The 72,089-nt window shown below is 39.8% G+C and overlaps 1 protein-coding gene across 1 annotated transcript; it reads right to left on the bottom strand.

Annotated features, from left to right (window-relative positions):
* Positions 1–24,124: 24,124 nt before the first annotated feature.
* DPT (dermatopontin) lies at positions 24,125–60,702 on the bottom strand. The gene is made up of 4 exons (XM_072648710.1): positions 60,338–60,702; positions 45,628–45,753; positions 29,132–29,239; positions 24,125–25,467 (listed from the first exon to the last, which is right to left on the bottom strand). Exons 1-4 carry the CDS (start codon positions 60,631–60,633, stop codon positions 25,401–25,403), a joined length of 597 nt encoding a protein of 198 aa, XP_072504811.1. The 5' UTR covers positions 60,634–60,702; the 3' UTR covers positions 24,125–25,400.
* Positions 60,703–72,089: the final 11,387 nt, after the last annotated feature.

Raw genomic sequence — 72,089 nt, 5'->3', positions numbered from 1 at the left:
ATAACTGAAGTCCTACCTTGTCCATAAAACCTTCTGTTAACATTCTAATCCTTATTGACATATCTTCCCCTAGACTCTAATAGTACTTAATCTGGACCATATTCAGAAGTTGGAAAACAACTTGGAACTCATCTGGTCCAAACTCTTGCCTGCTGTGAGCTGAAATCTATTTTTGCAGCTTCAAACGATTGATCCTCATTCTGGCCCCTGATACCAGATAGGACAAGTATAATTCTCTCTTTCAGATGAGCGCCCTTCAAATACTTGAAGATATATTATTTTCCACTTAAGCCTTCTCTTCTTTAGGCTGAATATCCTTTATCCCTTCAACTAATCTTTATGTAATGTAGTCTCAAGGTCCCTCACCAACCTGTACACTTTCCTCTGGATGTTTTCCAACTAGCCAATGTCTTTGCTAAAATGAGGCACACAGAGAGGAATACAATCCTTCCGTTGTGATTTAACCAGAACTGTGGAAACATTATCACCTCTCTCATTCTATCTCATGTGTACTCCACACAGTCTCAATTATTCCCCTTTGTTTCATGGGTGCTAGATTTTCCTCCCAATAGGCTGCAAATTCCTCTAAGATTGGATATCACATCTTACATTTCTTTATATGTTCTCCATAAAGCTTCAGTCAATGGAAAGCTTATTTATTGAATCTTAATGAATCAATTTTTACTTGAAATTTCCACAGGTTGATAAGACTAACAACTTATGATTATAGAGTACTTTAAGGTTTGCCTTATGATAAAAGCCTGGGTTGGGTAGAACAAATATTCTTATCTACATTTTGTTGTTTGTCCTTTGTTTCAAAGACCAATGACATCACAGGGTGATGTCTTAATGTGCATGTGAATTCTCTTTAAGTGAGACAGAGTTACACAATGTCTTCAGCCTCACTCTCTTTTCCAGAGTCAAGTGGCAAGACAAAAGTTGGAATTACTGGCAATGTCTCCGGATTCGGTGGATGACCTTGGTGTCTTCAATGTCTGACCAAGCTGTAAGTGCTTCACAGTGCCTGCTTCAGCTGTCTTTCTTGCCATTGGAACAAATTGTTCATATATGCCCATTTTACCAGGGAAAGTCTTCACATACTTGGGTTAGACATTGCCCTAATTCACCAATGGGTTTGAAGCTTGTCAGTTTCTCACAATCTGATTTCACCCATCTGCTGACATGGTTTTACCCATGTATGGCTGCCACACTGTGGCTTCTCAGACCCACAGGTGAAAGTTGAATGACAGGTGCATACCAAAGGTGAATGAGCAGACCTGAAAAGAATCTGGTAAACCTAGCCGAACAAGAGGTGCTAACCATTCCTAAACACCCTATATATCCCTAAAGATGAGACAACCAAGGCTCAGAGAAACCAGAGAAACTACATGAGAGAGACATCACTCCCTCCAGGCAGACTATATTCCAAGTCCAGTATTGTTTCCCCTACCCTGTGCTACCTTTATAAACCAAGGAATATTGTCAAAATCACCCCATGAAATGTTTTGGGACAGAACTGTGATAACAACACAGAACATTCTGGCCAGTAGACCAGATATCCTGGTGTTTTATAAACTGAATAAAACAGTGGAGCGTATTGATACTGCTGTCCTGCTAAGCAGAAACATCCCAGGAACAACCGCAGACAAGATAAACAAGCCATGGTTCTGGTGAGGAAGCTGAAACAAATCTGGAGAGCAAGGGGTCAGGTAGTCAGTTATCATGTCAACGAACAGAATGATTCTGCAGACCCAAATTAAACAGCTTTCAGTGAACCTGGAATTCCTCATTCTGGGATCATTTCTGACAGGATTCCTTCTCAGTGTCTACCACATAAGTAGAAAACTTTTGAAGTATATTTAATCAATATCTTTTGTTTTTAAATCACCTGCATTTTTGAATGTTTGGCACACACTTCTCTCTCCCAAAGGTCATCTCCCATAACAAAGGACAAATAGGAGAAAGCAAGTTCAGCAAAATAATCAATGCATCGTAACAAGCTGACATTACTTGCACAAAATGTTCTGTATTCATGTTTCCTGCCTTTGTAAAGGCTTCTTATATCTCTTATTCTGGGCCAACCATAGCCACCACATATTCACAGCATTCAGTTTTAATTGTTTGTTGCTCTTAAATTTGCCGCTAGGCCCTGATTAGTGTGAACAGTGAATCCTGGGCAGTGCTCAGATTATTCCAATACAAACTGCACATGTACATTGGGTTTGTCGTTGAGTATATTGTTTTATTCCTTGTGCTTAATTTTGCCAAAGTTCATAGAAATCATCCTAAACAGAGTTTCTTGAAGATGAAAAATAGATAATAGTAGGGCATGAGGGAAGGGCATGAGCATTTATTAAGTACTGACTATGTGAACGGCGCTATGCTAAGCACTTTACAAATATAAAGCTAGATGTTGAAAATATTCCTGGTCCTCAGGAAGTTATAATCTAATAGTGGATATAAGATATGCATAAAAATAAGAATGGGATAAAGGAGAATGAGATAAGGAAAGGCAAAGGAGAACCCCAGATAAGTGCTCTAGGATCACTGGAGGAGGAATTTAAGGTCCTTTTCAGTCTGAAAAGTAAAAAAAAAAAATGCATCATTACTCCAATATGTTTCAAGCACTTTGTAACCTTAAAACATCATGTAAATGCTAATTATTGTAATAATTTTTATTATTATTCCTATCTCTTCCACCTCCAATGACATTAGGATAAAGGTCAAGTTGTCACCAGTGTAGAACTGTGATAGTCTTAGACTGTCTTACTGAATCCTTGAAGAGATCTTCAGGGAAGGTGGGCCACAGTTAATGATCCCATACAACTTTAGATGTGCCTATAGAAATGAAAAAAATGGCATGGTATGCAATAAATCCCCAATCCCAGTTACTTTGGGGGGGGCGGAGTTACTATTTAACAAAGCCTACTGGAAAAATTGGAAAGCAGTCCAGCAGAAATGAGATCTAGACCAACATTTTATACCACCATATATCATGATCAATTCCAAATGAATTTAAGACTGGAACAAAAAAAAGGTGATGTCCTAAGCAAATCAGAGGCATGGGGAAGAAATGACCCTTGGTCTCTATGCAAAGTGGAAGAGTTTGTGACCAAAAAGTGATAGCAAGGGTCACAGATAAAGAATATGATGATAGAGAATGATGATGGAGAAAATGGAAACTTTTGAAGTGTTTTTGCACAGAAAAAAACCCCACCAATGTATTGAAAATTAGAAGGGTAACAGGTAACTGGGGAAAACTTTCACATTATGTTTCTCTGAAAATAGACTCATAATCACGATAGAGAAGGAACAGACTCACATGGATAAAGAATAAGAGCCATCCCTCATTATGGTCAAGGAAAATGACCAGGTAGTTTTCAAAGGAAGAACTAAATGGTTTACAAATATTACGTCTTTTTTATTCTCACAGCAGATCTTGGTAGGGAGGAGGTGTAATTATCGTTCCCATTTTATAAATGAGTAAACTGAGACAGATTTCCCTAGGGTCATATGACTAGGAAGGGTGCGAACTCAGGTCTTCTGGACTCCAGATCCTGTCCTCTCTCTATGGCACCATCTCTTTACAAAAGTAGTTAATAACCAAATGTGCCAAGAAGGCAAATAACTCTTACGTATGTAGAAGCAGCTCTCCTCCCTGTGGCTATAATACTCATTATGTCAATCTCTTGCATCCTACTTACCCTTGACTATTTCCCATATTTAATGCGTATTGAGCAACACAGCTCTAGTGAGCATGTGTGGTAGCAGTGGCCAATGGCTAGCTTTACCTGTCCCGTGTATTGGGAGCATGTATGTTTATTTCTAAGCAATCACCCAGGGACTATTTCCAGGGAATACATTCATATCCTTTTATTCCTTGAGAATGACTCATTTTCCAGAGAAGATATCTTGCAGGCACCTGATTATGTATGACTAAAGTTCTGGGAAGATGTTAGAATCTGTGGATTCAGCAATTTTTTTTTTTTTTGCAGAACAATGATATCTAAGCCTTTGGGAGCTGTTTTAATCTCCAAATGAGAGTATGGAAATAGAGAAGATGGTAAACAAGGAAGCGAGAAAGACATGATAAAGAGGAAAGATTTGAATGATAGTCCACCAAAAGAGATTGTAGAGACATGATCACTTAGTTAAAAAGAAAACCAGAATTGTTGTGAAACCGAGAGGTGGTGCAGTAGAGAGACCATTGAGCCTGGAGTCAGGAAGACCTGAGTTCAAACCTAGCCTCAGGCATTTACCAGCTGTAGGACTCTGGGCAAGAGGCTTCAACTCCATCAGCCTCAGTTTTTTCATCTGTAAAATAGGGATAATAATAGTACCTACCTCCTAGGGTTGTTGTGAGATCAAAAAAAGTAATACTTAAAAATTACTTAACATAGTCCTTGGCAGATAGTAGACTCAATAAAAATGTTTCCTTCACAGAAACTGAGAGGAGAAAATATATGAGAATGAGGTGGTAAAAGTATCTTTTCTCAAAAATTGTTTTTCAATTATCAAGCATACATATTTTCTCTCCAAACTATTCCTGCAATGGAAAAAAAAAGAAAAACAAAACCTTTTTTATTTTTTATTTTTTTTTATTTAACTTTTAACATTTATTTTTCACAAAATTTTGGGTTACAAATTTTCTCCCCTTTTATCCCCTCCCCCCCCCCAAACCCAAGCATTCTAATTGCCCCTGTGACCAATCTGTTCTCTCCTCTATCCTCTCTCCCTGTCCATGTCTTCGTCTTCTCTTTTGTCCTGTAGGGCCAGATAGCTTTCTTGACCCGCTAACCTGTATTTCTTGTTACCCAGTGGTAAGAACATTACATTTGGTCCTAACACTTTGAGTTTCAACTTCTTTAGCTCCCTCCTTCTCCAACCCTTCCCCTTGGAAGACAAGCAATTCAATATAGGCCAAATCTGTTTAGTTTTGCAAATGATTTCCATACTAGTTGTGTTGTATAGGACTAACTATATTTCCCTCCATCCTATCCTGTCCCCCATTACTTCTATTTTCTTATGGTCCTTTCCCTCCCCATGAGTGTCGACCTTGGATTGCATTCTCCTCCCCATGCCCTCCCCTCCATCCTCCCCCCCACCCTGCTTGTGCCCCTGTCCCCCACTCTTCTGTATTATGAGATAGGTTTTCCTATCAAAATGAGTGTGCATTATATTCTTTCCTTTAGTAGAATGTGATGAGAGTAGACCTCATGTTTTTCTCTTGCCTCCCCTCTTTATCCCACCACTAATAAGTCTTTTGCTTGCCTCTTTTATGAGAGATAATTTGCCCCATATAACTTCTCCCTTTCTCCTCCCAATATTTCTCTCTCACTGCTTGATTTCATTTTTTTTTTTAAGATATGATCCCATCCTCTTCAATTCACTCTGTGCACTCTGTCTCTATGTATGTGTGCATGTGTGCATGTGTGTGTGTGTGTACTCCCACCCAGTACCCAGATACTGAAATGTTTCAAGAGTTATAAATATTGTCTTTCCATGTAGGAATGTAAACAGTTCAACTTTAGTAAGTCCCTTATGACTTCTCTTTGCTGTTCACCTTTTCATGGTTCTCTTCATTCTTGTGTTAGAAAGTCAAATTTTCTTTCTAGCTCTGGTCTTTTCATAAGGAAAATTTGAAAATCCTCTATTTCATTGAAAGACCATTTTTTCTCCTGAAGTATTATACTCAGTTTTGCTGGGTAGGTGATTCTTGGTTTTAGTCCTAGTTCCTTTGACTTCTGGAATATCCTATTCCATGCCCTTCCATCCCTTAATGTAGAAGGAGCTAGATCTTGTGTTATCCTGATTGTATTTCCACAATACTTGAATTGTTTCTTTCTAGCTGCTTGCAATATTTTCTCTTTCACCTGGGAATTCTGTAATTTGGCCACAATGCTCCTAGGAGTTTCTCCTTTTGGATCTCTTTCATGCGGTGTTCTGCGGATTCCTTGAATATTTATTTTGCCCTCTGGTTCTAGAATCTCAGGGCAGTTTTCCTTGATAATTTCATGGAAGATGATGTCTAGGCTCTTCTTTTGATCATGGTTTTCAGGTAGTCCCAGAATTTTTACATTGTCTCTCCTGATTCTATTTTCCAGGTCAGTTGTTTTTCCAGTAAAATATTTCACATTATCTTCCATTTTTCAAATCTGCACGGTATGTTCTGTGATATCTGTCTTTCTCATAAAGTCCTTAGCGTCCATCTGTACCATTCCAGTTTTGAAAGATCTATTTTCTTCAGTGAGCTTTTGAATCTCCTTTTCCATTTGGTTAATTCTGCTTTTGAAAGCATTCTTCTCCTCATTGGCCCCTTGCACCTCCCTTGCCAACTGAGTTAGGCTAGTTCTCAAGGTGCCAATTTCTTCAAGATTTTTTTGGTTCTCCTTTAGCAGGGAGCTGATCTGCTTTTCATGCTTCTCCCTCATTCCTCTCATTTCTCTTCCCAGTCTTTCCTCCACCTCTCTAACTTGATTTTCAAAATTCCTCTTGAGCTCTTCCATGGCCTGAGCCCATTGGGTGGTCTGGGACACAGAATCCTCGATTTCTGCGTCTTTGCCTGATGGCAAGCATTGTTCCTCCCCATCAGAAAGGAAGGGAGGAGGTGTCTTTTCTCCGAGAAAGTACCCTTTAATAGTTTTATTTCTTTTCCCTTTTCTGGGCATTCTCCCCAGCCAGTGACCTGACCTCTGAATGTTCTCCTCACACCCACCTCACCTCCTGGTCCTCCCAGCCAGCGTTTGGGAACTGAGATTCAAATGCTGCTTCCCACCTTAGGATTTTTGGAGGGGGCAGGGCTGCTATTCAGTGTGAGAATTAAGATCAGGTGGTCAGGGGCAGGGCTGCCTCTCTGGCTCAGTTCCCTCTGGGGGTTTATGCACAGACCTTCCACAATGGATCCAGGCTCCCGCCCGTTTGGGGAGCCCCTGTCTGCAGCCGCCTCTCAGCTTCTATCTCCTGGGGGGGCCCGAGCCATGGGGGCACCCCACTCCCCTCTCAACCTGCCAAAGACACTCTCTCACCTATCCCCGTCAGTCACCTGTTGAGGGGGGGGGGGCTTGTGCCTCCGCTGGAGATCCCGTCTCTGGAGCCTTCTCGGATCTGTACCTCTCGGAGCCGCGGCTGCCGCTGCCGCCGCAGGTCCGGGCTGGGCTCGGCGTCTGCAACTCGACGGACCTTTTGCGAGAGCTTTGCAGGTCCCTCTGTGGGTGGAGGGACCCGTGTGGCCGCTGGAGATCCCATCCCCGTAGCCCTCTCGGATCTTTTCCTCACAGTGTCGCTGCCGCGGTAGGGCTGCTCTCTGCTCCCTGTCCCGGCGCCCAATCCACGGTGCGAAGGACCCCCCGCGAGAGGTTTGGAGGTCTCTCCGGAACAGAAATCTCCCTCACTCCAATATTCCGTGGTCTCTGGGTGCAGAATTCGCCCTGGGTTGGTCCCCTCTAGCCGTTCTGTGGTTTGTGGGTTCGGAGCTGTGTGTATGTGCATCTTTCTACTTCGCCATCTTGGCTCCGCCCCAACAAAACCTTTTTTAACAAATATGGATAGTAAAGCCAAATAAATTCCCATGTTGACTGAATATAAAAATGTAAGTCTCATTTTGCATATTCATCTATCACTTCTGTGTGGGAAGGTAATTAGCATTCTTATGGAATCATAATTGATCATTTTGTTGATCAGCATTCTTAGGTCTTCCAAAATGGTTCATTTTTACAATGTTGATTTTATAGTATAAGTTGCTCACCTGGTTCTGCTCACTTCAATTAGCTCCAGTCCGTATGTATCTTTCTAGGTTTCTCTGAAACTGTATCATTCTTCTTTTCTCACAGCACAAAAACATTCCATTACATTCACACACCATAATTTTTTTGGACATTACCCAATCAAATGGTACCTCCTTAGTTTTCAGTTCTTGGTCACCACAAAAAGAACTGCAATAAAATTTTCCTTTTTCTTTGATCGCCTACTGGTGGTTTTGTTAGGGTATATATAACTGAGTTATTGTATGAACATAGTTCCAAATTGCTTTCCAGAATGGCTAGACAAATTCACAAGGGGCAGCTAGGTGGTGTAGTGGATAGAGCACCAATGCAGGAGTCAAGAGGACCTGAGTTCAAATCTTACCTCAGACACTTGACTTGACACTCACTAGCTGTGTGACCTTGGGCAAGTCACTTAACCCTAATTGCCTCATCCTGGGTCATCTCCAGTCATCCTGATGAATATCTGGTCACTGGATTCAGATGGCCCTGGAGGAGAAGTGAGGCTGGTGACCTGCATAGCCCTCCCTCACTCAAAACAAAGTCAAGTGCAAGTCATGTCCTTATTTTTCTGATGGCCTGGTCTTCTTCAGCAAGGAAAGATGAACACACAGACAAATTCACAACTCCACTAATAGGGAATCACTGTGTCTGTTTTCCCACAGCCCTTCCAGCATTTGTCATTTTTCTTTGTTTTCATCAATGGTATCAACTGACGGGTGGGAAGTGAAACTTCAGAGTTGCTTTAGTCTATATTTTTCTAGCTACTGGTAATTTGAAGTATTTTATACAGCTATCTCTCTCTCTCTCTCTCTCTCTCTCTCTCTCTCTCTCTCTCTCTCTCTCTCTCTATATATATATATATATATATATATATATATATATATATATATAATATACCTGAAATGCCTTCTATTGAGAATTGCCTATTCATGTCCTTAGATTATTTATCAACTGGGGGATGATTTTTATTCTTATGAATATAAATCAATTCCTTATATATCTTGGAAATAAGACCCTTATCCAAGAACTCTTCTGCAAAGATTGCTTTCTCCAAGTTAACTGTTTCCCTTCTCAGCTGCACTGGATTTGTTTGTGAAATTTTTTTTTAAAAAAATTATGTACTTCTCATTAGTCTACATTCTTATACTTTTTGCTCTCTTTGCCCCCTGTTTTTATATAAAAGATGAATGTAGAACAGGAGTGCGCTCAGCACCAAAACTCTATACTTAATGCACCTTCCATTCCCCTGTCCCTTTTCTCATCACCCAAGCCAAAATCACAGGTCCCTACCCTTTCTTTCATTACCTTCTGGCACTAAGAGGTCTAGGCAGTTTTCTTTCATCATCTCTTAAAATATGATATCCAAAATCTTTTTTAAAATGTGGTCACTTATTCCGGATAATCTAATGTTTCCTAAGTTACTTCTCCTTGATATGTTTTCCAGGCCAACTGTTTTTTGATGTATGATACCTTACATTTTCTTCTATTTTTAAAAATCTTTTGACTTCATTAATTTTTTCTTCTCCCATAGAGTCACTGATTTCTATTTGATCTGTTAATAATGTCTTCTCTTCTTTTCTCCTCTAGAATATTGCTCCCACTATCTCCTCATCCTCCTCTCCAATCTGTTGCTTGTCTTCTGACTCATTTTCTATGGCCTACAGGTATACCAAAATCTTCCCCTACCTTAAAATTCACAACTATTCCTTCAAGGTATCATTCTATATTTTTTCCTTCCTTTCACAATCAAAATCCTAGGGGAAAACAAACAAACAAAAAAACAATCAATAAAACAAAAAAACCAAAAGAATTATCTACCATCCTGCATCCACTTCTCTTCTTAATACTTTGCAAGTTGTTCTCTGACCTCATCACTCACCTGAAACTGCCCTTTCAAAGCTAACAAAAGTTTCTTGATTGACAAATCTAAGGTTCTTTTTGCCATCACCACCAGTGTTTGTGTTCATCCTTCGTTGCCAAAGAAGGCCATGCCATCAGAGAAATAATGATGTGACTTGCACTTGACTTTGTTTTGAGTGAGGGAGGGCTGTGCAGGTCACCAGCCTCACTTCTCCTCCAGAGCCACCTGAATCCAGTGACCAGATATTCATCAGGATGACTGCAGATGACCCAGGATGAGGCAATTGGGGTTAAGTGACTTGCCCAAGGTCACACAGCCAGTGTGTGTTAAGTGTCTGAGGTGAGATTTGAACTCAGGTCCTCCTGACTCCTACACTGGTGATCCTCCTGACTCCTACTCTGGTGCTCTATCTACTGCACCATCTAGCTGCCCCTCTCACTACCACTATCATTGCTGTTTAATCTTAATCCTGATTGCCCTGAATGCCCAACACATTTGAACCTGTTGACCATCCTTTCCTCTGAGATGAAGGATCCACTCCCACTTCCCCTAATTTTGTCAGGTGAGACTTTTATCTTATCTAGCCAGGAATCAGGTCACCAGATCAATTCCTATAGTCACTTTTGTGTGGCTCCAGCTGGTATCTTTTCCTCATTTCTTCCCTCCCCTCATTTTATCTCCTCTTTATGTGCATAGAGTGCATAAAGTGCATAGAGCAATGGACACAGAGAATATCTTAACTAGACAAATAATGAATTTGTTAAGTGCTTCCTATGTGTCAGGCACTGTACTAAGTGCTGAGGAAACATATGCTGGACAGTTTTTATCCTCAAGAGTTTACATTCTAATATAAGAAGACATAATAATAATGAATAACTAGCATTTATATAGCACTTCAATGTTTACAAAGTGTTTTGTAAATGTTATTTTGTTTTATCCTAACAACAACCCTGGGAGGTGGGTCCTATCATTATTCAGATTTTACAGATGAGGAAATTGAGGCAGACAAAGGTTAAATGATCTGTCCAGGGTGGTAATGACCAGTGGTCTGAACCTGAATTTAGACTCAGGTGTTCCTGACCCCATATTCATCTTTCTACTCCAACATAGTGATGCCATTCCATGGACAGTGACCCCTTACCATCACACCATGTGATCTTTTGCCATCTCTTTTTAATTTATTTCTTCAGATACCTGGGTATTTCCCTTTCTTTTATGTAACAAGAGGCTCTCCACAATCTGGAATGCTCTGCTTTCCCAGACTTGTCTAAAATTCTGCCACTCTACATATTTTATGCTCTACCGCCCGTAAACAACTCACTACCCACCATGCACACCTTATATTACCCTGATTTTGCTTGAGTTAGTCATCATTCTGGGAATGTCTTCCACTCCCTTTACCTGCTGAATTTTGACCTAGCCTTCAAAATCTAACTTGTGATCTCCTCCAGCCATGGATCTTTGCCAGCCTACCCCAACCCCAGTTAGTGTGGACTTTCTTCCCCTGAGGTCTTACAGTACCTGTTATCTATAGCCCTCATTCACTTACTTTCCCATTCTAGCTTTTTGTTTGCATACCCCAGTTTATCTTCCTCCTTCCCCCATCTCTTTTCCACATATCTACGACACTCTGCATGTAGTAGATACTTAACAAGCAATGTGTTGGTGGGATATATTGTATTCTGTTTGCCTCACAAGATGTGTTTCTCCAGGAGTTTTAGCTTTGCTGACTGTAACTGGGTTGCTTCATACTCTGAAAGGTTTTCAGTATCATTTGTGCAAAAGCCCACAGCAGAACCAATCTGTGCCCCATTGTACTGAAATCTCAAGGGGCAGCTGGGTGACTCAGAGAAATTTTGATTTCCCAGAGCATTTTTCCAAGGGGTGCTGCCTAATTAGTTCAATTTTTGAATCTGTCAACAATAGATTCCCACCAGGACCCTTGGTTTGGCTGAAATCCAATAGTTAAAGAAAGAAGGGACACAGAGGGACAGAAGCATTACTTACAAGTCCTACCTACACTACAATACATATGGAGAACTAATTTATTTCTGGTCCAGGAACAAGCATCACAAATAGCCATTGCTACACTTAAGGGAAAACCAGTTGTACTGAATATTGCCCTTTTTATTAATAAGAGCAAAGTATCTCATTCTACCAAAAAACAATCTTGTATTTACTTTTTTGCATATCATATATATGTGCACGCATATGTGTATATACATATTCTTTTCCTTGATAAAAATGTAACCTCCTTTAGGGCAGGAATTATTAAATTTTGGACATTATATCCCTAGTGTCTAGTGTATAATAAGAGTTTAAGAAATGCAAGTTGGTGGATTCATATTCAAAATCCATAGTTTCATGTCAAAAATGTTTCAATAAACATTTAAAAAGTCCTCTTTTATATATAAAACATATTAAGACATATTGAACAGTGGGGGAGATACAAAGATTATATAGAATGCAGTCTCTATCCCAAATGACCCTTTTTCTAATAGAAAAGATTATACACATACACACAAATACACACATCTGCAATAGATAGATAGACAGACAGACAGAGAGACACAGACAGACAGACAGACAGACAGACAGACAGACAGACAGACAGACAGACAGATAGATAGATAGATAGATAGATAGATAGATAGATAGATAGATAGGTGGGTAGGTAGGTAGGTAGGTAGGTAGGTAGGTAGAAATAATGTTAGAATGAATTAGGAAAATAAGGGAAAAGGCATGATCCAAAAATTTAGGAGAAAGAAATTATTTTTACTTGGGGATGGGGGTGGGGATCAAAGAAGGACTCATGGAGCAAGTAGCACACAATGAAGCCTTGAGAAAATGAAAGAATTTTGACTAGTACACATGGTGGAATTCATTCCATGAATGAGGGGTGGTGAACAAGCAGGAGTATGTTAATAAATGTTTAACAACCAGCTATTCAAAAATGTACAACACACTTCTAAGTTTATTTTGCATCATTAACATTTTCTCCATCACTTTCTTATGTGTAGAAAATCAACAAAATAAGAAATTAAGCCCTGACTGCATTTGCTGATTGATATAACTATTATCTCTCAAGAGCTGGTAGGACGAGTATCTCTAGCACACCTCTGTTTACAAGGTAAAGGACAGGGGACAACATGAGTTCATATGATGCTGATGAATATAATTTGTCTGGAATGTAATGTACATGAAGGGGACTAGAGTGAGTTAAAATACAGTCAAAAGTAGGTTAGAGACATTGTGAAGGGTCTTGAATGTTAAAATAGAGTTTAGACCTTATTGAGTGGAAGAAGTGATCAAAGTTGTGCACTGGTGACATATTTTCACAGTTGTGCGAAGGATGGAGTTGATCAGGGACAGATTTAAGTCAGAGAAACCATTTGGGGGATTACTATAGTAGTTCACATGAGAGGAAATGAGCATAACCTAGGTGGCAACAATCAAAAAAATAAGAGATGGAGGTAAAAGATTTTTTGTAGGTAGCATTGGTAGAATTTATCAGTTGACTAAATGAGAAGGAGTGAGGCAGAAGAAGATTTAAAGATAACTCCTAGATTTTCAAGAGGAGTGATTAGGAAAATGGTTATCCACTAGAAAAAGAATGTTAGGAGCTGTTTTGGAGGGTAAAATGACTTCTGTTTGGGGCATGTTGAGTTTCAGATATTGATGGAATCACCAGGTGAATGGAATTCAGGAATACTATGGAAAAAAATGAGAATAGAAAGGAGGATTTAGTAGGCATCTGCAGAAACAGATAATAATTGAAGTTATAGAAGAAGATATCACTGAGAGAATGAGCATGGAAAGACAAGAAAGGATAGATGAGGGCAGAACCTGGCAAGAAAGGCTACATTTAAATGGTATTTTTCCAAAACAAAGCAACTGAGAAAATGGCAATAACGACTGACCCATATGCCTAATTTTCCATGTTTATAAAATCTTCATGAGGATAATATATGCAGACATCAAAGATATCCTTGATAAATATTAGAAAAGGTAGACTTTTCTAAATTATATTTGATGGGAGACCATATGTTTGCAGTCATGTAAACTGCCTTTTGGCAGAAAGAATACAAGACTATGTTTGTCTGTTGACCATATTTAAAAACAACAATAAAACATTTAATTCAGTAGAACAAAATTCTACCAAAAGGGGTTACTTTAGGTATTGTCAAAATCAGACAAGTCCCTGAAAAATGTAGTTTTATTCTGTGACCCTCTGAGTACTAGTTACAACTATAAAATAGAGAGACTCATGCATCCAAAAAGTATATGCCATTTTCATGGAGGATGTCGGATATAAATTCCAATGAAAAAGGAATTCCCAGTATAGAAAATTCCCATCTAGAGGATGAGGTCCTCCAGATGTTCTTTTTGGCAGTGGCATTGTGCTGATGGCATCAAACCTGGAAAACTGCTGAGTCTGCTGGATGAGATCCATAATTGTTAAAAAAAAAATCATCCTAACCATTCATACAGGAGAATCGAAGTGGATGAGGGATATACATTGTCTAGCTTTTGACAGGCAGTTGGATGGATAGCCCATTAAACTGATCTATTATTACACATAACTTGGACAAGCAAAAAACCCCCAATAAACTGGCCCAGAATTTAATACAAGGAGCAGTGCAGGCTGGGTAACCTTTGGGAAATATCACAGGGTGGTTTTAAGGATCCCCAAGTGTCTCCTTGAAACAAAAGTTTATCTTTCTAATATCAATATTCTTCTGGCGATGCTATTTGGCTGCACATCAGGGAATAGCATGGAATCTGAAATTATGACTGTGAGCAATAAAATGGTCTTTGGTAGGTATGAGCTGGCTGTTATATATTACCAACAAAAAAAATTGAGGAGAAGCAGCATAAATGTTATCATTAGAGATGTGTGTGATTGGTCAAAGAGGTGTGATGGTCATGCAGTGAGAAGGAGGAATCATCAGTGAACAGCTTAGATGTTCTATCAGTAGTCATTCAACATCAAGAGATTGGATAGAAAGCTCCCATATTAGGCAGACTTCCCATTATGAAGAATTTTTAAGAGAACACAAATTGTCTCACAGTATGAGAGGGCATTGATAGCATGATCTGCTCTGGATTGTGAGGGAATACCCATAATGATGGAATTGCAGATCCACTGAAGTTTTGTTTTGTTTTTTTTGAAACAGTTGGGGTTAAGTGACTTGCCCAGGGTCACATAGGTAGTAAGTATCTGAGGCCAGATTAGAACTCAGGTCCTTTTGACTCCAGCGCTGGTGCTCTACCCTCTGCCCTCACTAAACTTTTAAAGTACTGTAGCCAACTCTCCAGGTTGAACTAAAAGGCCCTACTTATCTTTGAAAAGCCAATATAAGCAACTTTATTGTTTCATAACATATTTAGCTAGTCAACTCTCCTCCTCTTACTACTCAAATCATTGAATAGTCTTCATAAGAATCACATAATGCAAATCAGTATTCAGATACTTTTCATAATGCCGGGTTTCATGCATTCCCATCCTCAGTCAATATTCTTAACCTGGGGTCCAGAGGCCCCCAAGAGGGCTGAATGTAGATTTCAGAGGATAAATAAACTTAAATGAGAAAAATCACATTTTTTTTTTTTTACTAACCTTTAACTGAATTTGAGCATTTCCTTCAATTAATTAAAAGCAATATTGTGGGAAGGGATCTATAGGCTTCACTTAGCTTCCAGAAGTGTCCCTGATACACAAAAGTTTAAGATGCTTAAAACTTAATACGAAACATGTTTCATCCTGGGAAGATGGCTATTTATAAGATCAGTCCTCATGGTGGCACAGCGAGGCTGGAGAGGGTTCGCTAAGGAAGAATATTATTGATATCTTCAGTCTGGATGTTTGTGAATCATGTTAGACCTTTCAAAGCACTTCGTGGCGTCTGCTGTAGGAGACACAGTAAACATAGTAGACAGATTGCGGACTTGGAGTCAGAAAGACCTGAGTTTGAATCCTGCCTTCGTTGCTTACAAGCTGTGTGATCGTGTGAATATTACTTATCTCTCTTAGGTTCAGTTTCCTTATCTGTAAAATAGAGATAATATTTACACAGTGTTGTGGGGAATCAAACGTGTGTGTGTACAAGAGCTTTGCTAACTTTAAAGCGTTATATAGAATGACTAGTTAACATTGATACAACACTTTAAGGTTGACAAGATGTTTTACATATTGGTCTCATTTGGTCCTCACCACAAGCAGCGATATAGGTGCTATTATCATTCCCATTTTATAAACTTGCACAGGGTCACACAGCTAGTAAGTATCTGAAGCAAGATTTGACCTAGGGTCCTCCTAATGGCAAGTCCAGCACTCTTAGTATGTGGTTTTATTACTGGATAAGGAAAGCTTAGGGGTGCAGATGATAGAAAGTGGGCTTCATGGTAGAAGTGACCCCTGAGCTGGGCTTTGACAGAAGAGAACTATTAAAGAGGGAGTGTGTTTCAGGCATAGGAGATGGTCTTTAGGAATCCATGAGACCTAGAAAGGACAGGATGAGATTGGTGAGTATCTAAGTCCACATATTTAAGGATACTCATTTCTCTTATTGTAGAATGAGCTATTGAGCTCCCCAGCAGGTATCAGGGGAGACAGGAATTCCAGCCACAATGAGGGTTTGCAACATGAATTACATGAAGGGGAGTGGTTTCATATAAGGTTAGAAAGGTGGGTTGGAGCAAGATGGTAGAGTGCTTTAAATTCCATCCAGAGGAGTTTATATTTTATACCATAGGTGATAGGGGCCCCTGAGAAGTTCTGAGGAGGGGGAGTGCCATGGTTTGAACTATGCAGCAGTATAATTATTTATCTCTCAGTGTATTTGCTCCTTGAAATGCTTTGGAAGAAGTTTCCACTCAGTACAAACATCCCTGATGACAATAAGTAAGGGAAAGTTCTTTGCACATTGGGAAAGGAGGGGTTTTGCCTCTACCTGCTGAAATTTTTTCTCTCGTGGTTTTGCTGCTTCCTTGGTATCCTCTTAATCCATCACTTCCCCAACTGACCAGATGTTAGGCTTGACACGTGTTTGACTGCCTGTTGTGTGTGGGAGTGGTTCTGAAGAGAGCAGGTCACTCTGCATATTAGATAAGCACCCAGCCTGCAGACATTTAAATGATGACTCAGGCTTAATGATCTCTTCTCTCTCCATGGAGTCACCATCTGCTCACCTTTTCCTCTGGAACATAATCCCAGGACTGGGCCGCTTAGCAGAAGGTGTATGTTTGTGTTTTCTGGATAATGATGACTTTGATGTATATGACTCTCTGAAGACTCCAGTCTTGAGGGCTGGGTCCTTGATTGCTTTACATCTAGACCATATTTGCCTTAGATTGGGCCACATTAGGATGCAGGGGAAGTTGGTGGTTACAAACTCAAACCCTTTACCCAACAGTCACTGTCTGCCATCTCCTCTGCTTCTCCTGAGCATCTGATTGTAATTGGGAGCAAAGAAAAAAACACACTGGGAGAAAACAAAAGCCCAAAGACCTTGGAAGATTACCTTAGACCCTTGGCCCTCATTGTGACAGGAATTCCTATCTTCCCTGATACCTGCTGGTGAGCTCAATAGCTCACTCGACAATAAGAGAAATGAGTATCCTTAAATTGTCTTAGGAAGAGGAAACCTAATTCCTACCAGATCAGACTATCCAATGTATGTATCTCAAACACATTGAGATTTTCGTACAGAATATTTCTTAATATCCTCATTATTGGGCTGTGTCTACACACATGAAACTGACTGGGAAGATTTTTTTTTTTAGGATTGAATTCAATCATAAAATCTTACAGTCTCAGAGTTGGAAGAGAATTCAGAGATAACCCAATCCACCTTTGTTTGTGTCATGGACCCCTTTGGCAACCTGGTGAAGCTTATGGGCCCTTCTTAAAAATCATGTTTTTTGGTCAACGTTCATCATTGAGCAAAATACTAAGTTTCAGAGGTTTTTGAAAATCAAGATTTTTTTTTCTGCATCCAAGTTTTCTTCCTGAAACCTATCAGCAGTCAGTCAGTCAATTAACATTTATTAAACACCTACTATGTGCCAGGCACTATGCTAAGTGATGGGAGATACAAAGAATGGCAAAAGGCAGTCCTAGTTCTCAAAGAACTTCCATTTCAATGCAAATAACTATGTATAGTCCTGCTCCATGCAGGACAACTTTTTGATAATTAACACAGGGAAGGTACTACAATGAAGAGAAGTGGGGAAAGGTTTCCTGTAGAAGGTGGAATGTTAGCTGGGACTTGAAGGAAGCCAGAAGCCAGGAGGTGGAAATGAGGAGGGAGAGTATTTCAGGGATGGGAGACTGTCAACCAAAAAGCTTAGGTTAACAACTCTTGATCCAATCCAACCCATAGTTGAACAGAAATTACCTTTAACAGCAATACTAACATCAGGTCACATCTGTCAAATGGCCGATTTAATTTTTTTTAATGGAAATGCATTGGCAGACAGGTTGTTTGTCTGAATCAGCCAGTTAATTCAGTCATAAATGATCAAACCCATTAAGAATATGTGTATGTTCATCCTTCATTGCTGAAGAAGACCATGCCATCAGAGAAATGATGACATGACTTGCACTTGACTTTGTTTTGAGTGAGGGAGGGCTGTGCAGGTCACCAGCCTCACTTCTCCATAGCCATCTGAATCCAGTGACCAGATATTCATCAGGATGACTGGAGATGACCCAGGATGAGGCAATTGGGGTTAAGTGACTTGCTCAAGGTCACACAGCTAGTGAGTGTCAAGTCAAGTGTCTGAGGTGAGATTTGAACTCAGGTCCTCCTGACTCCTACACTGGTGCTCTATCCACTGCACCACCTAGCTGCCTCAATTAAGAATATGGTAGCTACTTAAAGAAGTAGTAGTAATAGTAATAATTCTTGCAAAGATTGTCCCAGCTTCTATTTATGCATAATGACATGCCCATATCAAAGAGGCACTGTTGTCTACGAGTTCAATAGCTCAAAAGAAATGTGAAATGTACAATTTAGAGACACCTTTACTCTAAATGTTTGTATGGACTATTTGAGCCTCACCTGTGGTAGAGACTTCCAAGCTCATATCGGTCTGATCTGCAAAAGTCAAACACATTGTACCTTGACCCTAGCATAGTGATGTCATTTTAGTCCTCTTTAAGAATAAAGGACAACAGCCATTCTGGGCCAGGGATTACAGAGTTAGCCAAGCATACTTTGAGGTAGCTAGGTGGTACAGTAGATAGAGTACTAGACTTATAATCAGGAAGACCTGAGTTCAAATCCAACTTCAGACATTTACTAGCTATGTGACCACTGGCAAATCATTTAACCTCTGTTTGCCTCAATTTCCTCATCTGTACCATGGAGCTAATAATAGCCCCTACCTCCCAAGGTTGTTGCAAGGATGAAATGAGATGTTTGAAAAGTGCTTTACAAACTTTAAAGTGTCATATGAAAGATAACTACTATTAGTAATAGAATACTATTCAGTCTTGATCTTCCACAAGAGTCCTCTGCTTTCCCCAGGTTGTTGCCTCCCTCGCACCAGCCCTGAGATCTCCAGGTTTCTTCCTGCTTCTATGTCCTTTCTCAAGTTGGTCCCTATCTGGGATTCTCCTCCAGCTCCTTTAAAATTCCACGCTTTCTTTAAGATCCACTTAAGACTCACTTCCTCTATGAAGCCTTCTTCACCTACTATGAAACCTATAGCCCTCTCCTTTTACTGAAGTCCTACTGTATACTGATGGCTTGGGCCCAGATGGGCGTCTAAGGCATTTTTCTTACTAACTCCTCAGAAAATGGCCTGTGACCTTTTCCTTTGTACTTCTATCCCTGCTCTCTGTTCTTCAGTAAACAGAGCCTTAGCCAACCAGCAAGAGTGAAAAGGTACTATTTTAGGAAGAGATCTGGGGTGTGTGTGCTTTAAACAGAGTATTTAACCTCAGGCTTTCATTATGGGAACTAGATAATTTATTAACCAAGTCCTTACAAGTTCCAGGTTGTATTGGGCTGACTCATACCTTTAACCCTGATACTAAGCATTCTTTGGTTCTTTTTTCTTAGTTAAAATTCAGTGCTAACATCTATTATATTTACTTTTACTTTTTCTTGTACTCCTAGTTCAAGTTAGAGTTATCTGTCTCTCAGCTGCCTTAGTCATTGAGGAGCCAAAGTCCTTTATACTGATATTTTCCAGCCCTACCTACTAGTTCAAATTCAAAATTGCTACGTCTTCAGTCATGCAAGCCCTGCCTGACCCAGTCGGACATCTTTACTGATCTCCTCCTACTCACAAAAATTTCTCTCAGCTAGTCCTTTACCTCCCTGGGTGCATAGTTCTTGCTCAGTTACCATAGGATGCCCACTTTTCCTTGGTTATCCAGTTTTCAAAGTTTTTCTAATGGCCACTACTTTTAGTTATTCAAGTCCTGTTTGACTCAGTTTCTCTGAGAGGGGATATTTCTTCAGATTTCCAAGCCTCCACCATTTCTATAAAACTTTTCTTTCATTATTACCCCTAGGTCCTCAGAGTTACAAATCTAGAACCCCAATGATGTGTATCTGATTAAGCTCCTCACCAAGGTTGCCTTCATCTTCTCCTAGTTTAGCAACGCATTTACATATTGTTAAAACTGGAGAAGGAAGGTCTGGAGTGGCAAACCATTCCAGTATCTTTACCAAGAAATCCATATATGGGTTCACAAAGAATTGGACATGACAGAAATAACTGAACAATAACAACAAAATTTAATTAAAATTATGGATATTCTATATGTAACCCAAGTCCTGAAGCCCATTGGTATGTGAGTTCCTCCTTAATAGTGGAGATCATGCCTGGCAGCTGTGTGAAAAATGGGGTGGATTTGATGAGCGCAAGAGAGATAAGAAATCCCAGGTTCTTCTAGCTTCCTGTTTTGAGAGATGTTCAATGCCAACATCTTTTCAAGTCACTGAAGGGAGAGAAAGATTTTGGGAAGAAATTTACATGGGAGGAGCAGGCAATTTCTGTCATGTTCCTAATCCCAGTTTGCTACACTAGAGACTTAGGGGATTTTCCCCTTGGGTGAAATCTATGATGATCTCTCTTGGGTGAACTGAGCTATCTTGCTGCCAATGAAAGAACTCCCTCAGTCTGTACTGTCTGATATATATTCCCCTATATGTCATTTCCCTGATTTCAGTTTTGCCATTGACTTTAAATACATTTCTTTGCTCTTTGCTATATGTGTTCATTGTACAATAGGTGTCTGATAGGAAAGAGGTCAGACCTTGGATATAGAGTTTGCTCTTCCCACCCCAGATTTAACTGCCTCATTAATGGTGATCAGATTTTGCATGAACCTTAAAATTACTTCCCTCAGACTAAAAATATTTAAGGGAGCATATTGACATAATTGTAGCCTGGTACTCCCCTCTCTGAGGATAGCAAAATGGCCAGTCTTTGTCCTCATCCTTCTCCTTTCTCTCCAGGCAGGAATTAAAATGTCCCTAGGAGAAAGATGGGAGTGAAGCAGGTAGGAGACATTAGACACACTACATACTCTTGACTTGTCTAGGGTTGAACCCATCGATTGGGGTAAGGGGAAGTTTTTCCTCCCATGCATGTAGCTACTATCATGTAACATACATGTTAATAGTACTTTAGCTTCCTGGATTGTTCTCCAATTGTTTCATGCATGTCAGTATTCCCAGGTAGACTATAAATTCTTCAGCACTGAAAATGGTCCCTGAACTTCTCCTTTTCTACAGTAACTTGCGTAGTGCTGAGCCAAGAGAAGATGCTCAATTAATAATTAAATAGTTTCCTTTCAGGAGGAAAAGCCAGAGCTGTAAGAGTCATCTGTTTAGTATGATCCTCACAGTATACAAGAGGACTGTTGGAGGAGAATAGATCTGAATCCTTCCGTGGCTGGCTCTCCTCTTCTTCACACCCATTTGACCTTAATTTCATTAAGGACGGTGACAGTTGTCCCTCAACTGGGGTTGAGAACCTGCTAGTCATATTTTTGTCACTGCCAATACATTGCTGAACCCATTGGGCCTGATTTCATTATTTGTAATTCAATAGGCTTCAGTCTCTTTGAGAGATGGTCCTGTACGATCTTTCATCTTTATATCATTAGTGCTTTGCTCATCTGGGGGTGGGAGGAGGTCCTATAATTTCATTTTTATAGGGACCTTGGTGTGGAAAATCTTTTCATCATATTAGAAATTTCTAGCATAGTCTTACAACTGAGATTAAAAAATTCTTGTCAGTCAGTCAGTCGGTCAATAAATAGGAAGCGCTTGCTATGTGCCAAACACTGTGCTGAGTTCTAGGTATACAAGAAAAGGAAAAGACATTCCTTACCCTAAAGGAGCTCACAATCTAATGCAAGAGGCAATATGTAGAAAGCTTAGGCAATACATTTTGATAAATGTATTTCCTTTTAATTTTTTTTTAAATAATCCTGCCTATTTTATTGTATTCATTTAAAAGTACTATTCTGAGAGAGAGTCCATAGGCCTCACCAGATTGCCACAGGGGTCCAAGATTAAAAAAAAAAAAAGAAACTGAAGAATTCTTGTCTTAGAGAATTGCCTGAAAGCACTGAATAGTTAATTGACTTTTCCAGGATCCCACAGTAAGTATGTGTCAAAAACAGGACTTGAATCCAGGACTCTCAATCTGGTTTTGTATCTCCTAGGTCATGTTTCCCTCTATCTTTATACATAGGAAGAACTTAAATGCTCATTTCTGTGTTTGTCGAGGTAGGAGAACACAGCCCAACCTCACAAGGCTATTGCATGGAATCATTTTTACAAATTGCTTTTAATTTTCTAGAGATCCCTTGCTTTTCATTGCAACCTCATAATGATGGTAGGAAGCAAATAAGGCAAGAAATTGACCCAGAGGGGATTGGCTTACATAAGATTACACAACTTGTTGCAAGAAGATCCAGAATTAGAACCCAGATTTCTTGACTTCAGATTCATAGTTCCCTTCTAGACCCCAAGACCTCAGCAAGCAATAGGGGACCAGCAAGCGCTTTGCAAAATAGGTTCAGCTCACGTTAAGTATTCATTACTTATTTATTGAGGTGTGTATGTAACAAAGAACACAAGCTACTTGGCCTCCAAAAAACTAGTTAGTTGCTTCTTAGCTTCACCTTTATCACCCTCTTGGAAGACCTCTATTATACATCAGGAAGGCATTTCCCCTTTTACTTGGCACCTGTTGTCATGGGGCTTTATCTGTCCTTTCCTGCCACGAGCATTCTTGTACAAGCTCTGCCAGACTCTCGCCAGCTGTGTACGCCAGCATTTTTCATTAGCCTTGCCTATTCATGGGGACTGTCAAGTCAGCCAATCAGTATTATTTGTCTCTGTCTCCAGCTGGGTCCCTCCCACCCCCCAATCTGGGGCCATTTCCTGGATCTGAGACTGAACCAGTGCTGCAGTTTCTGAAATATTAATGGTTTCTTTTGTGAAGGACAACACACCGAGTCCTTTTGCTGCAAATTAAAATTTCCAACAGGAGGAAAGGGAAGAATGGGGTGGAGAAGTCCTTGTTATGGAGTTTAAGGCAAATAAAGACAGTCTTTTTCCTGTTTCCCATTCATTCTAAAAAGATGCCCCAGTTGGAGCCTTGGGAGCCTAAAGTAATAAGTAAAGAAGCATTTAACTAATAATAGTAATGATTAATAATTCAATAAGTATTTATTAATTACCCACTATGTTAGACACTGTATAGGATCAAAGGTTTTAAACATGAAGTACTTTGCAAGTCTTAAGGTGCTATATAAATGTTAGCTATACATACACACACACATACACAGACACATGCTAATGATTATTATAATGTTTAAGTAATAGGGATATAAATGTGAAAGTTCCTGGCCTCAAAGAGCTTACATTCTTACTAACTAATAAATAAGCTTTGTCAGAGTTTCTCCATTAATATGCATGTGAATTAGATTTTTCAGGCTTCTCTGAAAATCTTGTTATTGTATGTCCCTTGTTCTTGAAGAGGACTATGACGTCAGGGAGGTATGCTATGGCATGCCAATGAATTGGATTTAAGGGAGGGAGGGCTGTGCAAGATCACCAGTCTCACTTTCTCCTCCAGAGTCATCTGGGTCCAGTGGCAAGATATAGTTCGGGACAATTAGAGATGCCAGTGGGAGACCTTGACCTTTTTCTCCGAAAATTTGATTAGATTTGATTAGAACTTCAATGTCTTATTTTATAGAAGACATACAGGATGAGGACAGATTTCTGTGGCTTTTGCCCTTGTTCCATCCTTCTTCTGGAACATTTGGGAAAGAGAAAGAGGAAAGAACAGTGCAGGGCAAAAAAAAAAAAAAAGTGACTCCCTGGCAAAAGTAAGGGGAAAGGTCACTGGGAAAAGTGGAGGAAGATGCCAAAAAGAAAGAGTTAAACTGGAAAAAAGAATGAGTTAAATAAGATTGTGAAGGAAGGCGGTTGAGAAAAGAGGGACAAAAGACACTGACTAGTTGTAAAATAATAGACTTTTTATTTAATAGTTCGTTTATTTTATTTACGATCTTTACCATTGTGCCAAGTGATAGGGACTGAAGGTGTCATGGGGTAGGGTTAGGGTAGAAGACTGTACCCTGTTTCTCACATCTACTTCCTTTCTTTTGTCAAAGAATCCTAACTCTACAGGGAGAGGGTACTACTCCCAAGGCCCATTTCCCAATCATTGTCTGAGGGCTCATGGATGCACCCAGAAAAGGGAAGAGTTTCCTAGGGAAACTTAGTAAGGCAACTGTCATAGGAATAACTCCTTTGTGCCCTTCCAGGCCTGTTGATTATTCATATCTCCCCTTCCACCTTCCTAAATCAGAATCTCACTGGAATGACCACAGGCTGCGGTGGTGGTCAGAACTCTCCTGCTTGTCATCCCAGAATTCTCAGCTGATCACAATTATCAAGTTCTCTTTTAGTTCTTTTTCCCGTACATGATCTTAATTAACTATATCTTTTTTCTCCCCCAGTCTGATTCCCATTTGTCCTTCTAACACACACACACACACACACACACACACACACACACACACACACACCCCTACATACATACATGTACACACCATTTTCATCAGCGGGCATAATGATTCATATATCTCTCCCAAAGACAGGAAATTATTTTAGCCAACTATCACCTCCTGCTCTCTTCAAATCCTTGAGTCTCCCCTGATTTTCTTCGCACCTCATCACTATCAGAGCACACAATTCAAATACCCTTGATATGGTGCTAAATGGGAAGAAGACATTCCTGGTTAGGATAGAATGATGAAAAAAGTTTGATTCAAATAGATGACAATTGGATGTGTTCTTCATCTTCCTCTACCCAGAGCCCTCTGCTCCTGCCTTCAGGTTATTCTATATTGCTTATTATTAATTGTTTGCTGCTAATGGTACATCTATGACAGGTCCTCCACAAAACTAGACTCTTTTGTAGCATAGGGAGCAGGTATAATGCATGCATGATATAATACAGGAAGCCATTGACAGACATAGAAGATGGTTTCTAACCAAAGCATCAACAATGAGGAAGGAGATTTAATGAAACCTATAGGTTTAATTAGAATGGGGGTACTAGGCAAAAAGACCAAATGGGCTGATGTGACAGTCAATAACTCAGGAAAGGAAAGAGAGAAGACCAGTTCCTTCTGTAGGAGCTCCTACTGGTCTATTGATGAATAGCTATGCTTTTAGCTCTCTCCCCAGCCCCAGACTCTCCAATCAGCTTTGGTATGTGATATTCTAAACATTTTCAAATTCACAGTCATAGTCTGTCATCCGACACATTATGAACTTCCACTGACGATCCCTGCGGGGAGAGAGAACAGGAGAGAAGAGTGAGGTCAGAGACATGGTAGGCTGCTTTGCAAACAGGGCAAATAAACAAATTCCATAGGTCAGATTTATATAGAAACTTTAGAGCACTCTTGAACTTCAAGGATACTCTTTGAGGTAGGTAGTGCAAGTATTATTTTACATTACATCATGGGAAACTGAAACTGACAGAACCTGAGTCACAAGTGACGGTCACAGAACTTGAATCATGACTTGCCATTGGCACATAGCTACTAAATTGAAGAACAAAGTCTATCAAAAAAAAAATTCTATCAGTTATAACTTTCAAACACCTAGTTTTAGAGGGCTGTGATGGACAGCATGAGCACTCATGCAAACCTGCTAGTTTTGGACCTTACCTCCTTCTGTTTGAGATGTTTATGGATAACCAGAGATCTAAGTCTCTAGCTATGCATGGCTACCAGCAGGGACCAATTCATCACAATGAACTGAACGTCTCCCAGGATAAAGTAGGTTAAAAACTGAGAAATGAAGTCATTTAATCCATTTTAAAAAACAGCATGACCCTCAACATATTGACAGTTTCATTGACTGAGGTAAATGGAACAATATGTGAGGGAATGAAATGGGGGAAGGGAATTAAGAAAAACCCCAGAGTATTGGATGTTGTACATAGAGGGTAAGGGTCTCAAGGTAAGGGTCAACTGTAACACTTGCCCTAGAATGTGCTGGCACATCCATAAGTGGTCTCTACATATGCCTGTGCTTCAAGAGATTCTTGTAGACCAAGCAGAAATCTTACTGAGATGTTTGCGTTGGAGATGGGGAGTGGACAGGATTGCCCAACCTTTTAAAATTCAGCCCAATTTCCCAAGTGTTTCACATCTATTGATGAGATACTGGTGTTTTCTAAGATAAGAAGCAGGAAATAATGAAGAGAGGAGTGAACTTGGGGTCAGAAAGATCTGGATTCAAATTCCATCTCAAATGCTTAATTGGGTATGTGACCTTGAACAAGTCAGTGAGCCTCAGTTTCCCTCTCTGGGGAAGGGGCAATAATAGAATCTATTTCACTAAAACTTTGCCCACTTTTAAGCACTGGATAAATGTGAACTATTATTATTCACCTTAACAGAACTCTATTTCCTTTTCCCACTCCCCTCAACCAAGATCCTGCGACCCCTTCTAATTCAGCACAGAACATCATTTAGAGCTGGCTAAAAAGGTTGGTACTACCAAGGATGTAGCCTGGGGAAAATGGCACTTGGAACCTTGGCACAACCTCTGTTGGTGGTATTCTATGTATGAAAACCTCAAAAAAGCAGTTTGGTGGAGAGTTCCCAGGATGTTGGCTATTACTGCTCCCTCCCCAAAGATTAGGAAAAGGGATAAAAATTCAGATTGCTCTCATACCAACAAAAAAATGTTCTACTGTTCTGTGGAGTGAATGTCCAACCCTGGTACTGCCCCTCTCTCTTCAGTCTGCAGAGGATGTGCCCTCTAAAGGAACCATCTATCTTTTTTTCCCTAGATGGGACTCCTGAGCCTGACTCCTGAAGGCCTCTCCTATGAATAGGATGAATTAATCCTATGAATGGGAAAGTGGATGGAACCACTGTCAATATCCCTGTAGCCCTTATATAAACTGTACAAATGGCCCACAGCAGTCCTCCTCATTCCACCCCTTGCTCCAGGGTTACCCTTTTAAAACAATTTGGAGACCAGGCAAAAGTATTTGAGAGCCTGGGTGGCCAACTACTCTTGATTGGCCTTGGCTCCTGCAAATGTCAGTACAAGGGATGGCTTGTTTCTAGTTGGAGACTAACCAGTTGGTGCCATGTGCATTTATCAGACATGGTTGTGTTAGGATGGTGGGTATCTGGGATACCAAAAGTTATAAACAAATAAGATCCCAAGCCAGGGTATTCATACTATTGCTTCAAGAGGCTGTTAATTTGTATTGGGCAAAGTTCAGAGGCAGTTTTAGAAGGCATTCCAGGGGCTCTGTTCCCAGTGCCTCTCTAAAGGAAAAAAAAAAGAAGCAGTTTACATGTAGAGAGCACACATGCCAAGTGTGCTAGATTTAGGAAATCTTTCTCAACTTAGAGTTTCTGGAAGGCTGCAGTAGGGGTTCAGGGAATAAAATGGGAGAATCTGAAATTTTGATTAGTGGGTACAGCAGCAAACTTAGGGGTGTGGACAAGCCTCATTGTAAGTAAATCCAATGCCATCATCTCTTACTTATTCAATACCGGGTAGGAAATCTGAATGGAAGCTCACTCCTTGAAGTGACAAAGCATTTCTTTTCTTTAACTATTTACAATGGAAATCTTTCTGAAATATAACCATACGCTCACCTGCTTTCTTAAACTAAAAAGAAACTTTAACTTTTTCTTTATGAAACAGGGTTTTCATTATGAGGATAAAATCCTGGATTTAGTGACTCTGTCCTACTTGCTGTTCCTTGCCTAAGATATTTCATCTCCTGATACCATTTGTAATGGCTGTCCTCCATACGTGGAATGTTCTCCCTTTTTATCTCTCTTCAAATCTCAGCTAACATGCTACTGTCTTCAAAAAGTCTTTCCCAGTCCTCCTCAATACAGTGCTTTTCCTCTCTGATTTATCTTGTATGTATCTTATTTGTATATGGTTGTTTGCATGATACTTCCCCCTTTCCTTTTAGACTGTAAGCTCCTTGAGGGTAGAGATGCTTTTTGCTTTTCTTTGTATCTGCAGCACTTAGCAGAGTGTCTGACATATGTAAGCATTTAATAGTTCTTGTTTCTAGATTTAAAGTTGGAGGAAATCTTCTAGGTCATCTACTCCCAACCCTCATTTAAATTCAGAGGAGCAGTAGTTTTCCCAAGTTCACACATGTAGCGATCCATAAAGATAGGATCAGAATTCTAATGTTGTGATTTTAAATCCAGTGTTCATTCCAATGAACTTCATCAGTTACTGCATTGTGTTATAAGACAGCAATGACCTCAGAAGCTTTTGAGGTGTTTGGAACTAGGTCCTCTTCTACTAAATGGTTCTAGTCTGCACATTTTTATCTTTGGTTTTGCTTTTTAATAATATTTGGAATTTCTACCTTGTAATCAGGTTATTAGCTTCCATTTCTCACTCATATATGTATACCTGCCTCTGGCATCATACCCTTGGTCTTTGGAGCTGCTTTGGGTTGAGAAACTAGATAACCAAACTTGTTAGGATTGTGTTTAAAACAAGAGTAAAGAGGTCCTTAATAAAGGAGCTCTCATGGGTGAAGTGTATCTTCCTTAGTGCAAAAATTTTGTGCCATACTTTTGCCTGCCTGGAGTAGAGCATGGTTAGGGTATAATTTCCTAACACTGTCCACCCACCAATGGGGAAAGTAATTGGCAAAAATAGAAGGAAGGGCATAATAACTTTTACATGTTACAGAAGTTTGAGAATCATTGTAGTAAGGCTGATATAAATTTGATGTCCAGGTCTAAAGCTGCCCTGCCTTAGATTAGTTTGTTCAATAGAATAATGTGATTCTTTTTGTCTGAGTTGCTTCATCTGAACAAATGTTCCCAGGCAAGCTGCCTACCAGGCCAGAAAGTAAAATGAGAATTACTGTATATTCCATTTCCCAAATGATTCTTCCCTGCTTCTCCATCCTCCACCCAAAGGGAAGACTGACTTACCTCTCCACGGCAGAGAAAGTGGTGGTCGCTCCCCGCATGTAGTATTCATAATTATAGGAGATCATGTCTATCTCCTCACCATAGTGGCCTGGGTATTCAGTTGTCAACCTGTTGGCGGGAGAGAGAGAGAGAGAGAAAGAGAGAGAGAGAGAGACAGAGAGAGAGAGAGAGAGAGAGAGAGAGAGAGAGAGAGAGAGAATGAAGAAACACAAAAATGGGAATTGAAATAAATTCAAATTCTGGCACAACAAACCGGTAGATACCATCTATAGAGGAATGACAGGATTGAAATGGACTGAGGGAGGTATGAACTGTGCCCACTATAAACCTAAAAATTATCATAAAAGCACCAAGAAAAGTTAAGGGGGGGATGCCAAGAACTCTACTAATTAGCTTCTCCCTCCATTCCCATCAAAGTGCAATGAAAACATATACTTTATCTCCTAAGTGACCAGGTGGTACAGTGGATAGAGCTGTGCTCTTGGCATCAGGGAGGCCTAAATTCTAATCCTGCCTAAGATGCTTGCTTTCTGTGTAATTCTAGGCAAGTCATTTTCCCTCTCTCATTTTCAGTTTCCTCACATGTAAATTTGAGATAATAAGAACACCTACCTCATAAGGTTGTTATTAGAGCATATATACCTCACCTGAAAAATTTTAAGTTTTACATGTATGTGTATAAATATATTTCCGTATATATATAGTGCATATACTACATGTTAGCTATTATTATTCTAAGTATTCTTCCCTGTCCACTAACAATTTTCTTCTTGTTTTCTAGGCCAGTCAAAGTAGTCCATAGTATTCCCAAGATCAAGTTGATTCTAGGCCCATCCTAGGGGCTCTGAGTTCATTTGCATCCATCCAGGGAGAAAGCTTGAGGTCCAAAGACCTGTGGTTCCCCTCTAAGGGGTTATCAGCTCCAAGGGGAACCTATCCTTGGTATGATCATGGAAAGTCTTTTAGATAAGAGCTGACACAGACCAGAGTGTTTCCTGCAGACTGAATTGGATTCCCAAGATCTGTTCCTACATGGCTAACCTAGCCTCCAAAGTGGCAAAAGTTTTATCTGCTTCATGCTGACCAGGCCATTGTACCATAAAGAGATTAAGGATCTTATCTATGTAGTCCAACTGGCTTCTGCTGAAAGGGTGGGCTATGAAATCTATAAGGGACAGCTACATGGCTCAGTGGATAGAACCCTTGTCCTAGAGTCAGAAAGATCTGGTTTCAGATCCAGCCTCATATAATCTTTAGCTGTGTGACCCTGGGAGAGTCAATTAGCCAAAGTTTATTTTATCCTCTGGAGAAGGAAATGGCAAACCATTATCCAGTATCTTTACCAAGACAATTCTATGGGTGGTATGGTCCACCGAGTCAGGAAGCGTAGGAAGGACATGACTGACTGAGCAACAAAAACATGAAATCTTAGATACATAGAATGCTACAATTGCCATGGACTTTATAAATCATGTAATTTATGCTCCTCATTTTGTAGATTAGGAAAATAAATTGAAGCCCAGGGAAATCAAGGTACTTGCTCAAGGTCACACAGCTAGCTAGTGAATGAACTAGACTCCAGATCTCCTGACCCTTAGACTTTCTTTTCTTCTCTACACCATGATACCTTTTTTTCCCTGCACTTTATCTCTGTTTAAGACATTACAATCCCTCTGTCAGGCAGCCAAGCCCAACTTGAAATGTACTGCATGTGTTTCTACTTATTGTGGTCATGGTGGGAAATTAAGCTCCGCCAAGTTCAGAAATCCATTCAATCTTTTCATTTCCAAATGGACTCAGACTTTCTGGGGTTTGGCTTTGTTTGCTATGAGCTAAGCATGGCTTCCTCTTTCTAATGAAAAACAACAGGTCTTAGGAAATAGGAATTTGATGTCAAATGTGGGTCATTGAAAGCTCATTAGAAGAGACCCCACTAATTTTATAATCCCTGATAATTCCAAGAAAGCCTAGAAAGAGGGAGTGATGGTGATTGTGGTGATAATGTTGCCAATAATGGTGATGATAGTGGTTTTGATGGTGAGGATGTTGGTGGTGTTGGTGATGGTGATGGCAATGTAGAACATAAGAAAAGTGTAAATCAGATTAAAAGGAGGACGATTATATTACCTAAAATAACTGGTTTTGAGCATTTCAGAAGTTCCATTTGCATAAATGCTATTCATTTGACTTATAGGTTATTCCCTCTTTAACAAAACGAGACTATTTGGGAACAATTTCCTTAATCTAAATCAAGCTGCTGTAAATGGTTAGAAATAATATGTCTGTATTCCATGAAAAAATTTTATAATTATTTAAGGCTTTGCGTTAATTCACATTGATCTTCATCCAGACTCATCTGAAATAATGAGGAATTTCACTACACTGGGGCAGTTAAATGCCCCCCCCCTTTTTTTCCAAACAAGAGGGTTTAAGGTCAGAGCAAGAAGGGTAGAACAGCAGCCACAAATGGTCAACAGGGAATTGAAATCAGATATAATTGAGGAGATTGGAAAAGAGTACCTGGATGATCTCATCAAGGTCAAGTCCTGAGGCCCAGATCAAAGAATTTGTGTTTACTGTAATTGCTGACTCACTGTCTACGATCTCTTAAAAAATATCATGGACACTAGACCAGCACTTACAGGACTGAAGGAAGACAAATGCTCTAATATTCAGAAAGGAAATGAAGGTGAATACTTGAGATTGTTAGGTCAGAGAGCATGATTTTGATTTTTAGCAGAACTCTGGGAATGTATTGTTAAAGAGAGTTTTGTCTTGACAAAGAAAGCACTGATTGCTATGAGTTAACCATGAGAGGTTAAGATTGCTAATAATCCTAACGTGGTTTCACTTTTGGGGGGTATAGTTATTAGATGAAGGGAATTTGGTAAGAGTAAAGTGAATAGAAGCTCATTAACATCAGGGAGTGTTTTTAATTCTGTCTTTATATCCTCAGTACCCTCCACGGTGGCTTGCGCACAATCAGTGCTTAATAAATGGTTTGGGGGGCTTTGATTGGTTGGCCTGGATTTCAGTAAAGGCCTCTCATGATACCTTTGTGAACAAGATGGAATGGTGTGGACTGCACATTCAAATAGATTAGGAACTGGTTAAATTATTGAGCAGCAAGAGGTGGGACTGAGTGACTTAAGGTTAATCTGGAGTGGTGTTACTAATGGAACACTATGGGACTCTTCAAACATATAATTTTCAATTGTTTTTATTTGTGATTTAGATGAAGACAGATGACAAACTCATCAAGGTTACAGGTGGGAGATAATATATTACATTTATGGAACCGGAAATCCAAAAACAAAATCCTTGACAGCTTAGGGTGATGTACTAAACTGAACAGGGGATCATTTAATTTAATAAATGTAAAACAGGGCAGCTAGGTAGTTCAGTGAATAGAGCACTGGCCCTGGAATCAGGAGAACCTGAGTTCAAATCTGGCCTCAGACACTTGATACTCACTAGCTGTATGACCCTGGGCAAGTCACTTAACCCCAACTGCCTTGTCTCCTCCCCCTCTCGATATAATAAATGTAAAGTCCTGCATTTGGATTTTTAAAAATCACCTGAGGAGACAGGGTAAGAGAATCCATGAAGGCAACAAAGTAGACTTTCCTAGAAAAGAAAATAGCAATAGAAATCGCAGGGGAAGGATTTTGAACTAACCACTTGACAGAGAAGGGGAGAAGGTGAAAGGAGGGTGAGAATTAGATAATTAAATACAGGAAAGAAAGAAAAAAATCAGTAAGTTAAGGGAAACTCCAAAACTAGGGAAAGAGTTGACAGATAGGACAATCAGGAAGGGGTAAAATGACAGAAGAGTCTAAGAGAAGAGGGTTGTATAAAAGTAGATTAAACAAAACTAATCGAAGGGGCAAAAGAAAAGGGATAGCAATGTTAAAAATATCCTTCAAAAATATGGTATCAAAAATTGATCATCATACTTCTCATGTAGTCTAATCAGGACAAAGTACATGAAAGCTATAGCCTTCCCCATCTGGACATTAGTTTTATGAGAAAACAAAATACCTTTTTTGGCTCCCTTATGACCTTGCTGGCTGACTCTGAGTTTCAAGTCTGCTACTTTTACTTCTTCATAACAGTAACTGACACATAAGAAACACATTACATGCAATGTCTCATTACAGTCTTGAAACACCTGGATGAGATCAATATGACAGATATTTTTATTATTGTTCAGTTGTTTTACTCATATCTGAGTCTTTATGACCCTATTCAGGGTTTTCTTGGCAAAGATACTAGAGTGGTTTGCCATGTCCTTCTCCAGCTCATTTTACAGATCAGAAAACTGAGGCAAACAGGGTTAAGGGACTTTTCCAGGGTCTCTCAGCTAGCATCTGAGGCTGGATTTGAACTCAGGTCTTCCTGCCTCCAGGCTCAGCATACTGTCCACCTTGCTACCCTACTACAGATATTTCTATTCCAGTTTTGTGATGAGGAAACTGAAGGCTCAGAGATATTTGCCCCCACTTCCATAGCTAGCAAGTGTCAGAGCTAGAATATAAACTCAAGCCCTCTGTCTTACTTGCCCTTCTGTTTTAGTCATCCAATGTATTAATCCTCCCTTCTAGTTTTATTTCATCCACAAATTTGTTGTGCAAGCTCTCTGTTTAAGGAAGTCATTCATAAGAATGTTGAATAAAACAGGACGAAGAAGAGAGCCTTATGGTACTTCCTTGGGGTCCACCCTTCCAATTAACATTGAACCATCAAAGCTACTCTGTAAATCTGGTTCTCCAACCAGTTCCAAAACCTGTACAGTCTTTTTAGTTCATAGAACCACAAAATCTCCACATAGATTTGAGGCTGATTAATGCCTTGCTAAAACAAACAAGCACAAATTTGCTGACAGTGCTGATTCCCAGATCTAGTAACTAGTACTATTGTTTAAAAAAAAAAAAAGAAATAAAAGTTAATCTGGCATAACTTGCTTATGCATTTGTATTGACTGATAGTGATGATCAACATTTGCTTTTCTAGGTGTTTACAAATCACCCTGATTGTAGAATTCTAGAATCTTGCCAGGAATTGAGGTCAAGGTCACTAGTCTGGAAAACTATCTTCCCCATTGGAAAATTGGGCAGCATTTGACCGTCTCCAGTGCTATGGTTCATCTCCTGCTTTCATGGTTTCTTAAAGATGAGCAACAGTGGTTCAGCAATCAGAATGGCAAGTTCCTTCAGTATCCAGGGATACGATTCATCTGAGTCTCATGACTGGACTTCCTTGGGGACATCTAGATGCCTTCCAATCAGGATCTCATTCAGCTTGTAATTCATCTATGAGCCAACTACTTGTATTCTATCCTCAGTGTGAAGATTACCCTCTTTGCTTCGATCTGGGTTCAAGTGAGACAAGGACACAGTAATCTGCCAGGTATATCACCGAAGAAGACCCAGAAAGGCATGAGCAGAGAAAGACGAGGCTTGAGTTTTATAGTTTTTTTTGTGTTATTATTTTTTGTCATTTAGGGAGAACAGTGGCATGGAGACAGGAAGATTCTAGTATATTCATAAAACTCTTCTGCCAACTTTAGACAGACTTTGGACAAAGTATCTTTTCCACTCAATCTTCTCAACTGGCACCAAAGATTTTTCAGGCCAATTGAGATAAACTTCATGCTTGTCAGGGGGAATGTAAGAGTAACACAGGGAAGTGAGTCATTTAATTTATTAAAATTTGTTATTTTATTTAAGCATTTCTATTCTATTAAGCATTAAATTTATACCTTTCCTAGCATCTATTCTATGTATGTGCCTAAGAATAGTAAAAATTATGGTAATAATAACCTACCATTTATATATTTATAAAGGATGGCCAAGTGTCAAATTGAAAATGAAATGGACCGGAATTGGAAAAGAGTATCCTCTCACTTCCCTGCCTCACCTCTGGCCCCCTTGATGCTTGAAGAGGTCAGATATTGAAGAAGAAAAGGCCCACCCTGTGTTGTACGTTACAATTGAGGGAGGGAATGCTTAGTGATTTTTTTCTTCCAGTATTCTCAAGGCATATCATACAGGTGTCAAAGACACCACTCTCCCTCCAGTTATACTTGATTCATTACTCTTTCAACCCCCAAATATCCAATTAGTTGCCAAATCTTGCTCTTTCTACCTCAATATCTCTTGCATCTGTTGTCTTCAGTTCATTGGCATATAGCTACCACCCTGGTCAAGACCTTCATCTCCTCTTTTCTGGACTTCTAATTAGTCTAACTAGCTTTCTAATTAATCTCTGTTTCAAATGTTTCCTCACATTAATCCATCCTCCACACAGATACCCAGGTGGTTTTCCTCAGGTACATGTCTGGCCAAATTACCTCTCTACCCTCCCTTCACAAACTCAATAGCCATTTTCTCTAGAATTTAATTGAAGCTCCTGTAGCAGGGAGGCCTTGGATTTTGAAGCCTTTCACCACCTGGCCCTTTCTGACCTTTCCAGCTTCATTATCTATATCCCTCTTCTTCCTGAAGTCTATGAACTGTCCATATTGTCCTTATTTTTGTTTCTCATGCACCACCCTCTGTCACCCATCTCTGTGCCTTTATATAGATTGTCCTCATATTGCTCGAATAAACTGCCATCTCATTTCTTCTTTTCTTTGAATGAATGAAAAACATTTATTATGCTAAGCATCAAGTACCATCTTTCTCATTTCTAACTTATAGAATCCCTTGTTTCCTTCAAAACTCCACTCAGATGCCACCATCTAGATGAAACCCGTCTTGATTTTCTCCCCTAATAGAATGTAAGTTCCTTGAGGGTATAATCTATTTCGTTTCTGTCTTTATATCTGCCATACCTAGGACTATTCCAGGGACAAAGTAGGCACTTACTAAATTCTTGTTTCTGATTCCAGTAAACTTCAAACATAGCACAAGAGTGCTTCTTAATCTGTGGGTTGTAACCACATACGGGGTCTCAAAAAATTTGACAACAGTAGAAGGTTTCTAAATGTGCAATGACCAAAAATCACTTAAAAATCAAACGTAATGAATCCAAGGTGTTTCTAGTAGTTCTTCCCCTGCGTTGCATTGCACAGCTTCCCTGTAGCCTTGGTTCTGAACACAAAGCATGTGTATTTTGTACTGTGTATGCCCACAGGCCACAGAACACCGACTAACACTGTTGAAATGGGGAAAAGGGTGATGAATGGAAAAAGTTTAAAAAGTCCTGGTCTAAATTCAAACCTTAGACAATAATCTGCCCCCAAGTGTTAGAATTTATAGTTATTACTCTGAGAAATCAGGAGAAAAGAAAGTATGATAGTAAAAATAATAGTTACCATTTTTATAGTGTTTTAAGATTTGTAAAGCACTTTATAAACTGTCTAATGTGAGGCAGGTACCCTGGGAGGTAGGTGCCCTGAGAGGTAGGTGCTATTATTATCCCCATTTTACAGATGAGAAAACACAGGAAAACAGAGAAGCCAATTCCTGAGTAGAATCCTGACATGGATTCACAAGCCATTCACTTAGGAAAGCTCCTTCCCAAGAAGGAATCCAGGTCTCCTCACTAAAGGACTGGGGCAGAGAAGAAGAACCTGTAACCTCAAGGTCACATACAGACCTCTAGGTCCTCAAGTGTGGCCCTTGACTGAATCCAAACTAAGGCCACAAATTGCCCAAGGTTGGACTAGGGGAAACTTGCATTCATACAGTATTCTAGTCATAGTGCTTGAGTTGTTATAGTGAGACCATAGGACTAAAATTTCACTTTCTTAAAGACACATACAGAACCTCAGAATAGATGGTTATGGTTCTGATCTGCACCTGAGGTCCTCTCCTGTCTCATCCTCAAGGGTGAAAACATCACAGGATAGCATCTCTCCAGAGCATTTCTTGGTTTAAAAGATAGAAAGTCCTTGAAAACTTCCCAGCCAGAGCTCCTGTATGTACCCACCTTATTCTAGCAAAGCCAAGCATTGATCAGCTTGCTTCTGAGGCAAGGATGGATGCTTGGAGTGGAGTCCCATTCTAGAATTGTCTATCAAGAAGTATGACTGCCCTATCTCTGGAATCTTACAAATTTTCCCCTTTCCTCCTGAACATGGTCTATATGCCATCTCTTTCTTATACAGTTTACCTTTCTATGTCTATAAATCTTATCTACCCAGCCCCATTGTAAGCTTCAGCATAGTGGGGCCCATGAATTTATGTTCTCCAGCTCTTCCTTGGGCATAGTGAGCAGCCAATAAATATTTGCTGGGTGGACGCCCAGCTGACTGAATTAATGTTCTCTAACAGCACAGAGGAGCAGTGGACAAGGGGCAGGCATGCTTTGGCAGGCAGAGAATAAGCTTCAGTGCCTTGCTCTGCCCTAGGTATATTTAGACTCTTTCTGAACAAGGACAATTAGACAGCCCATCAAATTCATGGATTCTCTGAGTTTTTGAAGCCCCAATGGAAGGCATACATCCTTAGGCAGAAGTTATAATACTAAATTATAAATGTGACATGAAAATGTGAATGTAAGTCAGAATGATGAAAGGAATAATTGATTCTACCTAAGAACAGAGATCCCATTGTCTGCAGGAAGGTTTGTTCCTTCGAAGTGGCAGAAACATGTTAAGAACATGAAAAAGAAAAGAACCTACAATCTGATTAAAGTTTCTTTCAATTGCCCATTAATTTATTTCTAGTCTCCTAATGTACAGTATTTTCTGTGTCTATGATGAGAGCCACTAGCCTTCAGTGCTTGGATCATTTGGGGTAGATTCTCCCCTTCCACCCAAGTGATTTGGAAGTTGAGCTTGTGGATTCAACAATTCAATTTAGGAACCTTTCTTAAGCACTTACCTTAGTATTCAAGGGAATATAAAGAGAAAAACAAAATGCCTCCTGTCTTCAGGGAACCTATATTGTATTGAAATGTCAGTAGGTACTAGGAATGGAATGCATTGAATGGGAAAGTGGAATCTCAGATGGTGAGATTCTAACATTGTACTATGATTCCTAACTCATGGAGTGTATTTGGTGGAGCACTTGGATTACAGTCAGAAGATCCGAGTTCAAATTCTTCCTTTGACACTATCTGTGGTAGACTATAATCAAGTCACTTACCCTCTGTATGCTCAATCTACTCATCTGTAAATGGGGACAATAACAATTAACAAGATTGTTGTGAAGAAAGTGTTGAAAGCACTATGTAAAATAAGTTATTCAAGTATTTCTATCACTTTATGGGATCATCAATTTAGGGCCAGAATGGGTCTTAGAAACCCATCTAGTTTATTTCTTCATTTTGCAGATTGGGAGCCTCAGCAAAGGCAAATGGTCTTGAGGTTACACAGGTAGGGACAGAGGCAATATTTGAATCCAGGTTCTCTGACTCTAGAGCCAGTAATCTTTCCATTGTACTGGGTGGTATAGTGGATAGAGTGCTGGCACAGTCACTCACTAGCTGTATGAACTTGAGCAAATCACTTAATCTCTCTTCCAGTCTAGTTATTATCACTTAATCACTCTCCATTGTAATCTAAAATTTGTGGAAAAATGAATTAACCAGTGTGACTTCTTAGCAATACATTTTGATATGATTTGACCTTCAACATCTTTGGAAACAATGGTCTGTAAGTCTTCAGAGAACAGCAAAATTCCTACTAATCAGGACAAAAAGTCAATCTGAATTATGGAGCATAAGAAAGAGACATAACTCTGATGCCCCTCAGTTTACACATTTGCCTGAACTTCTTCCTAGTTTCTAAGGTGGTACAACTGGTAGCACAACCCCAATAATAAGTATCATTCTTTGAGTGAGTTTCTCAGATACCAGAAATTCCAGCTCCAAAGCTACAATCCTAGATCACACAGCTAACAAGTGTCTAAGGCAGGATTTAACTCCATGTAATTCACCCTTTCAACTGTGCCACCTAACTAGAAGACAAGTAAATGCATTTGGAAAATGTCAGGTTGCCTTGAATGTTCATATTGGTGGCTTGCTTAAGGAGGGAAATGGGCACTCACTTCAAAGCCTCCATCCTTTTGGATCCACAGCCAGTCACTGTCTGGACAGCATCATTGTCATGATGGAAAACAGTAATCTGGTATGCAAGCCTCATAGATATTTGAAGAACAGGAAATGATCATCAACAATCTGTAGACTTATGAGTTGACCTGTGGGATACTGTTGTGGCTTTCTAAATATTGTGCTGAGAAGTTGAAGTCTTTTACTTGGTGTGTTTGTCCATATATATGTGATTGACTAGACTTATGCCTATATGTATACAACATACACACATGCATATATACATGTATACATGTAGGGAGAGGGAACATTAATTGCATAGTGGAGAGAACCCACTTAGGTTAAACTCTTTCCTCTGCTCCATACTTGTGTGACCCTGGGCAGGTCACCCTCAATTCTTCAGGCAATTCTCTGCTACTAATACTTAACAGAGCTAGTGGCAAATTGTTTTGGTAGAGGGGGGCAGATATTGACTTTCCTTTCCTGGGATGGAAAGAAGGTTGCACAAACATTTGTTTGGAATATGAGGGGATTCCTGGACTCAAAGAACTTTTCCACTTATAGATTCTGTGGTTCTTTGGTTTAAAACCTTATCAGGTAATCTCCTTCTTTCCCCCAATTCTTCTATGGAAGGAATATTTACAATTCATTCTGAGGATTCCGATTTTGGTGACTGTTTTAACTACAAGCATTTATTCATTCAAACAAACATTTATTACATTGCTGGTATGCTAATCATTGGTGACAAAAAAGAAAATAATGGTTTCCTTCAAGGAATTTGTTTTCTTTGAGAAAATAATTAATCTATCGACTAATCCAAGGTTTAGTAAGCTTAAAGCAGAGTTTCCACTGAATTCATTCACCATGCCTCCTCATAGCAGGGAGATGATTCTGAAATCTTGCAAACTATGTCAGGGCAGTGCATGCGCTGGCTGAACATACCACTCCGGAAAGGAATCCAGGTTTAGCTAAGATTGGAAAGGCTCAACACCAAAAGTTGGCCACAAGATGAAGGATTATTATAAACCTAGTGAAAAGGGCTGCCTAGATGTGACCCATGTTAGTAAGGGTCCTTGTCCTGAGGCGACCACCAATCCCTTAAATATTAGAGAGACTGGAGTCAGTAAGTCCTGAGTTCAAATCTGGCTTCATGTACTTACCATCTGTGTGACTTGCCTAGGCAAGTCATTTAAATTCTGTCTGGCTCAGTTTCCTCAACTGTAAAAAGGAGATGACAGCAACACCTATGTCCCCAAGTTGTTGTAAAGATTAAATGTGATATTTATAAAGAACTTAGCACAAAGTCTGACGCAAAGCAGATGTTTGTAAATGTTTATTACCTTTCTGCCTTCCATTTGGTTTAATTATTCTGGCTATTAACAATTTAGTTCTCTAAAGAACCCCTGCTATAAGGCAATTCTGGCTCTTGACCTTTGTAGGTAAAAAGGCATGGATGGATGTGTAGGGTGTGTGGCTGTAGGGTGTGTTTACAGCACATGCTGTTCAAAGGGAACTATCAAGATTTCTACTTCCAAGAACTCCAATGCATAAGAGCTGATAAGTAGGTGCAGAGGCATCTGCACAACTTCAACAAGGGGTCCTACACTATAAGACTGATCTTATTAATGGGCACGGTAGTCAGAGGCCAATTTGAAGCAAGATGAGGTTCTATCTGAAAGGTCCCATCTGCCGGATCATTCATTCATCACTCAGAATTAATGAATAGGGATAAATCTTGGAAACAGTCTAGATTAAACAATCCTAAATAGGAATCCCCTGTAAAAGATTCTCAAGAATGGGGATTCAACTATAGTCACTCAAAAACTGGGTTATTGAAGTCCTAATGGATGCTGAAAGGGAGTTAGAGATCACCAAACATAAAAGGTTCACTTGCTTGTTGGCTGTAGAATTTCAGTCAATCTGTCTGACTCCTGGCTAAAGAAAACATCTATACAAAATGGATTTATGAGACCCAAGTCAAGCAAACTAGAAATGACAAGTTGTGGCATTGCTTTTAATGCTTTAATGGAGGGAGAGGATGAGACAGACAGAAAGAGAGAGGGAGAGAGAGAGAGAGAGAGAGAGAGAGAGAGAGAGAGAGAGAAACGTCAAATCCAAATCTTGACAAGCTTCCTGAAAATATCTTATCTTTGCCACCCTTCATGTCTAGAGTGCATGTGGCCACAAGAGGCTTATTCTACCAATCTAGATACTGGACAGAGACAATATTTTGCCCCTTGGGCCCCGATGGCTTGCTTCTGATATAACCCCTAGGTCAGATGGACAACCCCTCAGTGCTGCTCCCCTCCCTCATACCTGGATCTAGGTCAATATGATGGGGCAGAATAATAGGATCAGTCTCTCTGAACATAGCTGCATTTCATTAGGAAATTGATTTATCCTGTTGTCCAGAGTGGAAAAGTGCCCCTGTTAGTTTTACTCTGTACTGTAGATATATATTCATTCTATTTTTATTTTTGTCTTTCAGATGACCCCAGGAAGGGACTAAGCAGAGGCAATGGGCTAAAGTAAAATGAGTATTCAATGGACTATGTGTTTGAATAAACATAGCTTTTAATTTTGGTTTTGCTTCTGTCTTTTTAGATATTTGGAAAGTCATAATGTTCCTGGACCTGTTTTCTAATATGCAAAATGGGAATATCTCATAGCGATATAGCATGAATAAAATTGTATAATATATATAATATAATTATTCTATTAGTCATATTAGTAATGAAAATAATAATAAATATTACATTAATTATAATTATCATACTTACAGATAATTGTTTTGAAAAAATCAATAGATTGTCAACAGATGGATTCCATTTCTTATTTGAAGGAGCAAAAACTTTAAGTAAGTTAATACTAAGTTTCCAAAATGAAATGTGTTATTATTAAGAAATTGAGTTAAATTTTTAGGGACTCTAAAAGGAAACTGAGACCTAGAGAAGTGAGACAACTTACTCAAGATCACAGAGGTTGTAACTGAAAGAGTAAAATTTGAACTCAAATCTTCTGATTCCAAATTTAGTCCTGCACCATTGAATCTCAAGAGAGTCTGCTGATAAAGAAGATAATATTTGAACAATAAACTAGGTAACTGCTAGGAAATTAAAGCTATAGAATTGGAGCTCTTTATTCATCATAAGAAACCACTTTGAGAACTTTCTAGTTTTATGTTAAGCATTGTCAGAAGTCTACTTGATAAAGCAATAGCACTAAAATCTTCTCATCATTGGGGGTTGTCAGCATCAAGGTGAGAAAATAGGTAAAGGAGAAGAGTAGGGAAAACACAATAATTCCGAAAGATGATGAGTTAATTTGGAAGCCAATTATTTTACTGTAGACTTGAAGCATAGGTTCCATTCTTTTTTACAGGGATAAAAGGAAGAAAGTTATGTTGATTATCCATCTTATGACATATGACATATGTCACTTGCATTTCTTTATCAGATGTCATAAGTGTTGAGACTTCTGCAACTACTTGGTGGTGAAAGACTATCCTATATGTAATATACATTTATTATCTTGATTGCTTGTTTGGGGTCTAGGGTCTGTTGTTACTCAATTTGTGGAAGTCTAGACATGAGCTATTCTCAGGCTATATTTGGGGATTTTCCAGAATAAACTCTGGATTGGGAAATGATGAGCTAAAAAGTAATCTTCCAAGGAAACTCAGAGATTGAACTCAGTCCACATGAATTTGGGGATGAAAGAAAATATGGTTGAAGGACCACCATTTATTTTGTTTCTATTTTATATCAACTTATCTGTGTACATGTTGTTTTCCTGCATCAGAATGTAGCTCCTTGAGGTAGCTCTGTGTCTTTTTATCACCCATTTTTATTTAAGACAATGCCTTGCCCATAGTAGGCACTTAAAAAATAATTGAAGTGAAAAGACAGTCAGATAAAAGTTACTTAAGGATTGGTCATACAAAGTTCCTCATCCTTATGATACCCATACAAAAACTGAAGCAAGCATTAAAGGAAATGAGATACTTGAGAAGAGAATAGAGCTGTAAGAAGGGCAAAGTTCCTCATGACTCATGAGGGAAATGTTAGGTCCTTGGGATATGAACTGCCGCTGATGACCTTGCTCCAGAAAGAGAACTTTTCTTGATAAGAGCATGGCTGCCATAGTGACTGCAGGGAACACTGCCCTTTTCAAAAGACATCAATAGGAAGCAGATGAACTGTCCTCATATTAGCTGGCACTCACTGGCATTGGGGTAGTTGGCATCTCACTAATCTTTCTTTCCATGGCAACATTGTGGAGAACTGGGAAGATTTTTGCTTCAAGCAGGTGGTTTAACTAATGCATTTCAATCCTGACCTTTTTCAAATTTCCATCCTACCACCAGGACTAGAATTTTGAGTGGAATCTTTAAATTGCTTAAATTTAAATTGATTAAAAAACTGTTTTACTCTTTTTCCATTGTAAATGACTTGACAGCACTTTCCTAAACTTGCCCTACCCTTCCTGGGCCATATCAGTGTCCTTCAAAGGAGTGGGTCAAAGCAGCATGTATTTCTCCTTACATCAATATTTTGAGACCAGTATTCTAGCACAGGATCAAAGTAAGTCACTTATTTAATAATGATAACAGGGAACATTTATATAATGCCTACCTACTATGTGGCAGGATTTGGCTAAGCACTTTATATGTTTCCTCTGATCCTCACAACAATCCTGGGAGGCAGGTGCCATTATTATGTCTATTCTACAGATGAGGAAACTAAGGCAAAAAGAGATTGAGTGACTTGCCTAGGGTCATATATCTAGTACATATCCGAGGCCAGATTTGGAATCAGATTTTCTTAACTACATACCTGGTGCTCTACCTGCTGCATCTCCTAATTTCCTAGTAGTTATATGAGTATTAAAGAGTTCAGGGATGCCATCCTTTCACATGGTGGTGGGGGGAGATGTCCTACCAAATATCAAGTGAAGAAGGTATGGATTTATTTGATTTCTAGAGATTTAAATGCTTCCCTTATTGGCCAGCTTCTCTTAGGAAGTACTACTGAAATTTGGAAAGAATTTAAGTTCTGAGGAATATTTGAGGATATGCGCCTGCTAAAAGGTCCCACAGGTTCAGGGGGAAGGAACTGTAATATATCAGGATAGGGACTAGACCTATGATTTCATTGTGATGGGGAACTCCAAGGTGAGGGAAAAAATTCCCTCTACCAAAAGAGGTGGGCCCTTTCACTGCATTCTAGAGTCTTGGAGAATTGCCAAGAGCGATGAAAGACTATGGTTTGCCCCAGCTCATATAGTCAGTATATATCAGAGTCAGGACTCAAAACCAATTCTTCCTGACTTTGAGGCTAACTGGTTACACACATACAAATACACGCAATGTACATACATGTGTTTACATAACACATATACACACAGATATCATGAGTGTATACATATGTACACAAGCACATGCATGTACATACACATATACTCACATCTATATCTTCATGGGACACCTAGACCCTCCATCATTTTCATGTGGTCAGCCACTCACATATTACTTTGATGACAACCTACGTATCACTTCCCCTTCATGATTCTTTATTTGTTACATGGTACCAATAGCTCTTCCCTACCATGTCCTTCTCCTTTACTGCTTGGTCAGTCTTCAATTCTAGTTTTTTATAGACTAGAATGTCTCAAGACTTGTAACCATATCATAACACTAGCATCTTATTTACATTATAAAAGACGGGCCTTTGCTTCAGAGAAAAGCCTGGGGTCATCCAAATGACTTTGCCTTTATGTAACACTGTTATGAAGGTCATCTAAACATCTATTGAGGGCATCTTTGATGAGGACATTAAAGGCTCTCCTAACTGATATTTCATAGTAGACCCTCATACAATTGAATGAAAGTTACAGAAAACACAAACTTATGACGAAATTACTGCTTGATAACTATAAAAAGTCTCTGATTTATTAAATCTTCAAAATCCTAACAAAATATCTTATTTGATCCCTACTATTATCCCATGAAGTCACAGGTATTATTTTCCCCATTGTGCAGATGGGGAAACTGAGACAAAGAGAAGTCAAGGGACTTGTACCAAGTCCAACAGTTAGTAAGTGCTATGGAACAGCTTAATATTAATGTTAAACCAGACCTTCCTTAATTCAAGACTAACTCTTTAATGACTATATTGTACTGCTAAGAACAACAAAATGATATAGATGCATTCCAACAAGGGCAGAATGCACTGAGGCTGTTATTTTCTTTACTTTGGAGTCTATACCTCTCTTATGGTAGCCTGGAATCTCATTCAGTTATAGGATATGTTGAGAAAGGGTTTAAGATTTCCTTCTCTGTCAATCTCTGGGCACTGAAAAGGTTCTTGCCAGTGTAGAATGTCAAGTGCAGAAGTTCTGTCTTGAAGACAGCAGGGGCTTGGGATAATCAAAACTCTCAACCCCCCTGTTAGCCCTGGGGGTCCCTGAAAAGGTGATCTTGGCAGACAACCACTCACCAACACGAGTACGGGCACCTCTTGCTGTAGCGGCAACAGTAAAACTGCCATTCTCGGTCTAGAACTGATTCGAAGTAGCGGCTCTGGAACCCAGCCACGAGGCCATTGCTGGAGCATGTCTGATACCTGAGAGAAGAAAACACATGACCCAAAGAGATTGTTAGTTTGGATCATATTTAGTGCTCTCAGTGATTGATTGGCACCTGGTCTTTACCTGAACATTGTGTTATTTTCCCCAATTTAGAAATTTTTTTATTCAAAGTTTTGACTTCCAAATTTTCTCCTTCCCTCCCTTTCCCTTCCCTGACAAGAGAAGCAATAAGATATAGGCTATACGTGTACAATTATGCAAAACATTTACCCGGACGTTGGGGCCAGTGTCTTCTATATATCAGATAATGCACCACAGGTATCGGCCAAGTAAATGACCCACAGAAACATTCTGTTCCATGGAATGGTCAAGTTGGAGAAGGAGAAAAATGACTTCATAAAAGAAAACAACCCATATTTACCACATAGGGTCATAGGATCCTAGATCTAGTGGTGAAACGGACCGTAGAGCCCACCTAGTTCAGGTCCCTCATTGATCAGTTGAAGAAAATAAAGTATAAAAAGGGTAAGTGAATGAGTGATTGATTGATCTAATTGTGAAACCTCCTTTGCTAATATAAAGACAGGCCTAAATAGCTAAAGAAACAAGTACTTATGGGAATTTAGGGCAAATGTAATAAGAAAAAATGGCAATAATACGTAAATTAATCTACTCATCCAAGTCTGTACCAGTCAAATTCTCAAAAGAATATTCTACATACAGACCTAGAAAAAAATTCATATGAGAAAACATAAGGTTAAGAATCTCAGAGATAATGATGAAGAAAAGTGGGGAGGAAAGAGATCTATTAGAATCACATCTCAAATTGTACTACACAGCAGTAATCGTTAAAGATAAGCTCCAAATGGATATATGAAAGATCATATTTATCATAAACAAATAAGATTAGCAAGGAAAAGATTGCTTTTCAGATCTATAGAAAGGGGAAAAGTCCATGACTAGATAAGTGATAGAGAGCATCACGTAAGATAAAGTGGACTATTTTGATTACATAAAATTTAAAAAGTTCTTGCACAAACAAATCAAATATAGTAAAAACAAATTAGGAGAGAAACAAGTAACTGGAGAAATATCTCTACAAGTTTCTCTATAAAGGTCTCATGTCCAAGCTATTTAAGGAACTGACTCAAATTTATAAGACTAAGAGGTCTTTCTCAATCAACAAATGGTTAAAGAATGTCAATGGGAAATTTTCAAAGAGGAAAATAAAGCCCTGTTATCAACAGTCATAAAATAGTTTTATACCACTGATAATTAGAAAAAAAGTAAGACAACTTGGTTTATCTCCTTTCTGTGAGGTTATCAAAGATGACAAAAGAGGAAAATGACAAATATTGGAGAGGCTGTAGAAAAACAGGTACACCAGAGCATTGTTGGCAGAGCTACAAACTGGTCCAGCCATTATGGAAAGCAATTTGGAACTAAGCCTAGAACACAGTCAATCTAGGCATACCCTCTGACCGGGTTATTCTACTACTAGGCCTATATATACCCAGAAGAACTTAAAGAGGAAAAGGATTTATATGTAAAAAATATTTGTAGTAAATCTTTTCACAGTAGCCAAAACCAAAATTGCAAACTAAGAGGGTATCCTATTGAGAAACGACTAAACAAAGTATAGTATATGAATATAATGGTACAATGATTGAGATATATATATATATATATATATATATATATATATATATATATATATATATATATATATAATATGTAATGGTATAACTGTACTATGAGAACTGATGAAATGCACAGTTTCAGAGGAATCTCAGAAGACCATTATGAAATGATAAAGAGTGAAATGGATAGAACTAGGAGAACAATTTATTGTTTTATTTTTTTAATTACTTGGTTTGTTTTCAGTTTTCTACATCACTTCCATATATCTTAGATGTTTTCCCCCTCTCTCCCTCCCCCTTCCCTCCCCGAGATGATTGCGTGCAATCTTACATAGGTTCTACACATACATTCTTATTAAATACATTTTCACCTTAGTCATGTTGCATGGAAGAATTAAAATGAATGGGAGAAACCATGAAAACAAAACAAAACAAAACATAACACAAGAGAAAATAGTCTGCTTCATTCTGCAACCCAATTCCCTAGTTCTCTCTCTGGATGTGGAAGGCATTTTGCCTCAAGAGTCCATTGGGAATGTTTTGGGTCCTTGCCCTGCTGTGAAGGGCTAAGTCTAAGTGAAAAATTCCTCTCACACTGTAGTTGTTACTGTGTACAAAGTTCCAGGAGAACAATTTATATAATGATAACAACATTATGGAGAAAAACAACTTTGAATAACTTCAGAACTCTGATCAACTCAAAATTAAAACCTGAGCAGAAAAGAATGAAGATAAAACATGCCGTTCACCTGAGAGCTGATGAACTAAAATATAGAGACATTCATTTTTAGATATAGTTAATTGGGAATTTATTTTGCCTATATAACTACGTGTTGAGAACTGTTTTTCTGTTTGCTGAGTGAGTCAGTTGGAGCAACAGATTAATTTTAAAATGTTTGTTAATTAGAACAAAAGAAAAAAACAAAAAAATATTAATGAATGAGTATGAAGGTACTTATTAGGTGCTCAGTCTATGTCAGGCACTCTTCTAAGAACTGGGTATACAAATATAAACAAGCAAGACAGTACCTTCCTCAAGACATTTTTACATTCTAATAGGGGAAGGCTGTGTGTGTGGGTCTGGGTCTCACCTCTGACTGCCTACTACCTCTGACATTCCCGCTTTCTGGGAAAGTTTCTTCATCAGTAAAATAAGGAGGTTAGACCAGATGACCTCTTAGTTCTCCTCTTGCACTAACTCTGAGATCCCATGATCCTCACCATATTTGAATTCTGTAAAGTATGGTGATTTGATGCCCTTACTCAACAAGTATTCAGCTTCTAAATACAATCCTAGATATCATTGCTGGCCAAGACACTCATTCTTTCTCAGCCTCATTTTCCTTCTCTATAAAATGGGGACAATGATATGTGTTACAGACAATGATATGTGTTACCAACAGGCTATGTGATGTAATGGTTAGAGATCTGGTCTTGAAGTCAGGAAAATCTGGATTTAAGTCATACCCCTGGAATATCCTTGCTAAGTGACCCTTAGGGAAATCATGAAACCCCTCTTTGTGCCTTGTGGAGCTCTCTGACACCATAAGGGCAGAACAGAAGCTGATCCATCTTGACAGAAGGAGTTCCTTTCACCAATGAAATCACAAGTCTGATTTTGAATGAAAAACACTTGTAGGATCTGCCTCTCAGGGCTGGTGTGAGACTCAAATGAAATAATTTGCTTTGGAGACTCTCAAGTATTTTATCATTTGAGCCATCAACAAGTATTTATTGAGCATGTATTAGGGCCAGGCACAAGGCTGAGTACTTGGGGGTACAAAGAAAAGACAAAAGCACAGAAACGGTCCTTGCCTGCAAAGAGTTTGCTTCCTAAAGGGGGAGTCAAAAAGGCAACAAACAGATGCTTATAAGATGCACATAGAGAACGTAGAAGGTAACCTTAGAAGGTTCATGTGACTGAGAAGGAAGACCCATCTCAGAAGGGGGTATTTGAGCTGAATCTGAAAAGAGGTCAGGGATATCAAAAGATGGAGGTGAGAAAGGAGGGTCTGTCAGGAATGGAGAATAGTCAGTGTATGTGCTGGAGGTGGGAGATGGAGTTTGGGGTGTGATGAATGGCAAAGAGGCCAGAGCTGCTGGACCATGGGGCATGTAGAGGGCATTAAAATGTGAGAAGATGGAAAGGCAGGAAAGGGAGAAGTTTGGGAACAACCAAACATATGACTTGATGTTTGATCCTGGAGGTAATAGAGAGTCAGTGGAGTTTATTGAGGAAGAGAATGGTGTGCTTAGTTTATACTTCTAGAAAATCACTTTTGGAAGTTATGTGGAAGATGGACTAGAGTAGGGAGAAAGTGGAGACAGAAGAATTCATTAGAAAACTATGACAGTGATTCCCTCTGTTTACCATGTTCTCCCATCCCTGGCTTCTCTTGTATAATCGAGGTACCACAGGAGATATCCATGGTGTTAGCATGGTACCTGCTATAGTGATATGGCTAAGGAATTGGGAATCAGGAGAACTGAGTTCTAATCCTGATTCTATCCATTTCCCAGTCTTGTGACCTTGGCTTAGTAACATCCTCTCCCTGGGTCTCAGTTTCTTCATCAGTAAAATCAGGGAGCTTGACCAAATGATCTCAGTTTCTAATGCTTTTGTACTAATGTTCTGTGACTCTATGAAGGAAGCAGATTGGACTAAAAATAAGCACAGAGAGATAAACCAATATATCCAATAGACTACTCAGGATCTTGCCAGATGTCTCAGTTTCAGGGATTTCCTACCAGCTGTTAGCCAACCAGCTGGTGATTGCCCTTTGTGGGAAGGGCACACATTATAATTACACACACACACACACACACAGACACACACACACACACACGCATGCACACACACACACACCCCTGCTGAATTTTACTTCTATATGTCTACCTTACAGTAACCTCTATACTAATCCAGATTTTCTAAAAGATTTGGATCTATAAGTGAATAATAATAAAATTTGCCCCAATGGTTCCATTCAACATCGACACTGGTCTACTTGAGATCCTTAAAATTGTTCTCATTTTCAAATTTTGTTGTTATTACTAATTTATATGCTTAAATGTATAAATACACAACAGAAAAAGAGGACTGAATTTGGATATCAGAAGATGCGGACTTGAAGATCATAGATTTAGAGTTGGAAGAGGCTTTAGAGGTTATCTACATCATCCTCCTCATTTTACAGTGAGGCAATGGAGAACGTTGGGGGCAGCCAGGTGAAGCAAGGTATAGCATATTAGCCCAGAATCAGGAAAACTACCTTCCTCACCTTAAACCTGACCTCAGACACTTACTATCTGTGTTATGCTGGGCAAATCATTTAGCATTGCTTGCCTCAGTTCCCTCATCTGTGAAAAGAGTTGGGGAAGGAAATGGCAAACCACTCCATTATCTTTGCCAAGAAACCACCCAAAAAGGGGTCACAAAGAGCTGGACATGACCAAAAATGACCAAACAAAAAAATTTCTTTCCAATCTTCAGTTATTGATAGCTCCATGCCACTGCTAGATCCCATACTTCCTGAAACTAGCACAGTGACAAACAGCCAGAGGAATCAGAGGGTGCAGATGATGGTAGAAAAAAACTCAAAATCTGTTCTCCTGTGTGCGTGGTAAGACATGATTTTAAGAGGAGCATTAAAATGCATCATCTTAATCTACAGAAACTATCTTGGTAGATTTAACATATTCATATAATTAGCTAAAACTTCCTTAAAATAGTTTAGTCATATTTTAGTTTTATATAAATACTAACTAAATGCAGTAGATTTTCCCCATCAAAAACATGTATTTAATATGTTAATAAGGAAAAACCAAGAAATAAAAGGAGATGCTTTTGAAATTTTTGAACCATTTTTATAAAATTCTCTTGGAAACTAAAGGACATGAGAAGAAAGTGGCTTTAAAAAAACCCAGCTCACAACTATTGATGATTGATCATACTATGTTGTCTATATGGCTTGCATACTGCCCTGACTCACTCACCACCCACTTATAAATGTCATTCTAGACCACTATTTCAGAAAATTCTGTCACCTTACCTCACCCCAATCTTTACTCTCTGGCCATCACCTCTTTGGCTCACCCCTTTACTTCATCCTCACTGCATCATACACCACTCTACCCTCAGTTTTGGAAATGAGAACTGTGATCAAATCTCTTTTATCATTGTTCCTGGATGGAGTGTGCCAATCACTTCTCTATGACCTCATGAACCACCCTGGAACTGTCTGTACCAAAACACCCTTCCTAGGCCAATCACTACTACTCATTTTATGTTACTTTAGGATGTAATTTCTTGAAAATAGGGACTATCTTTGCTTTTGTACTTTTGTGTAACTATTGGCAAGCTTTCTGTCACTAAGAATTAATTCCACATTTTGAAATGGTTGAAGAAAAAATCTTTTTTAGTAAACCATATTCCCTGTTTTCATAGAAAACTATGTGAGAGATTTATTTGGGGGTGATGGCAGGATTAAAGGAGCCAATTTTAATATATGCAAAATCAGATTTTTAAACATTTTCAGAGATGAGCTTTGAAGAATGAGTTAAGGCACATCTACAAAAGATTCTCCAGCTTGAACAGTCTTCATACTCTATGAGGTATGACTAGAAGCTAGTCAGAGATTAACAGAATCGTAGAATTTCATATTTGAAGGGGATCTCAAAGTCCATCTAGTCCAACTTATAATTGAAAATTATCCTCCTAACCCTTGAGCTAGGTGACATAGTATGTGGTGTGGTACGACTGGAGTTAGGAAACCCTGAGTTCAAATTCTGTCTCAGATGCTTACTAGCTGTATGACCCTGGGCAAATAACTCAACCTCTGTCTCAGTTTCCTCATCTAAAAAATGGAGCTAATAATAGCACCTACTTCCCAAGATTGTTGTGAAGTTTAAATGAGATAATATTTGCAAAGCGCTTTGCAAATTGTAAAGTAACATATAAATACCAGTGATTTTGATTATTATCCTCAACAAGTGGTTATTTAGCTTTTGTTTAAAGATCTCAAATGATTGGGAATCTATTTTCTTATGAAGTAGGGCATTCAATTTTAGGATCTAATCATTAGGAGGATTTTCCTGACGTAAAAATTAAATTTGCTTCTTTTAAATTTCTACCCATTATTCTTGGTTCTGGTCTCTAGAAGCAAACATTGCTGTTCAGTCATTTCAGTTGTGTCTGACTCTTGGTGATCCCATTTCGGGTTTTCTTGGCAAAGACATAACAGTGCCATTTTCTTCTCTAGTTCATTTCACAGATGAAGAAACTGAGGCAAATAGGGTTAAGTGACTTGCCCAGGGTCACACAGTTAGTAAGTGTCTGAGGCCAGATTTGAACTCAAGTCTTGATTCCAGGCCAGATGTTTTATCCACTACACCACCTAGCTGTCCTATTACCTGGAAGCAGATAGAATCATCATCATCATTGTCATCATCATCATCATCATCGTCATTGTCATCATCACATTTGTTTGATACTTTAATGTTTAGAAGCATAAAACAAAGAAGTATGGATGTATGAAGTTTGGAGAGGGTAGTTTTGGTAATTGAGAATTTGAGTGGGGAAGAGAAGGCAGTGTTTATATGGCTGCTGGTGTTAGCCTGAACATCTTCCTGTGAATGACTTTATCGGTAAGAGACAGGCAGTATCTGAGAGAACCTGATTGGGATGCATGTATAGGGAGTCTAGGAAGAGCTCGTGGGGGAAAAAAGGAGAAGCTGAAAGGGGATGAGGAGGGAAAGATTGGATTGAGGGAGATATAGGAGAACCAAATGACCTTCACAATTTTCTTTAGGTCCAACATGGATGGGGAAGCCTTCATTCGATGGATCAGTAAAGTTTATTTCACTCTTTGTAATCATATATCCATAGTCTAGTGAAATGCATAGAACATAGCAGGCACATTGATAAAACATGATTGATTAAGAGAAAAAAACAAAACAAACAGCAACCATCTGTTTTGGATAGCTTAAACATTGCATGAAGCCAGGAAAGTGGACTCAATCTTTTAAAAGTTCTTTCCAAATATCTGATACAATTCTATGCCATTACATATATAAATTCTCCTTGTGATTACCCCCTTAACTCTACCTATTAATAACTCATAATTTTATAGTGTTTTTACTTTTACCAAGAACTTTCTTCACAATAGCCCCCTGAGGTAGATAATGCGAATATTATTCTATTTGCAGATCAGTAAACTGAGGCTCAGAGAGACTGACTTGCCCAATATCAGTTCCTGTAGAAGGAAGGACTCCTGATTTCTCATATACAAGATAACCTCTTTCTATGGTCTATTTGTAACTCAAAACCATTCCCCTTTCACATTTACTACTTGGAGAATGAATACTATACCCCAACAGAGACTCCCCTTCTATTTCAAATAATTTACTCTGTGCTATGACCCTCTCCCTTGTTTTCTTCTGACAAAAAGTCCAGTATCCATTAGATAGAGAGCCAGACTGAGAGTGAGGCAAGAATTTGGAACTCAGTTTTGTTTGGGGTTTGTTTATAAGTTTGTCTATGGAGCCTTTCCCTCTGGTCCTTATTGGTCTCTTTCCAACAGTGACAAAAGGGAAAGAAAAATTGTGGGGGGAAAACACAATTTTGGCTGAAAGCATTTAAAAACCATTAAGATGAATGATTTAGCTGTGAAGCTACCTCACCCAAGAGATGAACTCTCTCTTCAGTCGCTGTAAACATCCAGATGTGTATTACAGCGATGTAGCTAGAATCTCTAACCACACTGGGTATTAAGATTCCAGGTACATGATCTTATGCAGGGGTGATGTAGGTGACATTTTTCTAATGTTGGATTTTAGGGGTAAGAAGGCCCTCTTCTCTCCCTATCCCCATCCCACCTCTTCCTCATATTTCCCTGCTGGCTTAGCTAAATATCCTTGTGGATCCCTTCTTTTAGTTTGTGTCTCTTATCCCCAATCAAATGCAGCCTCCATTACTTTGCTTGTGATGCACTCATGGTGCAAGAATTTTTTTGTTTTTTTAGATGTAGGGGAAATATGGATGGTAGAAAGAGAAACACTTGATAATTAAAAAAATAGAATTTAACTAAAATTTTAAAATGCACAAAGAAAGCAAACAGTGTAGAAGGAGAAAAAAGAAATCTTCATCCTCATCCTCGGGAAAGAAGATTCTTAGCACAGAATTTCAGAGCTGAAAGGAACTTAAGAGGGATGATGATGATTTTGATAGCAACTGACATTTATAGGGTGCTTACCATGGGTCAGACACTTTATGATTACGATCTCATTTGATCATCACATATGTTATACTCTGGTTGAGTAGGTTCTAGTCTAACTTCTCTGATAAGGAAACCAAGGCCTGGAGAGATTAAATGATGTGTCTCATGTCAACATAGCTGGTAAGTGGCAGACCGAGGACTCAGACCCAGGTCTCTTGACTCCAAGCCTCACGCCTTATATGTAAGGTCAGGTCCCACTCTTAAGGAATTTTTATTTTGATGATGAGAAAGCTTGAGGACATGCAGTTGGTTGGGTAGAAAATAAGGCTAGAACTGACTGGATTTAGGGATAGGGGAGAAGGAAAGAAGAGAGTGAAAGAATTTTCTACCCACAGCAAGCTACCCACACTATTCAGTAGCCAACATGGTCTTCATTTAAAGAGCCTATCTGATTATGTATGTCCCCATGTCTCCCCATCCCTTCCCTTCTCCTACTCAATAACTTCTGGGAGATCAAGTATAAGGTTGTCTGTTTGATGTTTGAAGTCTTTCACAATCTTGTCCCTTCCTACCTTTCCAATCTTATGCTTTACTCTGCTTTACATTCTCTACAATCCAGCTACTCTGGTTTTCTTGCTGTTTCTCCCATTTGACATTGGAATGCTCTCCTTCCTCACCTCTGCCTCTGCCTTCCTTCAAGACTCAGCAAAAATCTGACTTTCCTCAAGAGGTCTTTCCAAGTATCTTCCATTGCTAGTATCTGTTCTCTGAAGTTTCTTCTCATTTACATTGCATGTATCTTGTTTATGCATAGTGGTTTGTGTGTTATCCTCTTTAGAGAGAGAATTCCCTGAAGAGGGGAACTATGCTGTTTTTCCTTTCTTTATCCCCAAATGTGACAGATGAGTAAGTAAAGGAACTAGGGATGCTAAGATGTGAAGGTGAGGGGGGGACATGTATTCCTGACTTGGGGCATAGCCTATATAAAAGCATGGTAGTAGGAGAAGGAATGTTGAGTTTGAGGAGCAGTCAGTAGGACAGTTCAGCTGGAACCCAGAGTGTATGATGTAAAGTGATCTGAAATGTGGTAAAGGAGAGGTAGTAGCCAGGATTTGAAAGACTTTAAATGTCAATCTGAGTTTGCATTTCATCCTAAGGGTGATAAGAAGTCACTGAAGATTTTTAAGGAGAGAAGCAACGTGGCCGGATCTAGGAGAATGCCAATTTGGCAGCCCTGCAGTTAATGGATGAAGGAAGGAAGAGACTAGCATGAAGAAGGCTGGTATGAAGGCTGTGGCAACAGCAGTGTAGGGATGAGGGCCTGAGCTAGGATAGCATCCTTGTGAATGAAAAGAAAGGGCCACATGGGAGAGGTGTGATAGAACTCAATTTGGAAATGATTCTATAAGAGGGGGAGGATGGGGTAGAGTAGGATGGGATGAGGCTGAGGGTATGGGAAGAATGTCTCCCTTATCCTGGCAGTGACCATGCTTCTACCAAAGAGAAAAAGGGAGTCATTTGTTATATAGCTATGCAGACATGTAAATATTTAACTGGTTGTCATGGCCTTTGGCTCCTACATTCAGGATGTGCTACAGATGAACTCCTCCTCTTCACTCATTTTCCTGCATCCTTATGTGTTTAGGAAATGAGTTTATGGAAACTTTATGGATGTTAAGAAGAGTCTAATTGAGAAAGCCCTAAATTTGGAATCAGAGCCCAGGTTTGAATCTGGCTTCTGTAACTTACTCTATATGGCCTCGGCTAAGTCATTTAACCTCTCTGTGCTTGTTTCCTCATCTTTATTCATTTTTAAAATAATGTTTTATTTTCTACTCAATTACATCTTAAAACAATTTTAAAATTTTTCTTAAAGTTTTGAGTTCCAAATTCTAGTTTTCCCATCTTTAAAAATGAGGGTGTTAAATTATCTCAAAGATCCCTTCCAACTTTGAATCTATAATGCTATATAAAGATGGGGTTAGGGTTTCTTCAGCTTAGACAATTACCCCAATCCATTTAAAGTAGGTGATAAGTTGCTAAACCTGAGGGAGGATACATCTGAACTGAATAAACTACAAGTGTCAGTTATATGTCAAGGAAACCTGGACACTTCTGTCCTAAGACTACAGTATTTTTATTTTGTGACTTTCTATAGGATTGGTCAAGTTGGCTTTTTGTTCTTTGAACATTTGAAGATTTTCCTGTAAACATGTAGTGCCTCACTATTAGGGAGCTAGGTGGTGCAGTGGATAGAGTACAGGAGCTGGAGTTAGGAAAACTCATTTCCCTGAGCTTAAATCTGGTCTCAGACATGTATTAGCTGTATGACCCTGGGTGAATCATTTAATTCTGTTTGCCTCCTTTTCCTCATCTATAAAATGAGCTAGTGAGGGAAGTGACAAACTGGTACTCCAGTATCTTTGCCAAGAAAATTCCAAATGGAGTCGTGAAGCATTAGATACAACTTAAATGACTGAATGGCAATAACAAATGCCTTACTATAATTACAACTAGATTATGTGACGCTCTGGGTGTCTACCCATTTCGTTTATCTTCAACTTACTCTCCCTCCTAACTTAAGTCTATGAGACATTCCTCCAAGGGATTTGTCATTGGCAAATCTATATACTAAAATGGTCCGTTTAAATCAGGTAGTCATTTTTAAAGCTGTCTTTAATATCTATTAGAAAAGCAGGACTGACTGGAATCATAAACTTCTTAAGTTATTAGTACTGTATCCAAGTCCTCTTGTTTTGGTATGAAGAAACTGAGACCTATGGATTTGAAACGGTTTGACTGAGGTCACATAACTATTGATAGAGGGCTGAAAGGGAGCTCGGAGTTAATAAAATCTAACATATCATTTTTCAGATGAGGAAACTGAGCCTCAGAGTATTGACTTGCCCAACATCACATGGGTAGTATCTGAGGTGAGATTTGAACCTATGATCTTTAAATTCAGAATGTGCTCTTTCTTCTGTACCACACTACCTACTTGCAGGAGAAATGGAACTAACTAATGTCCAGATCCACCAATTCAAATTCCAAGGCTCTTTCCACCACACCATGCTGACCAGCCTCAGGGATGGTGTTCAGTTTTCATGCCATCCTTCATGTTATTTTCCTTGCAAAGGTAAGGCAGAGAGGGCCTTCAGGGAAAGAACTGAACTCATGTCCCATAATTTCAAGACTTGGCTGGTGATTCTGAAGCAGAAGTGGCCAATTCAAGTAATCCCTAAAACTGAACACCAACAGCTGGGACTTAGTGACTTTAGAATCTGGTACCAGCAAAATCGGCTTTTGACCTGATGAACCATGGTAAGCATCAATGTTTCAAGCCAGGCCTGCCTAATGGAATCACCATTCCAGCACTGGCTCTCTAAGGAACATCATTTGCATACCAATAGCTGCTAGAACTCTGTCCTCCTCACAGTTAAAATAAACCCGAAAGTTAATTTGGTTGGGCAAGGCAACCAAACAGTGTAAAATATTCCCCATCTCCAATCCCCTGCTTCCTCCTCCCCAAGCATATGAAGAAATGCACAGCTTCCAAGATGCCTTAATCACCAGTCTCCAATTTTTGGGCAATTTCTTTTCAAGTTTTCAACTGAGCTCAGTGTAAAAAAAAATGCCTCCAAAAATACCCATGTGAGGAGGGGCTGTTATCACTCTAAGCCACAGAGACTTCTTTGAAAAGAAGCATTTTTTTTTAACACTAGCAAAGTGTGGGGGAGATATATGAGGGAGGACAGGAGACCCAAGATCTTGCCACACCCAGCTAGGCTCAGCTCTTCCCCATAACAGTGCTAAGGATGAGGAGACATAAGGGACATTTCTCCTCTCAGGTTCTCACTCCAGTCTCATTTTCAAAGCAGTTTCTTCATTTTCTCTCTCTCTCCTATGGTTTGGGAGGGGGTAGTAGTGGGGAGAATGGATCTGAGAGTGAAGCCAAAACCAGGCAGCTTGAATCAGATGGTTGCTGTTTCCATCTGACTAACCGGGATAGAACTAAGAGGGGGTGGGGATTTAAGTGAATTTTCCAGAGCAAGGAGAATCATAGAACCAGAAAGATTCTCCACCCCCCCCCCCCCCAACACAGAAACATATTTCATGGTATAGGTCCAGACACTGAGGTCTAGAAGGTCCATAAAGCTGACGTTTTGAGGCAGCTAAGTGGCACCGTAGGTAGAGAACTGGGCCTGGTGTTAGTAAAAACTTGAATTCAAATCTGCCCTTGGACACTTACTAGCTATGTGACCTTGGACAAATCATTTACCTCTATCTGCCTCAGTTTCCTCAACTATAAAATGGAAGTTATAACAGCTCCCACTCTGAAGGGATTTTTGAAGATCAAATGAGATAATACTTGTAAAGTGTATAGCACAATTCCTACCACAGTGCAGTTACTATATAAATGTTTAACTCATCCCTTTTGTTCAAGGTTTGACACAGCTAGAATATGATAAAGAAGAGGCAACAGTAGAATGACCACTGATTGTGGATGTAGAAGACATTGGGGTCACATCCCTGTATCTGATATTTACTGCTCATATAACCTTGTTCAAATCATTTAACTACTTTGGGTCTCTGCAAAATTATGGGGTTGTATTCCTATATTCTTCCTAAGTTCTGGTTTGATGATCCTATGACAAGCCAAGATAAGAACCCAGATCTCTTTTATCTCCTGTGGGTCTCATCCTGTGTCCTTCATCATACCGTGTAAGCTTTGAGATGCCAGCCAGCCTTCTGAGAGAGTCTTCATTCAAGTGATGGCATCTGGAGGAGAGCCTCAGCCATAGGCAAATGATTTTTATAAGGGAGTGGTGGGTCCTGGTGAATGTCTGTCATTATGGGAAGGCAGCAGGTAATAACCTAAGTTAGGTCAGTTCAACTCAGAGCAAAGCTGTCTGGCAGTGGGAAAGATGTGGGCAGGGAAAATGAGTGAGAGGAGCTATGAGGTGAGGGTCTGCCGTGACTGATGCCCTGGGCTCTGAGTAGACTTTCATCTGTCAAGGATGGTTCGCAGAAATCACGAGGTCAGCTTTGTCACCAGGCACTGGGTGTCCGATAGGGATGACTCAGGAAAAGGCAGGTATAATCCAAAGATGTTAATTATTTTCTCTACCCTCCTATCACCATGAAGCATCACAAAATATAAATCCATACTACGTGAGGGCCCCAGCAGTCAGGTTTCATTGTGTTCAACTCATCATAAAGCCCTCTGATAAAGCTCATGGTAATGTTGTACCCCCTGCCATGTTGAAGTGAGTCCTATCATTCTTATCCCAAAGTGAGACATGTTGTAGATTTTTACTAAGTCCTCAAAAATGACTTAGTCATGAAACAAATGGGTTGGGGGAGTGGGGGAGGGAAGAAAGGGGATGCTATGATGAAGGAACATCTCTAAAAGTGCTATGATTCTTTGGGGTGGGGACAGCAAAACTAGCCCCAAATGACTGAGATGAAAGAATGAAGAACATAAAACAGGGAAAGCAGATTGCCGGTCCTGCCCAGTTCTCTGTTGCCATTCATGTCCTCTAAATCATAGTAACTCCTTAAAGACATCCGTCTATAAACGGGCAAATTCAGCAAGGAGGCTTCCTATCCTGGTTAGATAAACTTTGCAACATGGTGACTATCGTCCACCACCCCACCTTCAGCATGCCTGATGACAACTTTGGCAGATACCTGCCCTGTTCCTCCCAGGAATGATGGGAAACATTGTCATTTCCCTAGCACAAATAGAGGAGATCATATCTTACCATTCCATTCCAGCCCTGTTGATCTCCTCCCACCAGCATTCTGTCGGCTCCCCAAGATTCTGGGGGGTGGGCAGGCAGGCATAGTTCCACTGTCTATCGGAACCCTCCTTCTTATTGAAGATGCTTCTCACAGCCACCACCACCTGCCCGGGGGGACACTGAAAACTGAAGCCTTGTCGGTTCAGATTCACCCAGCCTTCATCACCATAGTCATGATATTGATAGCGGTAGTCACCATACTGGCCCTTGGCTACCATCACCAATGGTAGGAGCAGGCAGAGAAGCGGGAGGTCCATGTTGCCTTTGCTCCTGGCATGGAATTTCACCCTTGGTTTGTCTGGCTGGCCCCTTTATACTGCCTCAGACATGTGGTTTCCAGATGTTGATGAGCCTGATCCAACTGCAATGTGTCATTGTTTTAACAAAATTTCCCTGCCTCAGACATGTTGGCCACAAATGCATTGAGCTACTTTTAAGGTGGACTTCTATAAGTAGTAGAAGCTAGAGGAGTACATGTGTGGAGTAGACCCTGGAGGAACAACCTTGCAGAGAGGTCAAAGAAACACACTTCTCCCTCTTGCATGTTCGTTTGCAGAATCTGCATTTGGTCATCATCCATCTCCCATTTCCTCAAAGTCAGAACCTCAAGCTTGTCTTCTGATCACCAGGTGGGGGAATGACCTAATAGATCTCCATCACATATTAATGTTCAGACATAGGTTTCCAAAGCAGATGATACCACTCCCATGGGGGAGGGTACTGGAATGATCAGAAAAGAGTGGTGGTATTTTTTTTGAAATGATGCAAATTTTTAAAAAACTATTAAAGGGTTAAAGAAAGTAGATTTCTGGGGAAAACTAATATGTTTTTTTGAAAAGGGGATGGTAGGCCAAATAAGTTTAGGAAACATCAGTTGAAGAAACATCAATTCAATTCCACAGACTATTATTAAATGCAGAATGTTTTGCTAGGTGGTGTGGATACATGGACAAAACCAGAGTGGTCCCTGCTCTCAAGAAACTTACATGGTACTGGGTCAACACAAAATGGAACATATGCTTTGACACAAATATCCCACTGCCAGGTATCTACAGGGTCAGAGAAAGACAGGTCCCATCTACACCACAGTATTCGTAGCAAAGTAAGGTCATGGATTTAGAGCCAGAAGGCATCAATAAACCCAATTCCCTCATTTCACAATAAGGAAACTGAGGCAGATGAAGTTTGAATAAATTGCCTGGGGGTATGCAACTAGCAAGTGTCTCAAGAAGGATTTGAATTCAGGCCTTCCAGACTCCAAATACAGAATTCAATTCATTACATTGCTATCACATCAGATGATAATCAATCAGGGAAGATAAGTTGTGGCACATGAATGTAATGTGCCATAAGAGGGAAAAGTGACTATGAGGAATACAGCGTCTTTCTTCTTCTTTGTCATCTTCTTCTTCTTCTTTTTCTTCTTCATTATCTCCTCCTTCTCCTTCTTCTTCTTCTTCTTCTTCTTCTTCTTCTTCTTCTTCTTCTTCTTTCTCCTCCTCCTCTTCCTCCTCAGCTGGACCTTGAAAAAAATTATAAAGTCTTTGAGGTGGATATAAAGAGAGGGTATATTCCAGATATGGGTAACCTCACCTGTGCAAAGGCACATAGAATGGGAAGTCTTGGTTGACTGCAATAGAAAGTGTGAGAAAGTGATTATATAATAAGCAAAAAAACTGGAAGGTAAATGGAAGCCATATTTTGTAAGGCTTTAAATGCTAGATTAAGAATTTTGTCCTTTTATCCAAGAGGAAATGTGGAGTGACTGAAGGTTTTTGAGTATGGAAATGTTATGGTCATATAATACATACATATGTAGATAGATATAAATATGTACACACATATACATACATATATGTATATATGTATGTCTGTGTATGTATATATGTTTTAGGAATATCAGTTTGGCAGTTGTGTGCAAGATGGGACTATTTTCTTTGTATCTCCAGCTCTTAGTACAGCACCTGGCACCTAGTAAGAACTTAATCACTGCCCATTGACTGACTGGTTTGAGGACAAGACTGAGAAGAGTCAGAGAGACCAATAAGGAGGCTAATGGAAAAAGTCTGGGTGAAAGATGATGAGCAGCTAAAATGGGAAAGATATTGAATGAGTAGAGAAAAGTGAATGGATGTAAGAGAAACTATGGAAGTAGAATCAACCAACTTGTCATGATATGAGGGAGAAAGGAGAGGGAAGAATCAGTAATCAGGTTATGAACTTGGGTGCCTAGAAGGAAGATGGTTTCCTCAAATGAAACAGGAAAGTTTTGAGGGGGGCATGGGTTTTGAAGGAAATAAGATGAGTTACATTTTGGACGTAACTGATTTTGAGATTCCTATGGCAAATCCATTTGAAGATGTCCAGCAGGTAGTTGGTAATGTGGGAGTACAGTTCAGGACAGGAATGGGCATTGGACATATAGATGAGAGTTAGCCACATAGAAATTGTAACAAAACCCATGGGGACTGATGAATTCACAAAAGAAGAGACTATAGGGGAGAAGAGAAGAAGGCTTAGGAATGCTTTGGGACCCACCAGCACTTACGAAGCTAGAGCAGGATGATGAACCAGGAAAAAGACTGAGAAGTCATAGTCAATCAATCAATCACGGGGCAAACATTTACTATGTGCCAACTATGTGCTAGGCACTATGCTACAAAGGATCATGGGAAAACAGTGTTATAAAAACCAAAGGACAAGGGAAGGTCCAGGAAGGTTCCTCACTGCTATCAAAAGCTGCAGAGGTAGAGTTCAGTGATACTACTGAATATAATAATTAAAATATTCTTAGTAAACTCAATGAGCAGTTACAATTAAGTGCTAGGAATAGAATCCAGATTGCCAAGGTAGTGAAAGCATGTGAGAGGTAAGGAAATGGAAGAAATGAGTATTAAATTGTAGTATTGTAGGGGATGGTAAAGGAAAGGGAAATAGCTTTTTTTTAAACTTTGTTTTGTTTTTAAGGTTAGGAAAAATGTGGACATGTTTGTAAGCAGAACAGAAAGATCCAATAGGTAAGAAGAGATTGAAGATGAGAGGGAGAAGGGCATTATTGAGGCAGCAGTCTCCTTACCTTTGTGGAAAGAAGGGCAAAACTGATTGAATTTCTTCTAAGGCTGATATCTTCCTCAAATTCATAGATTATAGAATCTCAAGAACTGGATGAAATCTTAGAGACCATCTAATCAATGAGTCTTTAACTTGATGGTCTATCTACCCCAAAGCGTCCATGGATTCATTTCCTTTACTTGGATAGGAAAAAAATTTTATCTTTATTTTCACAGATTTTTGGTTTCCATTATAATCTTGTGTTTTACTTTCTGCATTTAAAAACTTTATTCTGAGGAAAAGTCTGTGAGTTTTATCAGATTGCCAAAAGGGTCTATAACATTAAAAGGTCATGGATCCCTGAATCTAATCCAATCCTTTTTATAGATGAGGAAACTGAAGTTGAGAAAGAGGGAAATCTTTTGCTGTAGCTCACACAGGAAATTAGAAGCAGAGTGAAAATTGAAACCTGGATTTCTGGTCTCTAATTTGGTCCTTTTTCTATCATATCTTGAAGCCTCCTCTTACCAGATTTTTTATAGTCTTTGTGTTACTTTGCATGATTAGATGTTGGCTTTGATAAACTTCACTCTTGAATCTCTTGAAGATAGCTATGTCATGAATTATTTATTGAATACCTAAATAGCCCAACAATATCCCTCTATTCTTCTGTAAACATCTATGTAATAATAACTTCTATCCGTCTATCTACCTATCTATCATCTATTTCCAATTGCCTTAGATCATTGAACCTTACAGCCTTTGTGCATAGGTGAACCTTAGGGGCAAGCCTGGCTCAAGTTTAACATTGGGATGAAATAAGGGACTCATAGATCCTTGAATCATTTACTTAGCCCTAACCTAGCAAGAAGGATAGAGAAGCCTTTAGCTTCAGTAGATACAACCCTTTTCATCTTCATATGGAAATGCAGTGTTCAAAAAGTTAAGTTGGGGTAACTAATGAAGTCTCAGGATGTCCACAAAGTCTGAAGGGCACAGACCTTATACCGTTGGGACTTTCCATGTTACTAGGTAGCCCCGTAAGTGTAACTGACCAGAAAACTTCACCATCAAAATGGTACAATTTGAGCCTTGCCTGATCCTTTGGGTTCATCAAATCCAGCTTTGTTTTCTTTTAGGGAAAATTTATCTTAACTTATGTGGGGAGACCCTGGTCAATGCTGGTCCTATAACAGCAGGACAGCATTATTATCTCTATATTACAATTCAAGAAACTGATACCAAGAAATGTCAGGTGATAGTGATTAAGTGGTAGAAGTAAAACTCCAATCTAGACCTTCCAACTGGAAGTACCACATTCTTTACCTTGCTCCCAACTATTTCTAGATGTCTACACCTCATCAAGAGTTTATATCACTCTATGATGTTAATAATGACCCACATTTACATAAAATTTTTCTGTTTTACAAAACATTCCTCACAATAGCCCTGTGCGACAGACTTTGCTTTCCCTTGCCACAGGGTGCCCAGGTAATATCAGTCTCCATGGATCTTGACTGAGCACCATCTCTATCCGTTACCATCCCTGGATGAGGGATGGTGGGCCTCCAACTGGGACCTCCCTCTGGCATATGGCTAGGAGGCCCTCTCATTGCTATTCTGTAGAAGCACAGACAGATTTACACAATTACCACTCAGAGAACCTTAGAAAATTGTGAAGGCTCAACCCTCTGGGGCTATCTAGCATTTATATCTTTCATGTCCAGGACTCCAAGTAGGTCCAGGTCCTAAAACACCAATCTTGACCAATAGCTGAGTACAGATTCTACACAGGGGTATCTCTTGGATACATAGCATTCTCTACCATTTTGGCATGAAACAAAGAAACTGGAGTCAAGTGAGTCAAGTGTAAGTATTATCGGGGCCCCGGGAGACAAGATTACCAAGAATTTACTAAACCAGATGCTGGAGCCCGTCTCTCAGATGATTCCACCCTCTCCCTGCTCTCTGGAGTTTGGAGAAAACAGACTGACAACAATCTCTGTTATCTCAAGAGACTGTGGGGTGGGGGGGGAAGGGGAGGAACCAATTGGTACTCTACCCCCATCCCCATCCTGTGACTAGCAAACTCCCACCTTCTCATCTGTGAATCAGAGCTAGCATTTGCTGAGCTGAAAATCCCCTTCCCCTGCTAAAACTCCCACAGATCTTTTTAACTCACTTCTCTCTTTACTAAAATGGTTCAGAGGAAATAGCATTGTATCTAGAGTCTGGAAATTTAGATTCTAGGATCAGCTTCAGTGACCTTCGGAAAATTACCTCACGTCTTTACGTCTGTTTCTTTATATTTAATATGAAGGGGATGGACTCGGTAATCTTGAGGATCAATTTCAGATTCATTATTCAGGGCCTCTGTAAGCTGATCAGTATTTGGCTACAGTTCCACATGACCAAAAATAGGATCTGAATGAGCTCCGCTCTTCACCAAACCCAACCCAGTTTTACTTACAATACCATGCTGTGTCAGAATCAGCATACATTGCTCTGCCTACATTATTTCACCAGTAAATCTGGGCATTGTGAAGTTGGCAGCTCACCGAGGCAGCTAGGTCATGTAGTAGATAGAGCATTATCCTAAAGTCAGGAGGATGCGAGCTTAACTCTAGCCTCTGACACTTACTAGCTGTGTGACCTTGGGCAATTCATTTAACTTCTGCTTACCTCAGTTTCCTAAACTGTAAAATGGGGAATAATAATAGCACCTACCTCCCAGAGCTGTGGTGAGGATCCAGTAGGGTAGTATCCCTAAAGCACTTAGTGCCTGACACAAAGTGGGCGCTATGTGAATGCTAGTCACTGTCATTACCCATTTCTTCATGCCACCCTTGGCATAAAGCAGTCCTTTTCTGGGGTGTCTTAAGAAGTACATACATCTTTTGGGGTTTTCAATGTAGGGTAGTCTAAGGCTAGTCCTTCCAACTCAGAGCCCCTACCCACCACCAGGACTAAGCAATGTTTGTGTGGGTAATGTTAGTTTAGGAAGACAGGAAGGAAGGAGAAAAATGTAGAAGAGAAAGAAGAGCTGAAAAGAGAGAAACAGGAGCAGAGAAAGAGGAGATATTCAATGGGGCAGGAGCAGCGTGTGGATGTAGGGAATCTGGGGAATGGTTGGGAATCACTAAGTAGTCCAATTTGGCACGTGTACCACCACTGCTGCCACTATCACCACCACCACTGCCATCATCTGTACTAGCACTACCACCACTACCACCACCACCACTACTACTACTACTATTACTGCTACTGCTACTATTACTACTACTACTATTACTGCTACTGCTACTATTACTATTGCTACAACTGCTGCTACTGCTACTACTACCACTACTACCACATACTACTACTACTACTACCACTACTACTACTACTACTACTATTACTGCTACTGCTACTACTGCTGCTACTACTACTGCTGCTACTGCTACTGCTACTGTTGTTACCTCATATTTGCATCATGCATTAAGGTTTGCAAAGTACTTTTCTCCCAACAACCTAGTGAATCAGGTAGGACAAATATTATTCTCATTTTGTAGATGAAGAAACTGAGGTGGTTAAGTAGTCAACCCATGACCACTCACAGTAAGTGTCTGAAATAAGATTTGAACCTAGATTTCTAGGCTTCAAGTAAGTTCTCAATCTGCTATAGCCATAAGCTTGGAATTGTAAGATCAGTCAGGACATGGTAGCAAAGATTGAGGAAGGGGCAGTTTTTAAACCCCTAGGAGGAGTGCCTTTAGACCTAGAACTGTGATTTCATTGGGATAGAGGACTCCTGGGCATGGAAACTTCCTCTACTAATGTGCATTGACATCTTCTCAGCAACTTAGACTATTACAGAATTGCCTAGAGCACTGAAAAGTTAAATGATTTATTCAGGGTAGCACAATTAATATTTCTCAGAGGTGGGCTTGGACCCATGTCTTCTTCAATGCCAGTTTTCTATTCACCACACTGTATCACCAAAGAATAAACCACACACTGAGTAATTTTGATATTCCCTACTCATATTTTCCATGAATATGGCACTGAGGGCTTAGTTATGAACATGGGATGATATCCACCTACCACTCCCCATAGGAAATTTATCCAACTGGAAACAGTGAGCTCCATTAACCTGACTTAGTAATTCAAAAATTCCAGAGACACTTAAAAGAGTATTGGAGAGTCTTAGAAGAAGAGGGTTACCCAACCCTTGGCCAAGGTCAAAGCGTGATAGCATTCAAGGGTACTCTAAGGAGAGTGTACAAAAAACAAGAAGGAAAGAGGGAGGCCCTGAACACTCAAATCAACAATGACTGTTAAATGTCCTCTTGGGGAGGAGGAACTGAACTGTTTTGGACGAAGAAAGTAAAAGACAAGGCTTCCTGGCCACATGCTACGATAGAAAGAGTACTAGAATTAGAGTCAAAAACTGCTTATGTTTGAATCCGAGTTCTTTGACTTCCTACCTAGGTGGCATTGGTCAAGTTACGTCATCTTTCTGGGCCAACTAGATCATTTCTTTCCAGGGTCCCTTCCAGTGCTAATGGGATGCTTATCTTGGAAACACTAATAGTCTACAGATTATAGGAGGATTGAGTGGCTAATTTGTACTTGGGGATCCATTAGGATGAATGAAGCCCAGAAGTGCAAACTACTAAAAAAAACCCCCAAAACCCCAACCCTGTATTACATTATAAAGGACATGATGTGCTTATAAGTGAGAGCGGCACAACCACAGAATGCAGCCTGGAGCCTGGGAGTATTAAGAGAGGTGCCCTCCCTCAGTAAATTTTGTTTTTCTTTTGTCTTAAGCACTCAGCGGTGCTGCAGTGTTAGGCCAGTGTGCCCCATCTGTCTGCAAGGTCTGACTCAGACCTGTCTGAGCTCCTGTGGCTCCAATCCCAGGGGCTCTCAGGAGGCAATCACTGTGTTTCCAGGGGATGGGTGATTGTTGGTACATGGAGGCTTCAGAGGAGATTTTAGTAGGTTAACTGAAGAGCCATCTATTTATTCCTGGAATGCTTTGAATGAGTCAGCTCGGACATATGTTTGCCCTCCGTTTTGACAGAGATGCTAGGTGCTTTCATCAAGAGAAGCCAAACCTTCGAAACAATGGATTGAGCCACTTGCCCCTAACAGATGGTCTAAAGCTTCTTAGTGTCCAAGCCCAGAGCATCTACAGTCTCTTTCTTTACTGCTGTCTGGGAGAGACTTTAAAGCAGGGACTGTCTTTTCATCCCTAACACTTAACTCAGTGCCTAGCCCAGGAGAAGTGCTTAATAACTGCTAGGTGGGTCAACTTGATTTTATCTCTCTGAGCTTTAGTTTGTCCAAATGTAAATATGCAGAGACTAGATTTGATGACTTCTAAGGTCTCTTCTAACACTAAATCCACAAACCTGCCAACAACAGCGAGGAACTACCCCCGACAGGCACACACACAGTGATCCAGCCAGCCACACAGTGATCCAGCCAGCCACACAGTGATCCAGCCAGCCACACAGTGATCCAGCCAGCCACACAGTGATCCAGCCACGCACCTGCATATAAATTATCACATGAAAATCAATAACACACGCAGTACAAACTCGTATTGCAGTCTCTTTCCCTCTCCTTCCTTCTCTCTTCCCTTCTGCCTTCTCTCTCTCTCTTTCCCTTTCTCCCTCTTCTCTCTTTCCCCTTCCCTTCCCCTCTTCTCTCTTTCTTCTTCCTTCTCTCTCTTCTATCTCTCTCTCCCTCCCTCTTCTCTCTCTGTCTCTCTCTCCCTCTCTTTTTTCTCTCTCCCTTTTTCTCTCCTCTCTCTCCCTCTCCCTTTTCCTCTTTCTTCTCTCTTTTCTTCCATCTCTCTCTCCCTTCCTCCCTCCCTCTCTCTCTCTCTGTCTCTCCTCTGTCTCTTTCTGTCTGTGTGTGTCTCTCTCTCCTTCCCCCTTTCTCTATCCTTCTCCCCTCACTCCACCCTCTGAATGATGCTTGAACCATTTGCCCCTGACAGATGGCCTAAAGCATCTTAGTCTCTAGGTGCAGAGCATCTATGATCTCTTTCTTCCCTGTCTATGAGCTCTGAGAGCAGGGACTGTCTTCTGCCTTTCTTAATCTTTTTATCACTTTGCACAGTGCCTGGCACAGAGTAGGAGCTTAATGAATGCTGGTGGACTTGATTTCATTTCTCTTGGCTTTAGGTTCATCCAATAGTAAAAATGCAAGGGTTAAATCAGATGCAGCAGGTCTCTCTCTCTCTCTCTCTCTCTCTCTCTCTCTCTCTCTCTCTCTCTTCTCTTTCTCTCTCTCTCCTCTCTCTCTTCTTTCTCCTCTCTCTCTCTCTTCTCTCTTTCTCTCTCTCTCTCTCCTCTCTTTCTCTCTCTCTCTCCTCTCTTTCTCTCTCTTCTCTCTTTCTTCTTTCTCCTCTCTCTCTCTTCTCTTCTCTCTCTCTCTCTCTCTCTCTCTCTCTCTCTCTCTCTCTCTCTCTCTCTCTCTCTCTCTCTCTCTCTCTCCTCTCTCCTCTCTCTCTTTCTTCACGTCACATCACATCACATCGTATCTTACACAAACCTCGCTAATTAACATGTATAAATATTCTCCATAAAGCATGCCCTAACTAATCCAGCATGCTCCAGGAGAGAGCCAATGCAGTGATCTCAAAGTAGACAACCCCCATTTCCACCGCACCGCAGAGCCTCCCCTGACTCCGCAACATGTGCAGCAGGCTGAGTGCTCTGCATGATCATTTGTTTGGAAGGAGTTGCCCGCCTGCCTTGTGGTTTGCAGTTCTCACACTCCACCTACGCACAAAGTGACTGAGCAGAAACGAGTGCCGCATCAAAAGGCAGAAGCTAAGGACTTTTCTCCCCTTGCTGACAGCAGCTTGTAGTCAGACGCATTGCACGTTAATTAGTACTATGTTCGAGCCAGGCTTTTAAAAATGCTGGAATATTAATACCTTCTAAAACAGAATGCTATTCAGCAGGGGCTTATACCTATGCAGGAAGAATCTTCCAGGTGGCAGCTTTCCTCCTATCATCTCCATAATGTGGAAGTATTTTATCATCTTCATTTTAATTTCTATTGCACTAGGAAAAATTTTGATTGATATGAGTCAATAAAATGAAAATCAACCTCAAGATCTCAAGTTTGCAGGGCAGACATCTAGCTGCTTCTTCTTCTTCCTCCCCTCCCCTCCCCTCCCCTCCCCTCTCCTCCCTTCCCCTCCCATGAGTCCTGTGGCATTTCTGCTTCTCCTATTTCTTATTCCTCTTCAAGGAGAGGGGAAGTCTCTTGGCTTGGGAAAAGAAATTGTCGCCATTACATTTCAGTTTAGGTTTAGAGATATCTGGATCATTTCTGAGCTTTCATTAGCTGCTCCAGAAACTGGACACTCAAATGCAGGAGGTTAGTAGATCTTGTACAGAAGAAACGTGTGTCTCAGAATCAGGAGACCTAAGTTCAAGTTCAAGACCTGAGGCTCAACTTAACAAGGTCTCAGTTTCCTCAACTGTAAAATAAAAGATTTGGGCAAGATGGTTCTTTAGGTGCCTTCCAGCTCTGATATACTATGAGCCCATTAGGAATCTATTGAAATACTCCTGGTGTATTGAAATACACCAGGTAGAAGGTGATGAGCGACCTTGGGCAGACTAAGCTCTGCTTTGAACTCAAGGATGGTGATCCATTTGGAGTCAGCAGTCTCTGGTTGACAACCAGTGACATGGCACCCTCCTCTTGAAGGCTCATAGATACTTGTGAAAAGAAGGGAGGTCTGCAGGTCATCAGCCTCCCTCCTCCCTACTACCCTAGACTCCAGTTTTCTCATCAAACTTTTCTCTGGTAGGTCTTTTCTCTTAGTATTTAGTCTCTGTCATATAAGGATTGGTTGAAGGAGCGGTGCATATTTGTCCTCCATAAGAGAATACTCATGGGGGACATGATAGATTTTGAGAACCTAGAGTCCCCTCCACCATAAAATGAGGTATCAGAGTTGTACTTATGTAGAGGATAAGCATTTTAATTTCTCTTATGTATTATACATATACAGACACCCATGTACACATATGTACATATATATTTATTCAGATCTTTAATTTCATTAGTGTAGGGAATTCCCCCTACCAGTGTGCACTCTTGAGAACTGAAGGACATATCCAGGGTCACATAGTCAGTATGTGTCAGAAATAGGAACTTGAACTCAGGTCATTCTGACTCCAAGGTTAACACTCTATCTATTTTGCCACATTGAGTCTTGTGTGAGGGTGGCTGTATCCCATATGGGAAAAACATATCCATTTATAGAGAGATACTTATAGAAATCAACTGACCTACTTGGTTGAGCCATTCAGAAACAACTCACATTGAAAGAGTCCTCTTAGCAAAGCAAATACTTAAATACTTTTGACTTCTGAGAAGCAGCATAAACCAAACAATAAGCCTGTCTTGAAACATTCAGGCTTTGAAATCCTTGTTTTGTTAGCTTAGAAAGGCAAAAGAACCAAGCCTCCCTCAAGTTAGGGCTGATTTATTCTGTTTAACACAGAATAAATGGTCCCAATGTGTTAAGTAATCAACAACATAGACAAGACCAGGAAACAATGGTAGCAAGTACAACCTGGGGAGGGATGAACATTGCTAAGCAACAGGAATAAAATGGAAATAATAGGAAGTCATGACT

The sequence above is a fragment of the Notamacropus eugenii genome, chromosome 2 (genome assembly GCF_028372415.1).
Source record: "Notamacropus eugenii isolate mMacEug1 chromosome 2, mMacEug1.pri_v2, whole genome shotgun sequence".
NCBI lineage: Eukaryota > Metazoa > Chordata > Mammalia > Diprotodontia > Macropodidae > Notamacropus > Notamacropus eugenii.
Note: the sequence above shows the minus strand (reverse complement) of the source record. Positions and strands in the feature narration are given on the sequence as shown.

Excerpts from the sequence above, each read along its gene's own strand:
- DPT (XM_072648710.1), bottom strand. The coding sequence starts at position 60,633 with ATGGACCTCCCGCTTCTCTGCCTGCTCCTACCATTGGTGATGGTAGCC. Across the intron at positions 45,754-60,337 it reads AACAGGGCTGGAATGGAATG|GTATCAGACATGCTCCAGCA; the intron begins GTAAGATATGAT and ends TTCTTCTCTCAG. Across the intron at positions 25,468-29,131 it reads ACTTTCTCTGCCGTGGAGAG|GGATCGTCAGTGGAAGTTCA; the intron begins GTAAGTCAGTCT and ends CTCTCCCCGCAG.